The sequence below is a fragment of the Argentina anserina genome, chromosome 3, assembly GCF_933775445.1.
Source record: "Argentina anserina chromosome 3, drPotAnse1.1, whole genome shotgun sequence".
Lineage (NCBI taxonomy): Eukaryota > Viridiplantae > Streptophyta > Magnoliopsida > Rosales > Rosaceae > Argentina > Argentina anserina.
In genome coordinates this window covers 31,534,471-31,606,559 of record NC_065874.1, presented here as the reverse complement: position 1 = coordinate 31,606,559, position 72,089 = coordinate 31,534,471, and the positions used below count along the sequence as shown (strand labels likewise).

Here is a 72,089-nt window from a genome sequence, read left to right as displayed (position 1 = left end):
TCTCTTTGGCCGTGTCTCTCCTAGAGGCTTGAAAAACCTACTGCATGTATACATCAAATATATACCAGCCGCATGTATTCCTTAACCTTAGGAATTAAACCTAACTTCCCTTCCTAATACATCTCACATAGAAAAGGAAAAAATCCATATGAATATGGAATACACCTTTTATTTTGAATCATTTTCTATAACAATTCTCAAACACCATTTAACTAAATATATATACCCAAATATATATCAATCTACCCATAATCAAATCGGTGGAGACTTATTTGGTAGGAAAAGCAAACCATAATCTTTTCCTAATCCAATTAGGAAACAACTTCAATTCTTTTTTTGCATATCAAATCTTCTTGACTTGTCCTCCACACATTTGGATCTTCATCAACTATATGGAGGCCAATATATGTCCCTTCAGACGACTTAAGTTGTTGGAGTGATGGTTTAACTTCTGTTTGCGAGCTTCACCTGTAGAGCATATTGCCTCATTCGACGTGCGTTATCTAGTTGACACTTGTTCATTAACATTACATCGATATTTCTCAGATGGATACGAGCATCTCTTTACTTTACTTCGTGACATTTCAAAAGATCTTACAGTTCTTGCTTACCTCAAGGCGACTTCGCCGTTTCCAAAGTATGTTTATTGAACTTTAGTGTACCCTACCTTTTCCTTTAGCAATTGGAAATAATTTTCTAGTTTTCTTACAAACCGAAGTATTTGACTTTAGTTTGTGCCACAAATCTTTGCACTTTCACTTTTTGACCTTCTGACTCGAGTCATTTATTTTGACTCTGGCTACATTTTGTGATCAAACTCTGTCTTTTGAGAACTTTATTTGCCACAAACTTTCATTTTTTTATGACATGTTTTCATTGGAAAACTTTCTTACTTTTAAATAGTTATTTTCCAAGTCGGAACCTTTCCTTCTTGTTAAATGTCACCTTGTTGTGACTTGTTTCGTTTCTGACTTTCGATTAAAGATTGTAATCGTTTGGGTAGCTGTTCATTGTTAGCTATTCCATCTAGTTTCATTTTTGGAAATTAGTAATGGCTTTCAAATCTCATTGCAGGTAACTAAGTTCTTTTCCTTCTGAACATACGAGCATATAGGCTATATATAATTATATAAATACAGTTTCTATCTAGGGTGAAGCTTCACTCTAAATTTATAGAGTGAAGTTCCAATTTTGGCACACTTTTCGGTTAAATGTTTTCACCATAAGCGATTCAATATTTAGGTATGTTATTCAAGATCATCTCTACAAAATTTCATCTAATTCAGACATCGTTAAAGTATTTAAATTAGATTAAATCAATGAATGAATTAAAACTAAACGTGAACCGTTCGTGTAAATCTCATTTTTGAAAGCTCAAACCATTGTCAAATTGGATGAAACTTTGTAGCGATGATCTTGAATAACATACATAAATATTAAATCACTTATGGTAAAAAAACTTGACCGAAAAGTGTTTAAAAATTGGAACTTCACTCTGTAATTTTAGAGTGAAGTTTCACTCTGGATAGAGGCTTTATATAAATATATATATATATAATTGGAAGTTTAATTTTACCTTGGCTGTATTGAATTCTCTGAGTTTGAATAAGTTGAAATTTGTGCAAAAACTATATGCAAATGTGATTTGGAAGATGATATTAATAGTCGAGGAGCTAGAAGCCCAAGCTTATGATCTGTGCAAAAGAAATGTGGCCTACTTGTGATGATGGTATTGCTGAAGATGAGGACGTACGCTAGTTGCATGGATAATGCAAATATTAGATTTTCATATGTTGACTATCTATCCACACTTGGATGTTCTTAGTTGTAGATTTTTTTTTTTCTGATTGAAGATTTATGAAAGATATATGTAAAAGTGCTCAAATTGTATACGAGGATGAGTTGATTAGAAGTTGGTGTTATGGCATTATTACTAAAAATAATTTAGAATCGGAAAGTGAAAGGAGGAGATGGGTTGAGTTTTGTCTCCCATTTTTATATTGGGGGGGGGGGGGGGGGGGTATTAGTCACTGTCGGCGAGATCCTTGCCTGCCAACCCGAATCATGTTCTGAGCAACCCTTGTTCACAAGGCGTTGTTCGCCGCATATTGATTCTCTCGCTGGAGTCGGAGCTCAAACGAGGAAGCATATACTTCTTGATTCCGGAGTCTTCGGTGCCAGACAGTAAGAAGAAGAAGAAAAGTAGTAGCGGCGTCAAGATATCGTCCAAGAAGCTAAGCAGTGGTGACGACGCCACTGTCTGCGAATGTGATCGACTCAGGGCTGGCCCTGGGGTAAGGCGAAGCAGGCCAGCGCCTGGGGCATCCAAATTAAAGGGCCTCCAATTTTTTTTAAATATAAGTGGTGTTTTTCACATGCATGCTCTCTCTCTCTCTCTCTCTCTCTCTCTCTCTCAAGGCCAATAAACTCTAAGGTTCTGCAGGCAGCCGAGCAACATAGGATGATAGGATCCATTAGAAGAAGAACTGGAGAAGAAGAAAGTTAGTCAGTTAGAGAGAAAAAAAAAGAATAATCTTCATAAAGGTATGATCTTCGTTCGTCCATGTCAATTTCATCTCTCAAGCTATTTTCCTATTTCTTTTCTAGTTTGATCATAATTTGAAGCTTCATATACATGGCTAAGTGCCTAAGTGGCTGACTCTTTCACTATAATTGTGTAATATGCTATGTTAGGAAATAAAAAAAAATGATAATCATATTGTGATAATAACCTATGTGATATTGTATTGATGTCCAATTTTTTTTTAAATACAATATTATCATGGCTCATAAGAGAATTAGAAAATTCAAGTCTGGGGCTAAAAAAAAGAAAAGAAAATAAGAGGATTGTAGCTCTACATAAACCTCTAGTTGGCTCATTTTATAAGTATTATAGCAACAAAAGAAGAGTAGAGCATGTGAATGGTCCTGATGTTGAAGAGGAAGATATTGATAAAAATAGTGATCATGATGTTGAAGAGGCAGAGATCGATGAAGATAGTGATCATGATGTTGAAGAGGCAAACATTGAGGAAGATAATATTGATCATGATGTTGACGAGGCAGATTTTGAGGAAGATAATAATGATCATGTTGTTGAAGAGGTAGGGATTGAGGAAGATAATGATCATGTTGTTGAAGAGGCAGGGATTGAGAAAAACATTGAAGTTGTTCACAGTATAGAGCCAAATCAGTTAGAGGAGGAAAATCATGATACCATCAATGAAAAAAGTTACATTGCAAATTCAAGAGAGGAAGCTCCTTTTGACATGGATGATCCAGGGAATTGGAATAAGATAGACAAAAATATTACTAATTTTTTGGTTGAAAGAGGCCCCAAAAGAGATAATAATGTGGTCTTTCTGAAAGATAAAAGCAATAGGTCTTTTTCTTCTTGGCATTACTTTAAACAATTACCAAATGGAGAGAAACAAGACCGAAAGTGGCTGGTGTATTCATTTTCTTCAGATAAAATCTTTTGCTTTTGTTGCAAATTGTTTGCAATGAAGCATCTTGTGGGGCAACTAGCTGAAGAAGGCATGAATGATTGGCACAACTATTCTGATCAGATTAAAAGTCATGAAGAAAGCAGGTATCACATTGCAGCCATGAAAAGTTAGATTGAGTTGGCAAAACAATTGAAATTGAAGTTAACAATTGATGCAAGTCTACAGGAACAAATCAATTAAGAAAGAGAACATTGGAAACAAGTATTACAAAGGATTCTTGCAGTTGTGAAAAAGACTTGGGAAAAATAATTTAGTTTTTCGTGGAGATAGTGAGAAGCTATATGAGGACAACAATGGTCTCTTCTTACAGATGATAGAATAGCTTGCTGAATTTGATCCGAATATTAAAAAGCATGTTGGATGTATTGATAAAGATGAGGTTCAGTACCATTATTTGAGTCCCAAAATTCAGAATGAAATTATTCAATTGTTGGCAGGTGAAGTGAAAAGCTCAATCATCAGCAGAGTTAAAGAAGCCAAATATTTTTCAGTTATTCTTGATTGTACTACAGATGTAAGTAAAGAGGAACAAATGGCTTATGTACTACGAAAATTGTCAATGTTTCGACTACACCGGTTATGGTTGAAGAATATTTTCTAGGCTTCTTGAAGGTAGCTGACACATTAGGTCTTGGACTGCTTAATGAACTTCTATCTGAATTGAAGACTCTTGGACTTAATGTAAGTGATATAAGAGGACAAGGGTATGACAATGGATCCAACATGAAAGGTAAAAATAAAAGTGTGCAAAGTAGACTACTTGCGATGAATCCAAGAGCATTCTACACGCCTTGTGCTTGTCATTCCTTAAATTTGGTGTTATCTGATATGGCTCATTGTTGTTCCACAACTGAGTCTTTCTTTGGTGTAGTGCAACAAATATATTGCTTGTTTGCAGCTTCTACAAAGAAATGGCAGGTTTTTAAAGAGCATGTGTCAGGTTTTACTGTGAAACCATTATCAGAACCTCATTGGGAAAGTCGTGTGGAGAGTGTCAAGGCAATAAGGTATCAAACACCACAAATAAGACAAGCTTTGACTCATATTGTGAACAGTAAAGAAGATTACAAGACAAAAAGTAATGCAGATGCTTTAGCAAGATTCAATCTTCAAAATTTTGAGTTCTCTTTGGGTATGGTTATATGGTATGATTTGTTATATGTTGTTAATAATGTCAGCAAAATTCTGCAAAGTGAAGATATGCACATTGATACAGCCATCAAAGAAGTGGAACGACTTCTTTCTTTTCTTCAAAGGTTCAGAGAAACAGGATTTGAGGAGTCTTTGGTTGAAGCTAAAGAGATTGCAAGTGAGATGAAGATTGAACCGGTATTCATGGGAAAATGGCCAATTCAAAAGAAAAGACAATTTGATGAAAGCTCTAGTGAAGAGGTGACACTATCAGCTCGGCAATCTTTTAAAGTCAATTATTTTTACTACATAGTTGATCAAGCTATTTCTTCCTTCAAAACCAGGTTAGAAAATTTTTCTTATATTTAATCATTAGTTAAGGAGCATAATATTATATATGTGTTTGATATTTATTTATTTTAACCAGATTTGAACAGTTTAAGACATATGAAGAAAACTTTGGACTTTTGTTTGATTCAGATAAGTTAAGGTCAGCTGATAGAGATACACTGAAGGACTTTTGTGCTAACCTCACAGATATATTAAAGCATGGTGAGAATTCTGATCTTAATGAAGATGATTTATATCATGACTTGCAAATGTTGTGTTAAGACTTACCTAATGACACAAAAAGAGCTATAGATGTGTTGAATTATATAACAGAATCGAATGGCTGCTATCCACATGCTTCGATTGCTTATAAGATTATGCTAACAATACCAGTCACAGTTGCCTCTGCAGAAAGAAGTTTCTCAAAGTTAAAATTGATCAAAAGTTACTTTCGATCTACTATGTAACAAGAGAGATTGAGTGGTTTGGCTATGATATCTATAGAAAAAGACATAGTTGAAAAACTTGATTGTGCAGATTTAATTAGTACATTTGCATCTAAAAATGCAAGACGCGTTATATTTCAATGATATTTTTATATTTTAATATGATTTTTTTAATTTTTTTTCTTGTTTGTCAAATATCTAGGGCCCTCCAATTTTAGTTCACCTTTAGATCTTTTTGTAACAAGGTTGGCCCTGTTGATACTTAAAGGAGATCGTCTCAGATAAGAAAAAATCCTCATCACTAACAGATCGCCGGACCGGACGATCACTCGGAGCATTTCAGCCTCAACTTGAGAGCATTTATGAAGACTAGCAGTTTTCCGGTGCCGGAGCATGACGTATTTCCGGCAAAGTGCTTCCCCTTTTTTGGTTTCTTTTGTGGATATATATATTTTTTGTTACCTTTTGTTTTGTTTTTGGGTCTGCGTTAAATAGTGACATGTTCAGAATTCCAGTATTCATGGTCTGTTTGATTTTTCAGAAAAGATCATTACATGATCAGAGAGAGAGAAGAGAGAGAGAGAGAGAGAAGATTTGTAATACACAAATTGTTTTACAGCTTGAAGTTGCAAGTAAATATGTTTTCTTCTCTTCTTTCTCTTTCGATCTCATGTTTTAAATGGAGGTGGATATTATAATGCGGCAGCACATCTATTGCCAGAACCAAAATGAGTGAAATGAAAGATGAAAAAGAACAAAGAGGAGAAGTTGGATCATTCATTTACTTGTAATTTGGGCTTTCAATAGTTAGGAATTCAAAAGAGTTTGTGTGGTACCAACGATCTGATGTGAGATTTAGACATACAAGTCTTGTAACACCTTAAGAGTTAATCGAATAATTGTACACCATATACCTAACTTCTCAAATTGAGCAGAGGAAGATCATTGTGTGGTGATTTTCTCTTAGTGAGAGTTTAGCTCGAGATTTATGGTTTCGAAAATTAACTGCGCTAGAAAACTAATTACCATTAATAATTATGCATACGTACATACACATGTGTTTTGTAATAAGTCATTTCTTCGTTTACACTTCACTTGATTTCCTTAACTTTCTAAATATCTTAATTACTAGCACTAGTAAAAAAACAGATGGAACTGAATTATCGAGCTTGTTTGTTGATCTTGAATTACTTGATATACAAGTCAATATCGATCATCCATTAAATGTCTTAATAATTTTCCTTTGGTACGTACTTATAACCTTTTCTCCATATAGTTTTTTTTAAGGCATATAGTCCTTAGGATATAGTGTTCATTATGTTTTTGGGGTCATTATTGTTTGTTTTTTTGGGGAAGCTAGGGAATCATAATCTTTTCTCATAGCATGGGAATTGTTATATCTACGCGGTCTTGTGCTGCACTAGCTATACTTCTATATTCCATATGCATAACATTAATGTTATAAATACTTGCGTACAGATAAAATTTGATTATAATAAACTTTCCGTGTGGAGAATTATGTCTCCTAACCATGGGACGTGCATGCTAGCTAGCTAAACCTAATTGATAATTAATAAGAGGGGGATGTTAGTATAGGAAGAGCGTTCCACTAATTAGCGAACAATTTGAGAGGGAATATCGGGTAACTACTTCGAAACATTTATAGAAAAAAGGAGTAGACTATAACTTCATTAAGGTTAATGATTGTGAGTTCTACGTTTATTCTTAAGCTAAGCCAATAGGAACTTATATTATTGTCATTTCTTCTTCTTCACAGCTCAATAACATGGTGCAAGCCACTTGGCACTTATGGAAGACTTCCGTCATTAAGTTGACGATGATTGAACTCCTAAGTGGTCACATGTTGTGGCAGAAACTTATATATCAATATAGATAAATAAAAAATTCACAAGAGCGTATTCCACGTACTAATTAAAGTACCTTGTATTAATAATGTGCGAGCAAGTCATATACGTTGTAACGTTGATAGTTCATTAGTTCTTCAATTCCGTTAGTATCCCTTAATGCCTTAGTGGTTGAGATTTATGTACGACGTCTTTGTTGGTCTTAAACGGTGATTTCTACCATTACATATTATGCGTGTTGAATTTTCGACTCCTCTCTAATTGATATTTTTCTCTTCAATTATCGCATTATGTACATCTTCATCTTTACTCAATCATCCATTAGATGTTAGTATAAATAGACGAGTACGTAATATGTTATAATTTATTGTTTATTTTCTACTTTCACCTACCGCTATTTTATACTGTTTATAGTATATATTAATACGTATGTATAATGTCTTTACCAAATTAAAATACCATGTATAAATAAGAGATCGAGGGACCTTGGTGTTTGATGAAGGACAAGAACTCCAGCCCTTATATTATTATTAGGTCATTATCTTATTAGCATAAATCGAAAAGTTGTGAGTTAGCTACATCTTGAAGCTACACAAATTTAAATGCAGAACAACCTGGCCTGGTAAATCTTCCTGTTAAAATCCTATTTCATATTACTCAGTCCTCACATGGATTCTCTCTTCTTCACTCCCATTTCTTTTTTATCAGAGACCATTTATATTATTTGTTTTACACATCCCTTTTCTCAAACTCCACCCAATTATGTCTACCGTTTATATTAATGTTTTAAACCACAAGCCGGCATCGATTTGAGTTTTTGTATAGATCTTGGACTTCAGTTTTTCCAGTTAAATACTTAAATATGAAGGAAATTTGTCATGGGGAATCATGTGAATTGTTGGTTTGAACCAATAGGAGATTGGCAGGCATTTGATCAAACTCATATATAATGGATTAATTTGATCACTGATGAGTTAAACAAAATGAGATGGGAGATCCCCAGGAAAAGAAGCATAGAGTAAAAAAAAACTAATGAACTTATATTAATAGATATGAGAGTTAGGACCAAAATGATGCAAGGATTCACAGGTACGGTTTTAGTCGCCGAGACGAACTTGGTGAATCTCTCTTGATGGGAGACATCAAGTTAGTTTGAGTTCTTCTAGCTGTGTGTGGATGAATTTCAAGTCTAACTGTCTAAGGGAGTCAATTTATTTTTGCAATGTCCCAAAACCTCAAACTATTGTTGTATTCAACCTCAAAAACATCTGAAATGAACGCACAAAAAACTTTAAAAAAAATTATAAGTATTTAAAAATTTGAATGAAGACGTACTATTCTAACTCAGGTTAAACATCATTACTCTTCCATATGCAATATGACGAATTGCGAGATTATTTGTTTTCCTATCGGGTGACATAGGGTCAATTTGGTCCCGAGGTGATTTTTCCAAAATATGCGTTTGCCGATTTAATTAGCAGCTGCTTCTAAAAACACCATTTTGTATTTTTATAATTTACCTAAAAGTTGCATTAGAGTTCATGGACTTATGAAATAAGCTGTTTACCAAACACCTTAGTCAGATTATTTGAGAATTTAACCTCATAATCTATGCAAAACTCATGGTCAAATTCAGCCATAGTACCCGATTGGAAATATGATAACAGCTAGCTAGTATATGGTAAAATTGCTCTATCTATAGTGGACACATGCATAGATGGCTCACTAGGCCAAAAACGCCTTCATACCACACATTTCAGACAACATATAATTCATATATGTTGTCTAAACTTTTCTTAACCCATTTGGACAACATATAAGTGAATATGTGATGTCTCTAAATTTGAACATTTCAAATTTTTTTAAATTTTTTCAAGATTTCTGAAATTTTTAATAAGGTGGGAAACATCATACAACATATATTATATGCCCCACTTTGATTATGTTTCTAGTTTTGATAGCTTCATAACTATCAACTTTGGCCAAAAGATATAATAAACAATTAATGCATTTCTATTAATCTTACCGCTTACACGATATGTGATATACGATTATTAGATGTCATTTATCTTTTTTATTTGATTGCTCATGCTATATCAATGTCATTCACACAGATATACATACATGTATAGATAATCTTACAAATCAAATTTTTGTAGAAACAGTTCACTTCTGTTGGTTGCTTAGGATCATATTGGAGTCTTGACATTATTTGGGTTTTTGATTGCAATGGTGCTCTGTTTTTTACCCTTCAAAAGTAATAAGACAGTACATAAACTGATGAACTCACTACTATTTTCTGGTAATGCACAAATGTGGGATATATGTTGTGGCTACTTGGGTTTCATACTACTGCAGTATTGATGATTACTTGATCATACTTACCTCATGATATGATTCTATTGTAAATTGCCGAATTGATGAGTTTATTCTTTTTGATTTACTTAGCTGAAGTGGAAGTGGAATTTGAAGGTTGAAGTTGTTACAGTAATTAGCTTAGTAGTGGCTGGAGGGAATTGAGGTAAGAAGCCATATGAATTCTTATATTCTACAAACTATTTTCTAAGTAATATGGTTATTTTTGATTTGGCTGTTAAGTTCAATTATGAACCAATATAATGGAGATACGTATAATGTCGTAGCGTTTGTTTTTGTGTTTTATGTGTTTCTAATATATATATATATATATATATATGTTGTGTTTGTATGTTGTATATTGATGTGGTATTTAGATTAATAGATATATGAACACATTGTCTGTGATATGAGTGTGAAATAAGAGCATTATCTAGCCTGTAGTTTAACATGTTTGTGGTATGTCTATCTAGACACTTACGTAGCATGGATAAGACCTGGATGATTGCTGATAGAAGATCAACAAAGTTTCAGATAGGATTCGAAGTTTTTTTTTTAAAGTTTGCTTTAGCTAATGCAAGCGATAAAACAAGGATACGGTGTCCTTGTTTTAAATGTTGCAACACCGATTGTTATTCAATTGGAGTTATAAGGAACATGTCTACTTCAACGACATTTGGAATGCATATACCTGTCATGGGGAGGAGTATGCCACAGATGCACAACTGTCTAAATAAGTGGACATGCCATTAGATCTAGGGATGGGCTATCCTGAGGCAGATGCATATGATCATGAGGATGAAGAGGTTTCGAAGGATTGTAATGCGTTTTTGAGGTTTGTGGAGGATGGATACAATCCTTTGTATCCCAGTTGTACAAAGACTACAAAGATGAACGCTTTAATACAAACTGTTCAATTTGAAGACAAAGCATGGAATGACAGACTCTTGTTACTCTGATATGCTACTCATGATAGGGCAGTTGCTTCCTGAAGAGAATGCCATGCATGATTCTTTTTATGAAGCTAAAAAATCACTGGCTGCACTGGGGATGAAGTATGAGAAGATCCATGCATGTCCAAATGATTGCATTCTTTACAGAGGAGACCATGCAGCAGCATTAAGTTGCCCCACTTGTGGTGTTTCACGGTGGAAGTTGGCTGAAGATGAGAGTGAGAAAGATGGGGTTCCCGCGAGAGTGTTGTGGTATTTCCCACCAATCCCAAGGTTCAAACAGATGTTCCGATCTCCGAAAACGGCTAAGGATTTGACTTGGCATGCAAATGGTAGGAAAAAAGATGGGAAGATGCGACATCCTGCCGACTCAGCTACTTGGGATTTAGTGGACACCAAGTGGCCATAATTTGGTGCTGAACCTAGGAATCTTAGGCTAGCCCTATCTTCAGATGGGTTTAATCCACACAACTCGTGTAGTAGCAACTACTCTTGTTGGCCAGTATTTCTTGTTACATATAACCTTCCTTTGTGGGTTTGCATGAAGAGGAAGTTTATGATGTTAATTTTATTAATTTATGGACTAAAAAAGCTTAGGAATGATATCGACATCTATTTCCAGCCTCTAATTGATGATCTTTAAAAATTGTGGGATGGGGTTGAAGGAGTATATGATGCGGCAAGAGATGAGTCATTTACTCTTAAGGCAGTCCTATTTTGGACAATTAATGATTTCCCTCCATATGGAAATTTATCAGGGAGCGTTACACATGATTACAATGTTTGTCCAATATGTGTGGAAGAAACCAAACCACATAGGCTGAAATATAGTAGAAAAATGGGGGGTTTATGAGGCATCACCGTTTTTTTAGCAAGACATCAGTCATATAGAAAGCAAGTTACTACTTTTGACGGTGAGATTGAGGAAGGTATAGCCAAGACACCACTAACTGGAGAGAAAGTGTACTCAAGAGTTGAAAATCTTAAATGTGAATTCGGAAAGGAAGTTTATCATACTCCATTCAAGGGTCCGGAAGAGGACAAACCTTTGCTGGAGGAAAAAATCAGTATTTTTCCAATTGATTTGCTGGAAATACCTTCCTGCTAGAAACATGCTTGATGTAATGCACATTGAGGATAATTGTACTAATGCCTTGATTGATACCATATTGAACATCAAGGGGAAGACGAAGGATGGAGCTAAAACCAGATTAGACATGGTTCACATGGAAATCAGAACCGATTTGGCGCCTAATTCAGGGGAGGGAAGCTGCCTTTGGCCAGTTGGAATTTAGAGCTAGCGGAAAAGATAATTGTTTACAACTCTTTTTTTTGGTATGAGCCTTCCCTCATGCTTCTGCTCAAACATAAAGAATTTGGTCAATATGAATGATTTGAGTCTCGTTGGTCTTAAAACACACGATTGTCACATAATCATGCATAGTCTTCTACCGATTGCTATAAGATCGGTCTTTGAGAAGCTAGTTCGATATGCAATTATTCGGTTATGCTTGTTTTTCAAGGCCATTTGTAGTAAAGTAATTGATGTTTCCACATTGAAACAGATGCAAATTGACCTTGTTGACACTGTTTGCTTGCTTGAAAAGTTCTTCCCACCTTCATTTTTTGACATTATGATCCATTTACCTGTCCATTTTGTTAGAGAAGTTGAGCTTTGTGGTCCTGTGTTTTTACGATGGATGTACCCATTTGAGAGGTATATGAAGGTATTTAAAGGGTATGTTAAAAATCGCCAATATCCAGAAGGGTCTATTGCTGAAAAGTACATAGTTGAAGAAGTGGTGGAGTTTTACGCAAACGTATGCTTTATGAAGACACCGCTACTACTGGGCTTCCATCAAAGAAGGTTTTGGGACTTTACAACGGGTGTAAGTCCTTATCAGGGGCAACTATGGTATCTGTTGGCCAAAGGAGCTGCAACTAGCACACCTTTGTATTATGCACAACATTAAAGATGTCCAACCACACTTCATGTAAGTATGTTTTTATCATTTACTTTTGTATTCCATTTGGTATATATTTGGTATTGAGCATAATTATTTACTGATTTTCTCATCATTTTACATAGTGAACATATGAAAGAGTTGGAGTTGGCTTTTCCTATAATGAAGAGAAACAAAGCCTGGATGACTACATAACAGAACCAAACATTTGCTCCTTGGTTCAAGAAGAGGGTAAGTTCTTTTGTCACTAATTTGTATGTTCAATTTCCATAGATCTTTATTTACATTTATTTATGAATTTATTATCATGTTATTTTATTAATGTCAGAATGAAATTGGCAGGTTGCAGGGGAAATGAGGAATCTTTCTCATGAAGTTTCAGAAGCAATAAGGTGGATATCTGGGGGTCCAAGAGCTGAAGTGGCAAGTTACCAAGGTTACTATGCCAATGGCGTTGATTACAACACCAAAGACAGGGATAATGTCAGTTCCGTTCAAAACAATGGGGTTTTTTAAATTGCTGATGCAATGCAAGTTGTAAGCGCAAAGGATCAAAACCCCATAACTGATCAGCCTATGGACTTTTAAGGTGTGATAGATTTGATTTGGAAAGTTGACTACCACAAATTTAGGGTGTCATTGTTCAAATGTGAATGGGTAGAGAAACTAGGGGTGTTAAAGTAGATGAAGTTGGGTTTACTTTGGTTAAATTGAATAGGATAAGGCACATAGATGAACAAGTCTATCATGTTACTTTGGTTACTTTGGTTTACTTTGGTTACTTTGGTTTACTTTTGTCTTAGCTACACATGTTAAACAAGTTTTGTACATTAATGACCCTCTAGATATGGAGTGGTCAGTGGTAGTGAGGTGTCCGGATTTAGACTACAGAGGGGATGTGAGGAAGAAGTGGAGTTAGAAGACATAGAGGTGGAGCATGCTTTCATTTCCACCATGCTTTCAGTCGAGTCCTTTAATGATGTAGAAGGTCACTAGCCAAGCATTTATATACGAGGTGGCGATGAGGGAATTTGGGTTGAAGAGCAGTGAATTATTCTGATTCTCGTGACTTAGTGTGTCTGTGTACCATTAATTGTTGTTGTTTGCTGTTATTCCCAATGATAACATAATATTTAAATAAGTTGTATGATGTTTAAATTTTGTGTGATATAAATATTTGTGTGCTGGCAGTTTCAATTTATGCAAGTTGAATTATTGAATTGTTTGTGTGATACTTGTATGTGCAAGTTTCATGCTGAATATGTAGGTTATTTAATTTTAGGTTAATATGTACATTTTTCAGTTGCTGATGACATTTATTTTTCAGATTATGGCATCAAAACAAGGAAGGCAGGTTGTGAATAGGAGGATAGCCAAGGCAATTTTGGCTATCCAACAAAGAAGTTCAACACTAAGATCAGCCCCACCAGAGAAAGAATCAAACCATCCTCTTGTTGTGTAGCCTGAAGTTTAACGTGATGATCCTGAAGTTGTTGTGGAGCCTAAGAAGTAGTACAAAGGAACAAGGCTGCGACGAAGGCCTCCTCAAAATAAGCTGGTAGATCTAACAAGTCAGTTTCAGTGTCAACTTGCGGTGGAAGTTCTACCTCTACTAAGAAGAAGGCAGCAGGGGTAAAGGCTACAAAGAAGAAAGCTGCGAAGGCAAAGCAATTAGAGGACAATAAGACCGGCGGTCTAAAGTTGCTCAAGCGAGGGATGGTGACAATGTCGAGAATTGTCAAGCTTGTGATAAGGAATGAAAAGGTGGTTGTGGAAATCAATGAGAAAGGCCAACCCTTTGGTAAGGCAGCAGGTGAAATGCAGTCATACATCAGTGTATTAGCACGTACAACAATCCCATTAACATTGCATATTGGCGGCTTGTAAACAAAAAATACCCTAATGCAAAATAGAAAATATGGGAATGTCAATTGGTAATTAGACTAAGTGTCTTTCCTTAGCTTATGATTTTTATACTTGATGCACATTGATTAACATTAAAACTAACTATCTATCTTCTCCATGTACATAGGAAGCATTTATCCTCCCATCTCAATGTCGCAAAGTTGTTATTAAGTCAGCTGCGACTAAATGGAGGGACTTTAAGTCTTTCTTGACCAGAAATTATAACATGCCCTACTTGGTTCAACCATAGCTACTTGAGAATTCTCCAGAAGACTACCATTGCGTATCTTAGGAAGTATGGACTGATTTTATGCGTTCCCGTTTGACTCAGAAATTTTTGGTACGTATGTTGTGGGAAAAATAATTTATCTACTAATTTAGTCTTTACTTGTTTTGGTTTAAGTGGTAAAAGAGAAGAAAATAAATGGCTGAAGTGTATTGTTATTGATGTTGCACTATGAGCTTTTAGAAAACAGTGGGAATATTGAGGCAACTCATATACAACCTATTACTACATATAATGAAACTTTACAACTCATACACAACATATTACAATATGACAGGTTTGTTTCTCAACATAAGTAGTATTCAATATTGTTCCTTAATACATGACAGGATTTGTGTGACGAACAAATTGCAAACGCTAAGCTAAACTTGTACCCCCATCATATGTCAAGAGGAGGATATATAAATTTATATGCAGAACTGGTGAGGTTTTGAGTGATATAATTTTAAATTTATTATTTTAGACAATTTTTAGATTATAACAACCTTGTTTCTTAAAAAGAGTAAGACCACTCCCATCTCTAAGCTTTGTCGCGCAATATTGTGGATAAAGGCGCGAGTGAAGTAAGATGGATTATTCGCACGACCTGAGGTTGCAAAGGTTGCTAAAACAATTGTAAGTGTGTTTTAGCTTGTTTTTAATCATTTCTAAGTCTTTTTTTCATATTTGTGTTCAATTGAGCTTGGTGAGAATGAGAAATTATGACAATACAATTTTTAAAGTAAAGCGAAATTATTTCCATCTCTTTGCTAGAAAACTAAATTGGTTTGAATAACTATAATTTGGCCATAATATCCTGTAGTGCAACTCCCAACACTTTCTCTGCAAATTCACGAGCTGGAAATTATTTGTTTTACCAAAATTTATTACATGGTCATAATACTAGACCGAGTCGATTTCATCTTTTGGTTTAATTTGACATGCTAGTTCTTATCTACAATTGTGTGTTTTTTTATCCCTATAGAATAGTCACCACAAGCTAAGTCATGTACTTCAACTAAATTATCAACTGCCTTTGTATATGTATCAGGCTGAGCTAAAGAAAAAGGAGGAAACTGGGGAATTCAAACCGGAAGGATCACGTGATGTGCTAACAGAGGCCTTGGGGACTGATGAGCATTCTGGCAAGGTAAGGGGTGTTGGTGGTTACACGCATAACCCTGATACCTACTTCAACTTGCCGCTAGGATGGAACAAAAAAGAAGAGTGTATCAACGAGTACTATGAAGATGTAATTAGCCTAGGAAAGACAAGCATGGGAAGAGGAGAAAGCAAAGATGATATCAGACTGGGCTGCACAGTTTGATGTCTTGGCAACAAAGGTTGAGGGAAAGGAGTCGTATGCAGATTCATTAAAACCACCAACACCTTCAGCTGCTAATGGTTCAGGCCAAGGGAGTTGTTCCAGACTTGCGGATAAGCTTGCGAAAATCGTTATGGAGGATGGTAGTATAATCAAGAAGAAGTTGGTTATAGGGGTGGACGAGCCTCTAGTTAGGAATGAGGTTCCGAAGTTTGATCATATTATATGCAACGTTCTAAAAAGCGCTAGGTGGTATGCAGGCGGACAGCTACCTCCTAGCGCTTAGATGGTTAGGCGGCCTCTTAGGCGGCGCCTAGGCGGTTTCGAATTATTAAATATTTATTTATTTTTATACATATATTTAAACTATTTTAATGATTAAAAATATATAATGATGTTTAATATTCATTTTAAAAATACTTAAAATAGTCTAAATTCACATAACTTAAGTAGAAAGTTCATAAACAAATATTTGAAGAAAAGATAAATAATGAAACAAATGCAATAATACTAAATCTCAATTTCTTTCTCTCCAAATTATTTCCTAACTCATTCAATATCGGACTCAAACTTAATATTCATATTTCGTTCTTCTTCTTCTATTGATGAGATTAAGTTTTCAGAAAATAGACAAAGAATCCATGTATACTTCCTCTGTTAGTTCTCCATGAAGGAATGCATTCTTAACATCAAACTGCCTAAGTGGCCAGTTCGAGTTAGCAGCGACAGAGAGAAATACCCGGATAGTGTTCATCTTTGCAACAGGTTCAAATGTCTCATCATAGTCTATGCCATATGTTTGGGTGAACCCCTTTGCTACTAGGCGTGCTTTATACCGGCTTACTGACCCATCTGGATTATGTTTCACTGTAAACACCCAACGACATTCTACAGTCTTCTTGCCATATGGTGGAGGTACAATCTCCCAAGTATTGTTCTTTTGTAATGCTTCCATCTCTTCCTCATTGCTTTCCTACATTTTGGATCTCCCAATGCATCTTGCACTTTGTTAGGTATTGATACAATAGATATTTGATTCACAAATGACTCATATGACTTAGATAATCTTTTGGTAGATATAAAATTGGCCACTGGATACTTGGCTTTAGTCTGAAGGGTAGGTTCATATTTTTTTGTTGGTTGTCCCCGAGTAGACCTATTTGGCATAACATATTGTTTGCTATTAGCCCTAATAGAATGACTAACCTCAGATGAGTGATCTTCTGTACCATGAGAGCATTGGTCAGGGTTTAAACAGTGGTACGGGAGACATGAGGGGCAGTTGTGTTGTCAGCTTCTGGTGCCTCAATCTCTTGAGTGACGACCTTCGGTGGTGCCTGTGTGGCTGACACATTGGTAATCTCAACAGAACCTGTTACCATATCGACTGGCTCACTTGTCTCCCCCTCTCCATGATACAGCTCTTCAAAATATGAATTCTCCCCCTGAAGAGCAGTATCAGAAGAGGAAAAATAACTCATGTCCTGAAAAAAGGTAACATCCATAGTGATATAGTACTTCCGAGTAGGGGGATGATAGCACCGGTACCCTTTTCTGATGTCCTCTGTACCCAACAAACACACACTTCACTGCCCAGGCATCCAACTTAGAACGCTGATGTTGTGGAAGATGTACAAAAACAACACAGCCGAAAACACGGGCATGAAGATTATGAAAAGAGGGTAATGAGACATTAGATGCAAGCATCTCATAGGGAACTTTCCCCTGAAGGACACGAGATGGAAGACGATTAATAAGGTGGGCAGAAGTAATGACAACATCACCCCAAATGTATTTAGGCATGTGGGCACTAAAGCGAATACATCGAGCCATATCAAGTAAATGACGATTTTTTCTTTCAGAAACCCCATTTTGCTCAGGTGTGTAAGGACATGTTGTTTGATGAACAATCCCGTGTGTGTTAAAGAACTCCTGAAAGACATGATTCACATATTCCCCCCCCCCATTATCAGAACCAAGAACTCGAATGGTGGCATTATATTGTGTTTGGACAGAGGTATGAAAAACACGAAAAGCTGGAAAAACCTCATCTTTACTTTTAAGAAGAACAATCCAAGAAAGACGTGTGCAATCATCAATAAATGACACAAAGTATCGCATTCCTCATACAGTAGACTCTTTAGAGGGTCCCCAAACATCAGAATAGATTAATTCAAAAGGAATAAAACTTTTAGGAGAAGTACTAGGGGAATAAGTAGATCGATGACTCTTGCCTAAAACACATGTCTCACAACATAAACAAGACTCGTCCACACTAATAAATAAAGTAGGCATGTATTTTTCATAACACTAAAAGATGGATGCCCTAAGCTGTAATAACCCTATTTTTCAAAACAATATTTGGTTTAATTTGAATTCTATAAAATTTCGAAATTTATTTAGAATGAATGTGATTGGTGGCGACGTTATGAAACAAGAAACGGAAACGTTCTCGGAACGGTTAATTAGAAAAACGTTACGTTTCCGCAACGTATATATCGACTTTTATTCCGTTGCTCAGTTGCGAAAACTTTCTTCATGAAAGTTGTAGAGCTCGTCGATACGGGTTCGTGAGTATGTGACGCGTTCGAATCGGACGTCGTACGTAAAAGTTATTAACGACGGAAGTTAGTTTCCGATTTTAGAGGGGGGTTTAAAAGGAAACTTTGTGAAGTAGGGTTTCCAGTTTCAGAAACCCACTTCCTTCATTCACCCCGCGCCTCCTTTCTCTCCCTCTCACCCGATTCTCCCTCTCCCCTCTCGGCTTCACCACCGATCTCCCATCTCAGAGAGACGTGGTCCACACCGCCGGCCTAGGAGGCACCGCACCACCCCCCGCAGGCAACCCCAAGGAGGACGCACCCTCTCACGCCGCGCCGGAGCTCCACCAACATCTCCAAGTTGCTGCGTTTCCTCCGCCGTGTCAATGCCAAACTCCGGTGGTCTCCAAGCTTGATTGAGGTGAGGGTTAGCATGATTAGGTTGTTGTGATGCTTGATTGTCGATTTGTGGTTGTTTGGTTGCGATTTGGAAGAGATTGGAGGAGGAGGGTTTTGGAGGAGATGCCGCCGCCTTAGGCGGCGCGTGTGAACGCATGGTGGTGCCTAGGCACGGTGTGATGCTGTGGGAAGGAAGAGGGGAGGGAGGACAAGAGAATGGGCTCGGCGGTGGCGTGATACGCGCCGTGATTGGTGTCGGCGCGTGAGCGCCACGCGCGGCCTGCCGGAGGTGGCCCGTGCACCCCACGTGCCGCCACGTGCGGCGGCGTGAACAGTGTTTCCGAAAAGGGTAATTTTGTAATTTATTTTTACGTACGGTAAATGTAAAAAAAGTGATTTACGTACGGTAAATGTAAATTTTATTTACGTACGGTAAATATAAATGTAAATTACTTTTAGTAAAGGTAAAAAGTAATTTTGGAAGGGTAATTCGGTAATTATTATTTACTGAGACAGTACCTATATTTGAATAGTTTTTATACGTACAGAAATACGTAAACAGTATGTACTCGTACATAAATATGTATTGGATGTGTATTTATACATTAATACATGAATAGTAAACAATGAACAGCAAATTCGTAACACCGAACATTGCTGAACAGTAACCGATTATTACTGTTACGGCATTTAAAGGTTTACGAAAAGTTTCTAAATTTCTTTTCTTATCTTTTCAAGGTGATCGATAAATCAAGGAAATGAATTATCTTCAGAAATTGTGGAATTACGCTCTAGTTGATAAGGTGAGTAAAATCTCACATATTTATGAATCCACCCTTGCAGTGATTTCAAGATTTTTGTAAGAGATTAAATATTGAAATACGACATGTATACGATATAGTGGATTACATATATATTGTATAAATGGTAATAAGTACATATATATATAGTTTGCTATATTATATACTGTTATGAATTCATTTGAAATTAGTCATTTCGATAACGAGCATGTGAATTAGTTTGTACATGACTTTAATATGGAGTTTGTTAAACGTTTTGTCTTCGGACATGTTTATAAATTATGACATGTATATGATATAGTGGATTATATATGTATTGTATAAATGGTAAATCAATACATATATATATAGTTTGCTATATAATATACTGTTATGATTTTATCGTGATTGATGTCATTTTGATGACAATAATTTATCGAGCATGTGATTTTGATTTGTATAATATGATGTGAGATTATTGTACGTGATTTAACATGGAGATTGTTAAAATGTGATTTGTCTTCAGACTTGATTTTTGGTACAATATGATGTGAGATTATTGTACGTGTTTGGCAAGTCGGAACCTAGCCTTTGGCCGGGCGAAAGTTACGATACAGTTAGAGCTCTAATTTGTCTGCCGGAGTACTGCATGTGAGGTAATGGGTGGTTATCTGCTCATGAGTACTCATATTGTTTTGATATTGGGTAGCGTGTGGTTGCCCAATATCGGCGATGTATTACGAGAGGGGTAACAGATGTGTACCAGCGTTCTTGGTACCCGTATTATAAATGCATTTGGGTAACCAGAAAGGTTACTTAATTTCTCATGAGCGTTCATTTCATACTTCTTTGGGACAACCAGATGGGCCGTCCATTGACTGATGAGTGCATTTATATTTGTATGATTTCTAGATTTTTTTTCGTATATATTGATATGCGAGTTATATGTTCATTTTACTCATACGAGCTGTAAAGCTTACCGGGTTTGTGTTTACAATCCCGGTGCACCAATTCAATGGTGTATGGGATACTTCTGCAGGTGTTGATTAGTGGAGATTGAGAGACGACTCCGGAGACTCAAAGTTGTTCGTTACCCTGCTTGTGGTGAGATTTCTAGAGTGGATTTGTGTGTGAGAATTTGTGAGGATTTATTTGTGAGTTTTGTGAGAGATTGTGAGGATTATTACATTTCCATTTTTATGTATGGATTATAAATTTGGGTTGTAATAATTGGTTTGTCTGAGTTGTATTGAGAACTCAGTAATGATCCACTGTGACATTTTAAATGATTTCGATTTCATTGAGATTGTTTGGTGTTTAACGACTTTGAAATTTTGAGTTTTTAAGCTCGAAATTTTGGGGTCGTTACAGTTGGTATCAGAGCCTAAGTGCGTATTTGGCGATTATCTATACCATCCGGGAGCGATGATCCGACTGCAGGCGGGCACCCATCACATGCACCTCGGTATTGATATGTCGTCGGGTACGCGAGAGTGTTTTAGGAGCCATACCTGATGGTTTGGTCCTCTAGGGAGTATTGTGATGATACTTCGATGATTCATCTCATTCTGAAATTTCATGTTAATATCTATTGAATCTAATTTGATTGAATTCGAGACTTCACAAGTATTGACTAAGTGTTTCATTGTTTGAAGGTGATGAACTCTGATAAGGGCCGAGGACGGGCGAGAGGCTGAGGTCGAGGTAGGGCCGCAGGCCGAGTCCACAACATAGAGAACCTTTATGAGGAGGCTGCTCCATAGGAAGAGCAGGTTAAGCCTGCTACTACGGTTAGAGATGATGGTCGAGTGTTGAAGCTGATCAAGGATATCAGTGCACTGTCAGCGCCGACCTTTCATGGTGGACTAGATCATATGGTAGCTGACCATTGGATCGAGGGTATGGAGACTTATTTTGAGATGATAGAATGCACAGAGATTGAGAAGAGAAAGATAGTTACATTCTTTCTAAAAGGTGAGGCACTCGACTGGTGGAAGAGCATGAGACAGACAGTAGATGTGTCTACATTCACATGGGGAGGTTTCACTACCATTTTCCGAGAGAAGTATTTTCCAGCCTCAGTACAGGATGACTTAGAGCTGGAGTTTCTGGCACTGGTACAGGGAGACATGACTGTTAGAGAGTATGATGCTCGATTTTTGCAGCTGTACCGGTATGTCAGGCCTATGGGTGCGATCTCTTTAGCTCAGAAGTATCTACGAGGGCTGAAACAGGAGTACAAGACCATGATATCAGTCCTTTGCCTGACTACTAAGGAGTTGATATTTGAGAGTGCCATGAACTTGGAGCAAGCAAATAAGACTCAAGCAGGAGATGTGGGAAGTAGAGATGCAAAGGAAAAGGCAAGGCAATCTGTACAGGTAGCGAGCATTCAGGACCGACGGGTAGGTCATGGAAGAGGCCAAGACCCCACTATCAGGTTCCGACAAGGCGACACCCCTAGCCATCAGGGCTGCACCAGTCAGACCATTGGCAGCGGTGAGATGTTATGGCTGCAACGAGATGGGACATTACGCCTCAGCATGTCCGAAACCGAAGAGAGCAGGCTGCCACCGGTACGGGCAAGTCGGACACATAGCTAGAGATTGTACCCGACCCTTTCAGGGTAGGCAGGAAGGGCCACAGAGACAGCTACCAGCGAGCCAAGCTACAGTGTTCGCAGTGGGTCAGCGAGACACAGGGGTGGAAGGTACATTATCACTTTTTGACTACCTTGCTAGACTACTGTTTGATACGGGAGCATCGCATTCATTCATTGCTAGTTCGGTAGTAGAGATGCTAGGATTGATTCCTACACTTTTTGGGGACGCCTTATGTGTCACATCACCCCTTGGAGTGTCCCTTGAGTTAGAGACAATATGCAAGGCTTGTCCGATTATGATTGGGAGTAGAGAGTTCTCTGCTTCGTTGATTGTGATTCCGGACCACACCTATGATGTGATCTTGGAGATTGATTGGTTGAGACCACAACATGTTGTGATTGATTGTTTTGACATGGTGGTGTCATTTCATAGACCTGGGGAGCCAGCGTTTCGTTATCGTTGCCTCATGTCTGATAACGCCATGAGATCAGGAGTTTTGGCACATGTGGAGTCGGTGGATCAGAAAGTAACTATCGCAGACATTGTGGTAGTATCTGAGTTTGGTGAAGTGTTTCAAGAGATACCGGGGCTACCTCCTCGAAGAGTGGTAGATTTCTGCATTGATGTAGTACCTGGTACGTCACCTGTGTCAAAGGCGCCCTATAGAATGGGGCAGAATGAACTTAAGGAATTGAAGGTGCAGATCGATGAGCTATTAGACCAAGGGTTCATTAGACCTAGTGTTTCATCTTGGGAAGCACCGGTTTTGTTCGTGAAGAAGAAAGATGGTTCTTTACGGTTATGTGTGGACTACATAGAGCTGAACAAGGTGACCATCAAGAATAGGTACCCCTTACCTAGGATTGATGACTTGTTCGATCAGCTCAAAGGTGCTACGGTGTTCTCTAAGATTGACTTGAGATCCGGTTATCATCAGCTCAGAGTGAAGGAAGAAGATATATCGAAGACAGCCTTCAGGACCCGGTATGGACATTATGAGTTTGTTGTCATGCCATTTGGTCTAACGAATGCACCAGCTGTCTTTATGAGTTTGATGAACCAAGTATTTAGCCCGTACTTGGATGAGTTTGTTGTGGTGTTTGTGGATGACATTCTGATATACTCCAAGACACAAGAAGAACATGTGGTGCATCTGAGAACAATGTTGCAGACCTTGAAGGAGGCGAGACTGTACGCCAAGCTAGAGAAGTGTGAGTTTTGGAAAGAAGAGGTCAAATTCCTTGGTCATGTTGTCTCAAAAGATGGAGTACTAGTGGACCCGTCAAAGGCAGAGGCAGTAAAGAATTGGAGTCGTCCAAAGAACCCTACAGAGATTCGTAGTTTCCTCGGTTTGGTAGGTTACTACAGGAGGTTTATCGAGGGGTTTTCTAGTATTGCATCTTCATTGACCAAGTTGACCAAGAAAGATACTCCGTTCGTGTGGACGGATGCATGTGAGGAAGCATTCAGCAAACTAAAGACCAGATTGACTACAGCCCCAGTGTTGAAGATTCCTTCAAGTGGTGGTGGCTATGTCATTTACAGTGATGCTTCGCTCCAAGGTTTGGGTTGTGTGTTGATGCAGCATGGAGGAGTTATTGCTTATGGCTCGAGACAGTTGTAGATTCATGAGAAGAATTATCCGACACACGACCTGGAGCTTACGGCAGTTGTGTTTGCCCTGAAGATTTGGAGACATTACTTGTATGGTGAGAAGTTTCAACTCTTTTCAGATCATAAGAGTTTGAAGTACTTGTTCTCACAAAAGGAGCTGAATATAAGGCAGAGGAGATGGATGGAACTCCTCAAGGACTATGACTTCACATTAGAGTACCACCCGGGAAAGGCAAATGTGGTGGCCGATGCCTTGAGCAGGAAACCGAGAGGTGTGGTGGCTTCACTTATGGTCCAGGAATGGTTATGATTTTATCGTGATTGATGTCATTTTGATGACAAGATTTTATCGAGCATGTGATTTTGATTTGTACAATATGATGTGAGATTATTGTACGTGATTTAACATGGAGATTGTTAAAAATGTGATTTGTCTTCAGACCTGATTTTTGGTACAATATGATGTGAGATTATTGTACGTGTTTGGCAAGTCGGAACCTAGCCTTTGGCCGGGCGAAAGTTACGATACAGTTAGAGCTCTAGTCTGTCTGCCGGAGTACGGCATGTGAGGTAACGGGTGGTTATCTGCTCATGAGTACTCATATTGTTTTGATATTGGGTAGTGGGTGGTTGCCCAATATCGGCGGTGTATTAGAGAGGGGTAACAGATGTGTACCAGCGTTCTTGGTACCCATATTATAAATGCATTTGGGTAACCAGAAGGGTTACTTAATTTCTCATGAGCGTTCATTTCATACTTCTTTGGGACAACCAGATGGGTCGTCCATTGACTCATGAGTGCATTTATATTTGTATGATTTCTAGATTTTTTTCATATATATTGATATGCGAGTTATATGTTCATTTTACTCATACGAGCTGTAAAGCTTACCGGGTTTGTGTTTACAATCCCGGTGCACCAATTCAATGGTGTATGGGATACTTCCGCTGGTGTTGATTAGTGGAGATTGAGAGACGACTCCGGAGACTCGAAGTTGTTCGTTACCCTGCTTGTGGTGAGATTTCTAGAGTAGATTTGTGTGTGAGAATTTGTGAGGATTTATTTGTGAGTTTTGTGAGAGATTGTGAGGATTATTACATTTCCATTTTTATGTATGGATTATAAATTTGGGTTGTAATATTTGGTTTGTCTGAGTTGTATTGAGAACTCAGTAATGATCCACTGTGACATTTTAAATGATTTCGATTTCATTGAGATTGTTTGGTGTTTAACGACTTTGAAATTTTGAGTTTTTAAGCTCGAAATTTTGGGGTCGTTACATAAGCGACGATGCCATAACCAAACTTCACTTAGCTTGTCAGAAGTGGAGAGTAAAGCGGTCTGAGACTGTCCCCCTAATATTGAAAGGCATACCAATTTGACCACGGCCAACGATAGAGGCTGTAGGTGCTCCTCCAGCAGTATGATGATCATGCCCAACCACACCATAGATATCAGGTGCCGGAACTAATTCAAGAGCTGCTTTAGCCCAATTAGGCCTTTTAGGCCTAAGGTGTGGATATAATTTCCAGCAGGTCGCACGAGCATGGTTAGTAACATGGCATAAGAGCAAGGAGGACGAGGCTGATTCCCGAAGCCTGGTGGTGGTCCTTGTCGGTGAAGGGGAGCAGAAGGTGCTTGTGGAAGGGGTGGTGCCGGAGATCGAGCATGAACAGTGAGACTGGAAACGGCAGCCGGTGCCTGAAGAATACTCTCCTGCTGAGACTCATCCTTTCGGATATAGGTGAAAGCGATGAGTAGGCTAGGTGGTTCGGTCATTCGGAGTAATTCGCCTTTCGCACTGGTATGCTTTGCATCAAGACCCTTTAAGAAATGATGAACTTGTTCAAGCTCCTTCTCTTTTCGGTAGCAAACAATATCCTCTTGATTTTTTATCATGCAAGGACGTTTCACATCAATCTCAGCCCAAATATTCTTTAGTTTGGTGAAATAGTGCGCCACCAGTTGCCCATCCTGATGTATTGTCAAAGATGTGCACATTAACTCATGAACCTGTATGAAATCAGAATCATTAGTATATAAGCCGGCCAATGTCTCCCATATTGCCTGCGCAGTTGTACATGCCTCCACCAGATCAACTATCTCATCATTCATAGCTTTCCACAAGACAGACATAACAAGACCATCATCGTCGTCCCATTTATTGTAGGCAACAACATCCTCAGGACTAGGAGCCTTAGTGATGCCGGTGACATGTCCCATCTTGTGCATGCCTCGAAGGTGAGCAGCCATAAGTCGTTTCCATTTACGGAAATTGGTTCCGTTGAGTTTGGCGCCTCCAAATGAACCACTGTCAGAACCTTTGACATATACTTCAAAGGTCGGAACATCAGGAAGCTGAGAACCCTCCGCTTCGTGTCCAGAACCTATTGAAAAAGAAACAATGTAAAAATCAGGGATTAGACCGCAAAAAATACAAGAAATGGAGAACAATCTGTCGCCGGTGCACTTGCACTGTCGGTGAGTATACACTGAATGAAGCTAGCCGGACCGGGTCGGGTTAGGTTTACCGGGTCGGGTTGAGTTGACGGGTCAGATCCGGGTCAAATATGTCCGGGTCGGGTCGAGTTTTCGGGTCGGATCCGGGTCAAATCTTTCTGGGTCAGGTCGGATATGGTCGGGCGGGGTCGAAATGTTTATGGGCCGGGTCGGGTTGAAATTTGACCCGGGTGGTATTTAGGGTTGAGGCTCCGACATAATTGCCAAACCTCCGAAAAAATTCCCAAACCTGATTCGATCCGAAAATTTTGTGGAAGGGGCGGTGCGGTCGAAAGGCGACGTCAGGGGCAACAGCAGCGGCGGAACGATGATGTCGGGTTGACTGCGGATCGATGAGCGTCGGAGTGCGGAGGGCAGCGACTTCGGGCCGAGCTGTGGTGACGACTCCGGGTCGAGTGCGGAGGGCAGCGACGAGCGAGGAGCAGCGGAAGGTTGTCGGCAACGTCGAGAGACGCCGGGGTGCGGCGGTGAGCACGAGAGGACGACGGCCGGAAAGAAAACAGAAGAAAAAAAGGAAAAGAACATAGCGTTTAGGCTCTGATACCAACTTGAATGAGGTAATTATACTGCTTGATATTGATATGTTTGATCTAGTACAAGTCTAGCTATTTATAGGAATTGATTTGAACATTAGCATTATCACTAATGATGAATCCTAGTTGTTCTACCACCATGATGAATCCTAGTTGAATCCTACTAATGACGAAAGCGATGCATACTTGTAGCAGCATTTCAGAGATCCTCTGTTTGATTCCCTGCCGGGAATCCCTTTAGATAGATTGAGTTGCTTTAGGCACCGTCTGCATTCTTGCGTTGAAGCCAGCAGTTCAAACCGACAAGGTAATATAATCGAATATAATCGGGCGTAATACCTTTATGTTGATGTGTGTGTGGAAACTTACAGTGATTATTGGACTCGTTTTGTGCCTGCAATGTGAGGCAATGATGGGGATACTGATAAGTAAACAGGGGTTAGATTACTATGAACAATCTGAATTACCATTTATGCCCTTTGGTCATCTTATGTCAGGCAGATATGGTGATGTAGAGATCCTAATAGGTGAGTGTTTGGGCCTAAAATAATACTCCGGTATTATCTAGACTACTTAGGCTCGTGGATCAGATATTTGGGGAAAGTATATCACAAAGCAAGATTATCTGCCGTATTAGAATAGATTTAGGGGACTATCGCCGTACAGAATCGGAGTTGATTAAGGAAGGTGAATCTAAATCAGCTAGGAGATTCTCAAGACTTGATTTGCAAGAAAGAACAAGTTGTGTTCTCTATATAAAGGGGTTGAAGGCATAGAATAACACACGCAATGTCAAACAAACTATCGCGCAACCGCATAGTCAAAATCTCCCAACGGAGTACAAGTCCGATTAACTTCGGTAAAAGTCCGATTAACTTCGGTCACCAAGTCTCCCATCGGAGCGGAGCTACCCAGATGTACGCCTCGCGCTGCATGTAGCAACAAGTCCGATTAACTTCGGCAATTCGAGTCAAGTCCATCGAGTCGCTAGCCTAGCTTCTAGCAAACCCAAAGCCTGCACTAGTCAGCAAATTTCATTCGCGAGAGAGTCCCGCTATTAACGACACAATATAAGCTCTGCTTTTCCCCAAGCGGTTAAAAGTAAGATCGGCCATCTACTTGAGGTGGAGTGAAAGGTACCTAGCAACTCCGGTTGTGTATAGGTCATTCGAAATTCAGCGGTTTATCAAACAAAACAACAGTTGTACCTAACTCAAAAGTACTGGCACGCCAGCAACAACAGAGAACGAAGGGCTGAACCGTCCAGGGTTCGGCACCGGCGCATGCTGATTGTTCTCTGAGGAGGATTCGTTTTCCCAGCTCGAACAGTGAGGGGGTGTTTGTTGGGAGTCTCTTGGTGGTGGACGAGTCTATGAGTTGATGAGTTATATGGATAAGTAGTAGTTGTCTTCTTAAACTGGGCAGCCATTAAACACGGTGGTTTAAAGCACAATGAGTTCATAACCTAGATATGCATGAATAATGTAAGGGCATTTGCCCACAGTTTCAAAACAGTTAGTGCAGTCAGTATAATCAAGATGGCTAGAGTCTTGCAACATAAAAATATAATGTTGATTTATGTTGATCTATGTAATAAAATTATACTGACGTTTTTATGTGGCTAATCCAAACTGCAGATGGCCTTGCTCGGCGACTCGTTCGGTGATGATGAGATCGATCAGCCAAACCAGAATAGAAGGATCAGGTAAAATGGGCAAAAGCTACAAACCCACCCAAAATTTAAATGGACTTGCACGTCCATTTGTAAAGACAGAATGGATATAGGGCCGGAAATACGAAATGGGCATGTCTTATTCTCAGGCCCGAGACAGGCGAACCAACAAACTGACCACTGTTATTTAACGAACTCAATAAAACACAGAGTTTCAGCCAAACTCAGCTGTGCTTAGAATCCGCCAAGTCTACTGTCTGATTGCTTACGAATACTCTCTGTTGGATCTTACTTTCAGTCAATAAACTTACTGCGTTGGAGCTAAGTACCCCTATCTCACGCTTATAGTGTAATTGCTTCCTGCATTTTATATACGCAGATATATCATTCGGTATTGAATATAGTTTCAGCATAAAATTGATTGAAATCTGGAGGAATTGCGTTTGATTTTGAAAATCTATGTGGTCCTACATGTGATCCCCATTTAGTTTGTTCTCATAAGCCGGCATAATTTTTCGTATGATTTTGGATTGAATTACAGTTTGGACAAAGGTATAATAATTTACCCAGGCTTAATTATCGGTTTTGCGTGCCTTCTTACGATGCCAATTACCAAACAATTACAAAGTTCCATTTCATAATGAACCCAGATAACCCACCTCGTTAAAAAAAAAATCAAATTTGGACTTAGTTTGGTTACATGGAAAGAAATATTGGTGGAATTGATGATGAATGCAGGCAGATATCTGATATGGAGTCTAACACAGTCACTAGCATTAAGTCTAATTGGAGTCTAACTCTGACATGGATTAGTTGAACTAATACAGTAATGCTAACTTGGTATGCAGGCCTCCAGGTTCGCACACGAGTGAAGCCAGCCAGCAGGTCAGTATACATTAGCTAGTCAAATGGTTGTAGGCTCTAAACTGTGAACTTAACAACAGAGTTACGTCTAATCTACAAGGACTTGTCGTATGTGACTGTTGTTAGAATTTGTTGTAGTGGTTTTTAACCGGCATATCTGTGTTTATGTAATTTGGTGCATACATAGACAAACAGCAAGAGCATTTTCATGAAATTTGATTCAATTACTTATAAGGTATCCTCAAATTAATGCAGGAAGTCAATGGACAAGTTAATACTAGGTGCAACCCAGTTGAGTTTTGTGACGTTGTGTCTAGTCTGCCACAAGATAAGGTCGAGGCGGTATACGACATTGGGATGGGGCATTTGCAGGAATTGAAAGTTGACTTACGTGGTTAAGGCGATTGACGTTAGGAACAGGATGGTGCGAATATGTGGTGTTGATTGTGATTTGAATGCCGCAGAGTTCACAAGGGTAACTGGAATCAGGGATGGGGGACGTGATGTTAGCCGATCCGAGAAGTGGGCTGAACCTGCTGAGAGAATAACCAGAATTCTAGGCGTTGCTGATGGAAAAGTTGTGAGAAAGGGACACCTAATTGACATCATTCGTGATAGAGAGGAAGCTGACAGTGTTTTCCAAATAGCGTACGCCTTGTATGCAATGTCTGTAGTCCTCTGCCCCGGTGTAGATGGTGAAGTTGATGTGGCGCTGGTGGATTCACCTAATAAGAACAGAGGGGATCCGGGATAGAAACTGGGCGTCTTACGCAGTTCATAAACTTTTGGAAGGTGTGGACAGACATAGGAACGGCCACACCCATGTTGTTGCAGGTAGCATGGTGTTTCTACAGCTCCTTTACGTTGACGTAGTTAGACAGACTTTCAATATTGTGGATCGGAACCTAGTACCAATTAATGCATGGACGGCAGCGGACGTGGAGGAAGTTATAAAGGAAGTTAAAACAGCGGGGCGGTTTCAATGCTCCATTACTTGTCCTCAAGGAGATTAACCGTAGGAAGACGCTTGTTGAATTTGAAAACCGTGATGGAACCTTTGGTTTAGGGATACACCGTGCTGTGCATGAGGATATATATGAGACAAAGGCGGAGATGACTATTGTGGCAACGAAGCTTGGCGAAATAGCCGAGCTGTTTGATGAGTATGTTCCGGATTATCGCGATCTCCAACGTATTGTCACATATGTGGAGGACAAGATTAAGAACGCAAAACAAGATTGCGTTACGGAAGTACTGAAGAGAGCCAAACTGCTAAGAAGAGAAGACGACAGTAGTGTCTGTGGTGCTTATGATGAGAAGCGTAAACGTAAGTACACTACTGCAGTTAAAAACCATGAGAAGCAGTCAGCTTCTGATGTGGCCAAATTGAGTACCCCGATAGATGGTGTAACGGAGTCGGCATTGGGGAGAAAGAGTGTGAAGGCACAGAAACCTCCTTCGGCAAGACAATTGACGGTAAGTTTGATCGGCTAGATACAATTTGAAAATATTACATTTGTTTAGTCATCATGCTGTCTTCACCTTTTAATCTGCATAGGTGCATTTGAAAAAACCACCTTTGTATACGTTAAAATTAAAATATTACCCTTTAAAAACCTCGTGAGTTTTTAACATATGTGCATCAATAATCTTTATTGTTATTCAATGTTTACCTAAATTGTCTAATAATTTACTACTGGAAAGAACCAATGCTTACCACTTTACCAATTTTAGTTAATTATATTACGAAAAATGTATGGTTTGATTCTGTTCGTTCTTTCAGATCAATTAAGCTCTCAAATAAAAAAGGGCCACGATCGGATTCTTATCAATGGTTAGATATATAGTTTTGATGATTACAAGTAGTTTGTTTTTGGCTGATTTCATGCATAGAATATGAAGCACTGCTGCACTACTACCGAAAAATAAACGATTCACAACAAATATGCAGAGATTAGACATCTTCTACAATCACGGTATTAGGGTTTAGCTCTAAAAGTTTTTAATTAGTCTACATATAGCTTCTGACTTGAAGTACCCCATTTCCTTGTTACATTTTTTTATGAGAATGAAGGGGTTAATTATCTCTTCCACTTGCTAATGGAACTTCCTTTCAAGCATCTGTATGTATGTGCACATATGTATCAGTTAACGCCATGTTTTATCATTTACCATTATAACTGTGACATCATGGTGATGATTCAATACATCCACTATGTTCCAAATGTTAGATGGACGATGAAAAGGGGCTGGCCACGCCGAAGAAGGACTGCCAGGCCATATCAGAAACATCTAGCAGTCCTGGTAACCCACCACTTGCCAAGCTTAACAGAGGACTGGGGATATGTGGAAGTGGTGACACGGCTCATGTTCCTAGGTTCCATAGGAGGATGATGTACGATAAAGCTATGGTCACGCAGAATACGGCGGATAACATAGTTGTGGAGAGGAGATTTCAGGCAGGTCCATTTAGGCTAGTAAGGCCTCTTCCACAGTCGGATGTTCGGTTGATCGAATATGTGTTCATGGGGGGTAAAGCAGCGACCGCAAGAGAGGATGAGTGAGTATCATTCGAGATGAATTTAATTACAATTGTCCTCCACATCAGTTAGTAATAAATAGTTTAATGCAGGACTGTTGTCGGATTTTGCGGGGATGGAAGAGAACAATTGGTGAGGTGGGCACTTAAGACTCTCGCTCCACGGGAAGAAGTTATGAATTAGGTGAGGGTGCATTCAATTAAGAAAATATTTATTACCATATATCCATAAACTCGGCAGCTTAATTTACTTGCTCACACTATACTTCCATTAAAAACTTACATTCAATATATTGCTTTCAGTGATTATACTCTAAACAACATATACTAGCTCTATAACCTCCGCTGCAATATTCTAGCTTAATGCATTTGATTTATTTCGTTTTCGTATGACAATTTTGTCTGGCTATTTATTTGTTTCGTGATAATATAAAATTGCACAACAAAACCATTATCTATGTTGTCAATGCTTCATTTTGATGTCTGCACTATAAAAGGATGATTAATTTAAATAGAGAGAGAGAGGGAGAGAGAGAGCCATGCATCAATGCCAATGTTCCATTTAAATGAGAAATGCTCCTAATCTTTGTAGTCTGGTCACAAGGCTCGTTTAAAATACATCCTTGGATATTCTGTGATTGACTGTATACTTAATTTCAGGTGATCAACTTCTTATCTGATTTCCTGTCCACAGACAACCCAAATGCCTGGTACATGTCGACTTATTTTGCGGTAGGATGCTTTATTTGCAGTACCGTTTGTCTGAACCAGTATTTATTAAGATTAACATAATTGAATGGGTATCTTTTGAGTGGATGTGATTTCAATGTCAACAGACAGCGGCAAACATAACTAGGGCTCCACAATTTACATACGAAGGTTCCAAAGCACACAAAAGGGACGTCTGCAACCTCTTCCGATTTTATGATCGCATTGACACATGCAAACTGGTATGTGCACCTTCTTTGTACAATTACTAGTTGTTCATACTTGGGGTACATTTGGACATAACTGCCCCGTTTTTTCTCCGTAACTGTATGATGCACAGATATTCATTCCAGTCCACCTAACGGCTGGACACTGGTGGCTTATTGTCGTTGATATAAGGAGGCGCATCGCTGAAATGTGGGACAGTGCACCTGCGTTTACTGGACCAGCGACTGCGCGGAGGATGGCATACAACATAGTGCGTGCAACTGTTTCTAAATGTTTGTTTGTTTTAATGCTTTGGTAATTTATTATTTCAGCCTGTTGTTTATTGTGTTATCCCGTGAATGCAGCTGCGACTCTTGCGCGACACTATTTTTTGAAAACATTTCGGGAATCAATCACCCACATGACTTTGCTGAGTATGAGATAATTGAACCACCGAATGTTCCCAAGCAGCAGGGGTTAAATGAATGTGGGATTTACACCCTACAAAACATGCAGCACTATGGTGAACCATGGTGGGAGCATGTAGGTCGCACGTAGCGCTTAATATATTTACAGATTTATATGAACAATGTTAATAATTCCAATAATATATATTCGGCTTACTTACGCTGTTCTGTTCATTGGCAGTTTGACGATGACGAACAAAGAGCATCATTACTGCTACAGTGTTTGAAGGCGTCTGCGAATGATAACCATCAGTTAACCCAGCGTGATGCGGATGATCTACACTTCGGTAGGGTTCAACCTGAAATGGGAGACCTGGTTGAGGGTTCTCCGCAACATTCGGCAGACTCGGTTGAGCTTCTTGTGACAGGGTATAATCATGTTGTTAACCTGGATGGTCCGCAAGTGAATGGTGAAGGGGCAGCTGTGCGTCTAACACAAAATGCGGTATCAGCAGATGTTCGTGACGACCACTACGAAACCTTCTGTGAGGATTTGAGTGGAGCATCCCTGTGAATTCACCGGCCATGAGTGTTTTGCTTATTTGGGTGGCCTTTTATTCCTCTTCGGGTAGTAACAGTATTGTACTTTCATATTAGAAAATCGGGTCAGACAAACGGACATGATCACCAAGTGTTGTGAATTTTTTGAACGCAAGATGGATGCATGAGGTATGTTTCCCACTTGCTGCAACACTAAGTGCTCATGGCTCAGTTCTAGGGAGTTTAAAAGCATGATTTAGTGTAGACTTTGTAGGACAATCGTAGGCGGTATTCGCAGTATATGCGTCAGGCGATTCTTCTGCCTCTTGATTGAATTTTGTCTCTGTAATGAACATGGTTGTGGTTTTAAATCTATTAGTTGTGATGTGCAATCTGTGTGTTCTCTTCTGTTGGAGGGGTTGGTCCTGTAGTTAGGGATAAACCAACCTCAACTTTAATACACCTGATGAAGGTTCAACATGTTAGTTTAATCCGCAAAGTCTCTAGTGATCAAGTGTCGTGATCAAGATATTTGATACTATCAGAGCCTTCTATCAGGTGCAATAGATACCATCACTTCCAGATTTCCAGTCACTTCCAACGTCAATTAAAGAAAAATAACTTCTTATAGCCTTTTCCTAACTTGCATTAGTTTCAGGATGGGCCAACGTAAAAGAACGAAAAAAGAATTGCAATCAGATTGTACCAATTCTACCTATAAATGAGGGGGACAGTCCCTTGTGCACATGCATAATCAAAACAAATACTGTCAAATAAGGAAGATTGAAGGAGCAGAGACGATTAATGAGAATTATCAAAGACTTGAATGTAACAACATCCCGTACTTAACATATGCATCAACCGGGCTGTTTAATATCTTACACAACCTCTACCTAATTCAATGTTTGGAGAATAAATTAGAAAGGCAGCCTTCGCAAAAAATACTTCAGTGACACATCACTAATCACACATATGAAACCTGACTTCAAATCCTTAACTGCGTGTTACTGAATCGTGCTGCTCCTTCCTACAAATTGCATACAATATCTCCCTCCTTGGTAGTGGAAAATCATCAGAAGCTCTCTACACGACTATTTGAACATTTCCAGGGACTTGACCTCTCCAAATCTCGCTTCCTGTGACGGTGGATTGTAGATTTCAGTAACTGTGACAAAAGTGGTGCAAACAAAATATTACAATGAGAGAGGGACCTGGCAGAAAAAATAAATGCAGTCACCACATAATTAAAGATTATCATGTGTGCTTTTTTTGCAATATTCTAGTAGGTAACTGATTCAGTAACAACTAGATACATATGGATTTTGCAAAATTTTCATATAATAAATCAACACATTTGGTATCCGACAATCTTGGCATGTATTTACATACTAACCTGTCTCCAACTTCAAACGACAAACATATCATAAACCCTCAAACACATCAAACAATCAACATCGATATGAAGATGGACTGACGTACAACATCAGCTTCAAAGATAGAAAATTGGGAAATAAGGAGGCGCATACATGAATGACAGCTATATAAGGCATTGCTATAGAATGTCGATTAGTTACAAAACTACAACTTTCTTTATCCAACATGGGACAATATACAACATTCAAACTTTACTTAACCACATCGTAGACATTAAACAACATTTCAGGGAATTCTACCTGATGGACAGGAAATAGCTGTCAAAAGATTATCAAGAAATTCAGGACAAGGTGTTGAAGAATTCAAGAATGAAGTAAAGCTTATTGCAAAACTACAACACAGAAATCTTGTGAGGCTTTTTGGTTGCTGCATAGATAAAGAAGAGCGAATGCTAATTTATGAATACATGCCAAACCGAAGCTTGGATTGGATCATTTTTGGTATGCTATCTCAACAAGCTGCAATATACTATCACATAACACGTACAGTCATCATGTATCACATAACACATGCAATCTCGAAAAGCTTGGAATTGATCTGGATGCACTTTTACCATGCATTATCTGACACAGCTTTTATGTTCTGGTTCAGATAAAAACGGAAGGTCATTGTTGGACTGGAGAAAGCGGTTTCAAATTATTATTGGGATTGCTAGGGGAGTTCTATATCTTCATCAAGATTCGAGACTGAAAATAATTCATAGGGATCTGAAAAGCAAGCAATGTGTTGTTGGATTCTTCAATGAACCCAAAAATATCAGATTTTGGCATGGCAAGAATGTCTGAAGTCTTAGCACTAGAGATCATTTGTGGCAAGAAGAACAATTTCCAATTTGAAGATTCCTCTCTGAAGATTCATCGCCTGCGTTTTTACCTGCTTGGGGGAAGTCTCTCACTTTTGGCATTACAACGTCAACATCATCACTGTCTAAATCATCATCCTCTCCATTGTCTTTCAGATCTTCCGCTCCAATTTCCGCCTCACGGTCAACAATATTGGGAGAATTGGCGGGCCGGTTATGGTATTTCTTCTCACTGAAACGAAGACCACCATCCCGATCGGACTCTTCAATAACTTCAACTGTAATCTCCTCTGCCATGGCAACCTGGGCACCGATTCATATTCTATTTCATATGAGATTTACAACAGTACATATGCAGTCCGGCGTCAAATTTCTGATAACCTATACAAATTATAATGGTATTCGGTGTCAACAACTTCCGGTTACTGAAAACTAACACAACGCTAAACGTAAACAAGACAAAAACAAATCGGTTCATTCCTAAATTGCTAACCTTTCACCAGCGGCGTTGTATTACATCGGCGGAAGGCTGTATTTAGAATCAGATCTTACGGGTTCCGGTCAAAGGGACGGTGGCTCCAGCTGCTCGATGGTGTCGGGCGAATCCAGAAGCAAACCCAGACTGCCGGATCTAAAATCTCAATATGAATTTTAGTTTAACATAATACTGTTTGGGTTACTCGCAATTAAAGGGTGTGAATCTTCTCCAACACACCTCAATCCCCAAATTTTAACATCGCCCTCGATTCTCAATCTTACCCTCCTTCTAATTTGGCTTGCCAAGTCACGCCGATAAAATAAAGCCAGAGACGCCGCACGTACGCGGAGGAGAAAAAGACGGGACCCAATGTCTATTGGCCAATCATAGAGCGCCACGTAATACGACAAAAGAAGAGTGCATGTCGACAACGGTGCTTTCCAGCCGTTCCCATCAAATATATATAGAGAGAATCGAAGCTCCACTTTAATCCGAAAAGAATGCAAACCTAATTGAAATGAATCGATCTTTATCCTGAGGATTACAAAATTGTCAAAACATACGTACAGTTTTATCAACTAGAGTTCATATCCTCAGTAAACAAAATGTTTCTACATAAGTAACCAAGATTGATTTTTAAGAACGAAATTTTAATTATGAAGTGCTAATTTAATAGAAATGGTGGCGAATCCGCCGGCAAACTTATCTGTCATGTCCCCATGAGTGGTTGGAAGCTCGACATCAAAAGGCTCATGCCAATAGTATCAACTCAAGCCAGTGGTATAAGGTGAATTCTGGAATCAACCACCGTTTCGTCTAACCACCCATGTCGGGGACACAAGTCGCATTCTCAGCTCAGCCCCACTGACGGTATGATTTCTGTTAACGTTAAAAAACTTATTTTTGTTTTGGCAGATACGGTAAGAAGGAGTAAGGTTAAATGATGATTGAGGTGTGTAGAATGGGGTTTATCATGGGACAAGGCTCAGATCTTCTCATCTATTCTTTCTCTCTTTCTCTTTGCGAATTCAGTTCTTCATTATTCACTTCTGATCCAGCTCTTAGAACCCTAAACTAATACCCTTTGACTTAACCCCCGAAACTATAGAGGGTCCTTCTCTGCCTCTTGAGAGCGAGACATTGGACTCGATGGCGTTAAGGTTGAGGAGAAGGGGATCTGTGTCGGCAGTGAGAGGGTCAGCGAGGACCAAATCGGAGCTCAGACGCAGTACCAGTAGCAGTAGCAGAGTTGAGATCAGAACCGCGATTAAGATGAGACTCTGAATTTGATTAAGAAGAGAGAGTGGAGGAAGCAATATTCTAAAAAACGCTAGGCGTTAATCGGGCGGACAGCTAAAAATCAGCGCCCAGAGGATTAATCGGGGATTAATCGGGGATTAATCGGGGATTAATCTAAGCGGCTAAGGATCTCCGGGCGCCTAGGCGGTTCTAGGCGGGGATTTTTAGAACATTGGGAGGAAGAGAGGGACTCTGAATTCTCAGCCGCCAAACGCATCGTCCTTCACCGTAGACTACAGCCATCGATTCTTCACTCTAATTGCTCTGCTGCTGTATAATTCCAGCTCTTGAACTCTCTCAAAATTGTTCAACTCTTTAATATGCTTGTCTTCTATTTCATAAATCTTAAACCCTAATTTACCGACCCGTTTTGTGTTTTTACAGAGGCAGAGGATCTTCGGCTCTGAGGAAACCGGTGATGCACTGGTATCTGATTTTTATATGTTTTATTTTCATTCGGTCTCGACTTTTATCAACTTAAATTATAACCAGGTACAAGGAACGGCTGCAAATAAAGGGAGGAGAGAGACAATGCAGGTATGCTTCATTGTCTTATATGTTGAATTAGTACTGGTTTTGTAATTGAATCACCAAGCTTACTATCTAGGAGGTTTTGAATTCAAAATTGTTATCTACAAGTTAAGGAGATTGTTTTTCCCCTCTGCTTCACCCTTGATAACTGAGTTTATAACTGTGTTCTTAATTCTACTGGTTGGTACTCATGACTCAAATAATGATAAAGAGGTATATGTTTGGTGATTGTCAAGTGCCTGGTCATATAATTTGATCTATAACTTGTATATGGTACCTACTATCATCAACTGTATGCTCGACCATGGGTTGGTTTGATGCTTGTTATCTTAGCTCTGAACTAATGAATTGAAATTGAGCTTACCTGAGGGTGTTCTGATCACACATGGGCTTCTTTCAATCAGGCAATGTGCTTACAATGATGTTTATTTCATTGTTATGTTTTTCATATCTGTTCATCTGGTGATGCAGGAGGAACAAAATTTGCCAAGTGCTTGTCTGCAATGAGACTGGCCACCTGAGCAAGCATTGTCCTAAAAACTCTCATGGGATCCGAAGGTAAAATATGTTGAGGTGCAACACATTTGGCACTAGACTGTCCTGACAAGGACAATAGAAATATGTGGAGGTGCAACACATTTGTAAACCTAAATGTAAGTTTTATGATAATTTGTAGGACTAATCTATCTCATTTGTTTTTTGTAAGGTCAGGACTCATTTATTTCAGTTGGTTTGTAAAAGGTGCTCTTATCAGTCAAGTGAGTTAGCGTTCCTCTAAAGTTTGGTTCTCCTCTTTTTGTTGTTATTTGCAGGGAATGACCGAATGACCCAAGAGGAGCTTACCAAATTTATGGTGGAGATGATTTGGAGGATGATTTCAGTTTCATATGTGAGAAGACTGTTGCCAAATTAGAAGACAAGCCTGTTGTTGTACTTGGAGAATCTGTTCCTCATCCACAAGAGGAAACAGGGTCCAAAATTAGTAAATTTTGTTGGATAATGTTTCTTTTCATGTCAATTTATGTGCCTTCTTCTTACGCCATCCACGATTTTGCCAGTGGACAGTATTATGCCTGAGCTTAGTTTTTTGTCCTAATGTAATGTTATTTTTTGATAATAAAAATGTGACAAAATGTAATGTTATATTTAATGGTTCTAAGAATATTCTGAATGTAATGTTCACATTCTAAATCAATCATAATGTATTTTTTGTTGTTGCCTTTTTTCGCCTTCATGATTAGATAATTGTGATGGCTGGTTTTCCTCTCCTTCCCATCTCGGACTACTACCTTCTTTTAGTATTTGAAGTTGGTGTCTTCTTGGAATTTGTAGTAGATGTTCTATATTTCCTCTCGCAGTAGGAGTAATTTTGAATGGATTTTTTCCAGTTTATGAATTTGGAAATAAAATTTTAAAAAAATCGACCGTAAAATATTGTTACTATAGTGTATTACAGCTGTGGTAAAAAAATCACTAATTTTTGGTAACGTTTGGATTTCGATCACCTGGTTAACTCTTTGTACTTCATACCCTCTTAAGGAGAGCCATGTTACATAAACCCAAATATCCAAATTTTTTACATGAGTTGAGAGAGCGCGGTACCGGCCACGTGTAGTAATTTTTGTGGAATTTTTAGGGCACTCATGATATTTCTTGCAATTAAGACGGACAATGGCCGTGAACTTAAAATTGCACCAAAAGCTAGCTTGCCTAGCTATCAAATAAACTTTGTGTTGCAACACAACATCCATCAATTACATTCAAGCAGTACTTCCATAATGATCAAGAATCCACAAAAGAATCTAAAATAATTTTGATTACATCCTTGGCTAAAACAAACACTCGCAATCAACTTAAAAGCTAACTAGAGAGTAGAAAGAGGATATTGCATACATGCACAGAACTCGAGCAGTTCCTAATAAAAATCTACTCATGCCTACTATATACATCACCAAAGTTGAGGTTCATGGCATCCTAGAAACAAACTGTGCCCATTCAGCTCGGACTGCATCAATATCCTTCGTTTTGTAATCCAGAGTTCCTTCACTTCCCCCACTACAACAATAAAATGAAGCAACTTATTTTATTTTTCCAGCTTCTAGTAGCAACACAGTCCATATGTTAGGAAAAAAAAACATAATCATAATTACTTGGTAGCAAACCTCAAGTCCTTGTCCTCCACAATATCTTTCATGAAACGCAGGAAGTAGTATCCTCAAGTATGGATATCCTTTTGCTGCGGAATAGCCTGAAAATTAAAAATTCAGTCACCAATACACAGATGATTGGATTGAAGCTTAAATCACAGGAACATAACAAATGACAAAAAATGATTGGGCTGCAGCAGTAGAACTTGGAACTTGGAGCAACATACAAAATCTCATTACAGTGACTTAAAATTTGGAGAAAAGAAGAAGGGTAGATGTAGCTACTCTATTCAGGACATAAAGCAAGAAACTAATTACGGGAACAACAGTAACACAACGTTTGAAATTTATCTCAATAAGTCAAAAGAATAGTCGAATTCTTTGACATAAAACAACACAGCAAGAATGAGTCATAATTTAGTTATTAATTGAAAATAGCATGACCTCTGTATAACTAAAAATTAGCTCTTTGCTTAACACATCTAACATTAGTAAAGATACTTTGCGCAAACTTGTAAAAGAGAAGGAAAGAAGGAGAGTTCACTAAACTGTAAGGATATTGATATAAGGAACGTCAAGGGGTTGAGTTTCAAATGAATACCAAGTATAAATTTAGATATCAATGTGTACAGGTTGGCTGCTACCCCAAAATATTTGTATAACCACAACTCATGTTTGGGAATAGTTTCGACATCAGAGCAAAGACTTAGCACATTAATCTGGGGAGTAAGAACGTAAGCTATAATGATAGCAAACTGAAGAACTGTCACACCCCAAATGATAACTGAACAATGATCAATCCTTTATACGTGTTGGTGAAAGACCGAATTATAACAAATAAGATTGAAATTTACTAACGATAAGAATAAGCAGTGTTCTAAAAAGCGATCTAGGCGGCCGCACCCACCGCTGCACTTTTTGCCTTGACGGCCATCTGTGGCGTTTTAGAATTAAGCGGCCGCCTAGGCAGTCCAGGCGTTCAACCATCATTTGACATTAAAAAAAAAACTAAAAGAGGCCCCAGCTCTCACTCTTTGTCTGTTTTCTGAAAACTGAATCTTATTAATAGAAGAAGAGGAAAGAAATATGAATATTAAGTTTGAGTCTGATACTGAAGGAGTTAGGGAATAATTTGGAGAGAAAGAACTTGAGATTTAGTATTATGGTATTTTTTTCATTATTTATCTTTTCTTTAAATTTTTTTATAGACTTTCTACTTAAGTTATTGTAAATTTAGACTATTTTATGTATTTTTAAATTAATATTAAATATCATTATATATTTTTAATCACTAAAATAATTTAAATATATGTATAAAAATAAATAAAATATTTAATAATTCGAAACTGTCTAGGCACTAGGAGGTGGTTGTTTGCCTGCATACCGCCTAACGCTTTTTAGAACCTTGGGAATAAGTGATCAGAACAACAAGGCATCAACAGTTTGACTTTGGTAATTCACTAAAATTTCATTCAAAGAGGGATGGTTTGAAACTTCCCAAATTTGAAGGTACTCATATGAAAGAGAAACATAACAAAATTTGAAGTAAAACCGAGTTTGGGAAGAAAGGCAAAAGATGAACACAAATTGACTGGAAATATCAGATTTCTGAAGAATATGACAACAGTCAGGACAACTTAAAAAATTCACAAAGAACTAATTTTAAATCCAAATGATGTGAAATCAGTTTTGGAGTGACTATAAGGAAGTCTACTTTCACATACAAAAAGAACAATGGTTAAATGGAACAAATGAGACCTAAAAAATGAACAGAAAGCAAGGAGGTTCACTGAAAATTTCTGGAAACTATTTCAATGCAGACTAAACTTTGAACGGGTCATTCAATGTTCAATGAAATCAACTAAAAAGTTCCAGATCAATATTCAACGGGTAAGATATAAACATATCAAAAATTCAGATCAAATGAAGGCCTAGAAGAAGAGTAACAAAAATAGGAAAGTGAGTATAGCAGTAATTTTCAGAAGAAAAACAGTAAATCTGCTTTTCACTTCGAGACTAGAGTTTCAAACTCAATAGTGGCTTCTTTTGGTTGTCTAATCATTTTATCAAAAACCTAAAAATAAAAACCTGATATAGTAGAGGTTTCAAGAATCAAATCATATAGAGAATACATAACACATAAGGGATAACATAGACTACACTTGACAGAGTTTCTGAAAAAGGATACACATGTTTGAGGAAACATCAGACAAGTTTATATACTTGCTAACTAAGATATGAACACACACAGAGTGTACTAGGGATTACAACAATTTTACAAAAGAAGGATACATGCCCAATACGATATTCATTGCCCAGGTGAGTAGCTATCCTACTACTTAACATTCTAGTTATATACAGCAAAACACACTTAACAGCTGAATTGAATCAGCCTAAAGCTCACCAAAAGATGTTGCTCTTCCAACCAAGTCTGGTGGTAGATCGAGCAATTCCACCTGAATATGTGAGGAAAATGGATGAGCATAAATGCTAAACCCTGGCAACACCAACAACCACACCAGCAACTCCAATATGCAACAGAGACGGACATAATTAACTGCTTACATAGATTTACAACGACGAACCCAATGGAAAAATCCCAAATTTATAAAATCGAAAACCCTAGACCCAAAAACATTCAAAGGCTGAAAACCCTAACACCGAGCAAGCATCGATTTAAAAAATGGAACAACCCCAAATCCAAATGCGAACCAAAAACCCGCAATCGTAAACCCTATATATCAAACTAACAAAATTCGAAAATATTGATTCATCAAGACGCTTACCAATCTCATTCACATTATGATTTGGGTTCCTATTGTTTGTTGATTTATGGGAAATGATTGCTTTTTGCCTTTTTGGTATAGAGCTAGAGCTGAGAGGCGGAGAATAGCTCGATTTCCTTTCGGTTTTGGTTAGAGAGCGCGCGAAAACTAATCTGGCTATTAAATTTTAGGATTCTTATAAAAAAGTCATTTTTCATGCATGAAATTATAAAAAGATCAAATAAGTTTTGAAAATTAGAAAAAAGTCATTTTTAAAACAGCTTAAAACGTAGTGCCACTCAAATAAACCGCAACCTATAACCGTGAAACGCTCTCTATTCTATTCTCTCTCAAAAACCCAAACTCAGACCTCTCTTCAAAACTCATTCCACTTCAACGATTCTCTCTCTTGAAGACGACTACAACGGCGACGACGACGACGACGGAGAAAACGTTGCCGACGAAGTTACTAGGAATCCGAATTCGACGCGCCAACGCAATCGTTTTCAACGGCTAAATGTGAGTCTCGTGATTTCTCTCTCTCTCTCTCTCTCTCTCTCTCTCTCTCTCTCTCTCTCTCTCTCTCTCTCTCTCTCTCTCTCTCTCTCTCTATTGTTCGATGGGTTTGATTTTGTAATAACCCTAGATTTTTGAAACGATATTTGAATTGAATTGAATTCTATAAAGTTATGAAATTCAATTAAAAGGAAATTGATTGTTTGCAAATGTTACGAAACGGAAACGGAAACGTTCCGAGAACGTTTAATAAGAAAACGTTACGTTTCCGAACGAATTTATCGACTTTTATTTCGTCGCTCGGTCGTGAAAACTTCCTTCACAAAAGTTGTAGAGCTCGTCGATACGAGTTCGCGAGTATGTGACACGTTAGAATCGGACGTCGGAGGTAAACGTTATTAACGTCGGAAGTTAGTTTCCGATTTGGAAACTAGTATAAATAGGATGTTTTAGAGTTTAGGGTTTCCATTTCAGGAAACCCTTCTCTCTCTCTTCACTTCCGCCGCTCACACCCTCTCTCCCTCGGTTCTCTCTCTCTCCCCGAAACCTCCTCTCCCTCTCGACCCCGAGCTCTCTCCCATCTCCCATCTCCCTCTCTCTCTCTCTCTCTCTCTCTCTCTCTCTCTCTCTCTCTCTCTCTCTCTCTCTCTCTCTCTTCCCTCCGTCTCTTTCATTTTCTCTCTCCCCGAAACACTCTCACCCTCACCTCGGAGAATCGCCCCGGCGATCTACCACGCAGGGCCGCCGTGACGTGCACCGCTCGGCCCAACGACATCGCGAGGACCACGGCAGCCACCCTTCAGCTCGCCAGCTCGAGACTCGCCGCCGTGAGGACGCCCGACGTTGCCAAGCTTCTGCAAGTTTCGGCACCGATCTTCATCGCCACCACCGAGCTCGAAACGAGCTTTCCACCATCGAATCGAGGTGAGATACGTGCTAGGATTGATTGTGTGTTTGTTGTGGTGATTTTTGGTGTGTTTGGAGTGAGATCGAAGTTTGATAGAGGGGAGGGTTACCGCCGCCTAGAGGCGGCGCGTGGAGGAGCGTGGGAGGAGTAGGAGGCGGCCTAGGACCGGAGAGAGGAAGAGGGGAGAAAGGAGGAGGGTTTTGGGGTGGTGGTGACATCACACGCGCCGGTTTTGGGCTCGGCGCGTGGGCCCCACGCGCTGCCTGCCGGAGGTGGCGCGTGTACCCCACGCGCCGCCACGTGCGGCGGTGTGACAGTGTTTCCGATAGGGGTATTTTGGTAATTTACTTAAATGTAAATGTAAATTTTATTTACTACGGTAAATGTAATTAAATTTTACCTTCGGTAAATGTAAATATAAATTACTTTCAGTAAATGTAAAAAGTAATTTGTAAAAGGGTAATTTAGTAAATTTTATTTACTGAGTTTGCATTTACATTTAAACGGTACGTTTACGTACAGAAATACGTATATAATATTTATACGTACAGGAATACGTATATAATATTTATACGTACAGAAATACGTATATAGTATTTATACGTACATGAATACGTATTATTGTGTATTTGTACAGTAACCGTGAATAGTAACAGTGAACAGTAACTTCGTAAAACCGAAAATTGCTGAACAGTAACCGATTATTACTGTTTCGGCATTTAAAGGTTTACGAAACGATTCTAAATTCTTTTCTTATCTTTTCAAGGTGATCGTTAAATCGAGGAAATGAATTATCATCGGGAATTGTGGAATTACGCTCGAGTCGATAAGGTGAGTAAAATCTCACGTATTTACGAATCTACCCTCGCGGTGATTCAATATTTTGCAAGAGTATTTAATAATGAATTACAAACATGTATACAATATAGTGGATTACATATATACTGTATAAATGGTAATAAGTACATATATATATAGTTCATTATATTATATACTGTTATTAATTCATTAGAAATGGTCATTTCAATGACGAGAAATTGGTATTGAGCATGTGTTGTGAAATATGACATGTATAAGATATAGTGGACTATATATATATATGGTATAAATGGTAAATAAGTACGAATATATATAGTTTGCTATATAATATACTGTTATGATTTAATTGAGATTATATCGAGCATAATTTTGAATTGTACAATATGATGTGTGATTATTGTACGTGTTATTAACACAGTGATTGTTAAAATGACGATTTGTCTTCGGACTTGATTTTGTACAATATGATGTGAGATTATTGTACGTGTTGGCAAGTCGGAACCTAGCCTTTGGCCGGGCGAAAGTTACGATACAGTTAGAGCTCTAGTCTGTCTGCCTTAGTACTGCATGTGAGGTAACGGGTGGTTATCTGCTCATGGGTACTCAGATTGTTTTGGATGTTGGGTAGCGGGTGGCTATCCAATGTCAGCGGTGTATTACGAGAGGGGTAACAGATGTGTACCAGCGTTCTTGGTACCCGTATTATAAATGCATTTGGGTAACCAGAAGGGTTACTTAATTTCTCATGAGCGCTTCGTTTTCTTTGGGACAACCAGATGGGCCGTCCACTGACTCATGAGTGCATTTATATTTGTTTAATTTGTGGATTTTCGTATATTTTGATATGCGAGTTATATATTTTCATTTTACTCATACGAGCTGTAAAGCTTACCGGGTTTGTGTTTACAATCCCGGTGCACCAATTCGATGGTGTAGTGGATAACTCCGCATGTGTGGATTAGCGGGAATTGACGGACCGCTCAGAGGACTTGAAGTTATTTATCTCCAGCTTGTGTGAGGATTTTGTGTGACTATTTTGTGAGAGATTGTGAGGATTATTACATTTCCAACTTACGTAATGTAAATTATAAATTTGGGTTGTAATAATTGGTTTCTGAGTTGTATTGAGAACTCAGTGATGATCCGCTGTGCACTTAAATGATTTCGATTTCATTGAGATTGTTTTTGGTGTTCTAACGATTTTGAAATTTTGAGTTTTTAGGCTCGAAATTTTAGGGTCGTTACAGATTTGGTTGTTGTTGAACTCGATTTGAATTTCTTGATTTATTTGTTCTTCAGGACAAAAATGGCAAAAGGAGGAAGAAACAAGTCCAAAAATCCATAATGATGATGATCAAGACTTTGACGAATGGAGGACCAAGCAGAAGCACGACCGCCAGCAAGGTATTAATCCCTGAATTTCAAGCTGTAGGTCTAACAGTATATAAGCCTTGGCTAAACCTTTGAAATCTTAAGTCATAATGCATTTCAAAAACAAATGTGACAGTAGATGTCATAGGATGTGTGACAGCTTAAGCTAAAACATAGGAAATCTTAATGCCAAAATGCATTTCAAAAGGTGTGACATGAGGTGTGACATGAGTGACAGTAGATGTCATAGGATGTGTGAAAGCTTAAGCTAAAACATAGGAAATCTTAATGCCAAAATGCATTAAAAAAGGTGTGACAGGAGGTGTGACAATAGGTGTGACAAGACGTGTGACAGATGTTGTGACAGATGTTATGACAGGTTATGTTACAGATGTTGTGACAGTAGATGTGACAGTTAGTGTGACAGATGGTGTAACAGACGTGACAGTGGGTTGACAGTAGTTTTGGCTGCATTTTTTAGTGGTAAAATGTTACTCAATTTTTCACTATGATTGATTTTATGCAGATTCAAAACGTAAAGCCCCACCAAGCAAGAAAAACAAAACTCTCAAAAGGCGGAAAATCAGCAAGGAGGAAGTAAAAAAGGAAGAGAATGAGGGAAGAGACCGAAGATAGTGACGATGAAATACAAAAAAACAATGAAACAAGTGTTGATGACGCTGAGAATGACACTGAGGATAGTCATGATGACAATTCCAATAGTGAAGAGGAAAACAAAGACAATAGTGGTGGGAGTGATGATGACAATGACAATGATGATGACGATGATGACAATGCCGGTGAAGATGATGACGAGAGCAGCAATAGGAGTGAGGAGGAGGAGATTCCTCGGAAGAAAAAAAGTGCAAAACTTAAGGGAGGTAGATTAAGGTGAAGGGAAGGGTGAAAGTGAAGACTTCAGCACAAAAGAAATCTAAAACTAACAAGCCAAAAGAGAAAACCAGTAACGGCACCGAAAGAGAAAAAGAAGAGCAAAAAAGGTAAACATTGTTGATTAAGCTAAACTCTAATTGTTTGTGAACATAACTGTGCTATATAGAGTAGCAGTAGTATGTGTGATAGCATGTGTCACAGCTTGAGCTAAGCCTTGGCTAAACCTGGAATTTGAATGCCATAATGCATTTCAAAAGGTGTGACAATATGTATAATTGTGACAGAAGGTGTGACAGTATGTGTAGTTGTGACAGGTGGTGTGATAGGTAGTGTGACATGGAGTGTGACAGTAGGTGTGAGGGGATGTGTGCTATTTACAGTAATTGTACTATGGAGTAACTGTGCCTAATATTTCAATTGTTTCTATGTAGACTAAAGTGCAAAGTGTAGATCAGCATACCCGGATCCTACTCCTTATAAGAAGAAGATCAAGGCACGCTCCTTGCAAATATTGAGGCGAGGGTCGTTTGGGCAGTTCTTCTCTGCAGTATATGATGGAGTGATCACAAGGAAAATGATGACGAAGTCTATCAACGGATTATTGAAAATCCTTGAGAACTATGATAAGGCCAAGAAGTCTTCATCTTTGCTGGCAAGACTTTTAGAATTTCTGATAGCTTCATATCGCAATTGTTTGAGACTCAAGGGGCAGTTTGTGGATTCCAAGTCAAATGAGGAAGTTCCGGAGGCATAACTCATATTTGGAAAAATTTCGACCAACAATAGGCTAACGCATAAGAAAATCACAGAGCATTGCAAAAGACGCTAAATGAATATCGTGCGGCTGGGGAAGATGAAAAGAGGGACATCAATGTCGCAAGACTTGTATTGCTGGACATGTTAGCCATGTCTTTTTCCCCAACTCAGGATCGTTCATCGCATGGGAGTATGTCAGGGCGTTGTGGGGAAAAACACCACTGGCAGATAATACATGGGCAAGGGAAAATGGCCACATCTTTCGGTCTTCGCTTAACGCAAAAATTACACGGTCAAGCCATATACTCTTGGTAAGCATGAAGTGATTCTTTATTTCTTTATTTTCTCATATAAGACTTGGTAAGCCATATTAACATCTTATTTTTGAACAATACTGGCTATGTGAGAAGACCCTTGTCATACGACCAATTGAACCTGGCATTGAAGTGGGACCTATCAAAACTGGTGCCGATTCTTGAGAAGTATGACAATAATCACCTTGCAGTATGTATCAATATGATGGTCTTTTATTTTATATGGTTCTTTATGTTTGTTGTGACTGGTTGTGTGACAGAATGTGTGACAACATGTGTAACTGTGATATATCTATATGTGTTTTAGAAATTGTTTCGCAAGGTGAAACAAGAACCTGAGTTTAGCAGCTCTGACGAAGACGAAAATGCTAAGAAACATGAAGGCCCGATGCCAAAATGTCATGTCGAGGCACTGGAGGCACAAATAGCAGACCTCCAGGAGAAAAATATTGGATTGCAGCAAATCAAGACGAGTCTGGAGGAGAAAGTAGTAAAGCATGAGGATGAGAACGAAAGGCTGAGACACGAGTTGGAGAAATTAAGAGAGAAAAGCAAAGAAGATGATGAAAAAAATACAAGAATATAGTCGGATGATAAATGCCCTGTCAGCAAGATCTGAAAAGTAAGAATACAAGAGTGCTCCGATGGAACAAGAGCCACATGAACATAGCGAAAAGGAGAAAGAGATGCAGCACGAAGATATTGAGCTGGCTGTAGAGAAGGAGAAGGAGAAAGAGATGCACCACAAAGATATTGAGCTAGCTATGGAGAAAGAGAATGAGAAAGTGGGAAAAGGCAAGGAGCTGCAGTAGAAACAAAATGATCATGGTAATTAAATCTTGAAAACTCATGCAAAATGAAGGAGGAGAGGGGGAGAAATTTTTTTACTTGATATGAAACATAATTTGTTTATATTACATTGAACAAAAAATGTTTCTAAGTTTCTATGAATCATGAATTATGTTTTATACACACTTGTGTGGTAGCTACAAGTCAGTCACAGTATCAGCCACATAATAAGTCTCATGGCTTGTGTAGGGACTGCTACACATATTATGTCACACCATCTGTCACACTACCTGTCACACTAATATTTGTCCTGTGATAGGCAGTGTGACACAAGTCATACAACAATTCTATAGAAACATGTAAAAGCAAAAAAGTACATATGGGTAGAAAAACACAAGGGTATACAAAACATAATTCATGATTCATGATTAATAGAAACTCACATATAAGATCAGTCACTTCACCTGTCACATATTCTGTCATACTACCTGTCACACTAATAATTTTCTTATGACAGGCCATGTGACAGGCAGTGTGACACAAGTCATAGAACAATTTTCTACATAAACATGTAAAAGTAACAAAGTACATATGGGAAAGAAAAACACAAGTGTGTATAAAACATAATTAATCATTCATGATTCATAGAAACTCACATATAAGACCAGTCACATCAGCTGTCACATATTCTGTCACACCATCTATCACACTAATATAATTCTTGTGACAGGCCATGTGAGAGGCAATGTGACACAAGTCATACAATAATTTTCTACAGAAATATGTAAAATCAACAAAGTACATATGAGAATTTTGTTATAGTGAAAACAGGAGCAGTCCCTACACAAGCCAAAAAGACTCCATGCACCCCGGAGTTTGACATGCCGTCCTTCAAACTCATGTCTGGCCTCTCTCCTCTAGTGGATTTTTCATCTCCAACCGCACCGGTAATCAATATTCCACTCGAAAACTTCAAGACACCAGAGGCCAACATTGACATGGAGGCTGAAGCCGAGAAGAACCAAGTTTCATTTTCTCCGGATGCATATCCATTGAGCTGCTTGCATCACATATAATTCTGAAAATAGCTTCACCATGAAGATTGATGATAAAAAATCTGGTGAGACTACTTTGACAATGGGAATGGATTCATACATTTCACGCATTAAAACAAGAAAAATAATGGAAAAGAAGAGGGACGACATATTTTAGGGGGGGACGTGAAGAGGAAAATAATGGAAAAAAAGAAGGAGTAAGAGGAAAACTGAAAGAAGAATTTGGAGCGGAATGAAAAGCAAAAAGGGGAGAAGTCAAAGAGTGATGCAGCAGAAGAAGAGGAGGAGGTATGGGAATCATATATCATCAAAGATGATAGGGATTTGGTATATGATATACCAGATGATGGCATGCCATCAGCAATTAGCCAAGTTGAGGTTATTGATTGGGATGAATTTGACGTTGTCAAATGCATGGATGAGAAGACAAGGAATGAATGGACACGGTGCTGGAACAATACAAGCAGCGGGTGTGAATTATGTTTTCTACACCATTGTGGTTTTCTTTGCAAAATGTGATTTGTTTCTTTTACATGTTTCTGTAAAAATTATTGTATGACTTGTTTCACATTGCCTGTTACATTGCCTGTCACAATTCCTGTCACAATTCCTGTCTCAATAGAAATCTTACTATGATAAGAGGTGTGACAGGTGGTGTAACAGAGTATGTGACAAGTGGTGTGTTTGGTCTCGTTAGTGAGTTTCTATGAATTATGTCTGTCACATTTTCTATCACATTGCCTGTCACAATTCTATCACAATACATGTCACAAGACAAAAATGTTACTGTGACAGATGGTTTCACAGGAGGTGTGGCTGGTTTCGTAAATTAGTTTCCATTTCTTTATTATTTGATCTATTAATGTAGTTGTAACTTGTGATGATGACTCATCGTGTGTAATATGTACATTGCAGGACGCTATTGTTTAATGGCCCGATTGGAACAGAATTCACCAAAACTCACCTTAAGTGATTCATATAGAGTAAAGCAATCACATGCAATGTGATAGATGCATTTGGTTGTATTCTGAATTCTAAACTTCGTGTGTCTCCATCAATGAGTGACTCGGTAGCAAAGGCAATGCCAATTTTGACATGGGTGAGACATTAATTTAAATCGACGAACCATTTTTTTATTGACTGATGTTGTTACTGGAATTCTGATTGTCTACTTTCTTGATTCAAACAGTATGCTGTCGAAAATCTACATGCCAAGAGCATCCACGAGCATATGGGGGAGAAACTATATGAGTACTTGGGAGAAGCATATATTTTGTTATTCCCGATGATCCATACAATCTCATACCACTACATGCTGCTGGTATTTCAGACACACCCGCCAATGTTTTATCATCTCGATTATATGGAGCCAAAGCACAAAGAAGGGGGGCTACCGTGGGAGGATGCCAAGAAATTGGTACCTTTGTAACTCATTCTTCTCTGATTTAGTGTTTCTTTGTATTTCTTACACCTGTTGTCCCATAACTTTTACACTTTGAAAAAAAAAGGTTGGAAAAGGAGGTCTGACTATCACAGATCCTATCACACATGTTGTCACAGCTTCTGTCACATAACGTTTACACTGGTAATTTGACTGTATTTGGTTCTTTCTGTTTTTTAAATGATTGCACAGGCCGAAATGGTGGGACTCTGGATCAAAGCAGTTGCAGAGCAATATGATGAAATGATTAGCCAAGGGTGTAGGATGAAGTTCAGCAACAAGAGTACATATGATAATCTTATTTTCAACAAACAATCCCTCACTGAAAAGGAAATAAAGACAATCAATTGGGCGAAGCAGTACAGAAAGTCGGGAAAGTTCAACATCAGCCATTACAGGTTACCAAGTAAAAACTCTATACCAATCCAATAACCAGATAATTCGTAAGTGCAAACTATTTTCATCCCACATTCTTAATTTTTGTGACTGTGCATGTGACTTATACTGTAGCTAGTATTATGACCACACATTTTTGATAGTCTAATTTTTGACAACCACGCTAGAGTGTGGAGCTTTGGTGATGTATTACATGCATTGCATTGCGAAGGAGCGACCAGTCCAAAGGAAGATGAATAAGAAAGACAAATTGATAAAATTCTGCAAGAAGTGGCGAGCAAATGTCATCAAGAAGTTTATAAGTCACCCTCAATTTTGGTTGAAACTGAATCCTGAAACAATTAATATCTAAAAGTTCAAACAGCTAATGCATAAAGTTCATAGGTTATAGGTTATTATCAAAACAATTAGTTGAATTTGATTGTACCATCGACAATGTTGATAGTAATTTATCACAATTGGTACTTTTGAAAAATTAAGTATTATCCGGAAATTTCAAACTGCATGTTCGATTTTCTTATAATGTGACTGTGTGACAGAGATTGTGACAGGATCTGTGACAGCGCTTGTGACAGGTTCTGTGACAGCGTTTGTGACTGTCCTTGTGACAGGTTCTGTGATAGTGCTTGTGACGACCCTTGTGACAGGTGTGACATACAACGTTGTGACAGAATTGTAACAGCACTTGTGACAGGTTGTGTGACAGCGCTTGTGAGCGGTTGTGTGACTTGTGATATGTTCATAACAACATATATCGTTGAAGAACTAACATGTAGTGTGATTATTTACAGAGCATTTTGTTGCAATTTAAGAATTGTATCGAATAATTAATTGATTACATTTCACTGTGATAGGGTGTGTGCTAGCACTTGAGACAAGTAGTTTGAAAAAATCTGCAGTGAGCCGTTGCACCGCTTTATTCTGCTACCAATTGAATACATTTCATTCAACATAACTAAACAGTGATTAATTCATAACTAAACAGTGATCAATTCAAAACAAATATAATGAATATAGATCTAGTTATAAATCTCCAATGTAACTGCCTATGTGTTTGGTTCTATGACTAGAGAAAACTATATCGGATTGTTGCAACTTGTCCTGTTGTGCCTGCCCAATTTTCCACACCTACCACACTTTATCATCCTCCTCCCACCTCCAGCCTTACTTTTGTACCCCCTTTGTTTCTTTGGTCTTCTAGTTGGCCGCCTTGTGATGGGGGGATGAACAACAACTGACTTTGGAAGCTCCAACGGCTCGGCAATAGATGAAACATGACTGAACGGGTAAGAATAAGTTTCACGATACTTCTCCGTCTATAAGCAGCAAGTATAGAACAAATGAGTTAAAACATATTATTGTGCAAAAATGAAGAAATAATACACACTGGAAAAGAGAACCAACGAAAAAAGAGAATACCTTGAAGAAAGACACGACATAGTCATAAGAAGAGGAACCATGTGCTTGAATAGCGCATAGAGCATGTGAACATGGGAAACCCTTAGTACTCCATTCACCACATGAACAATAAGATATTGACAAATTCACCATAACTCTATACTTTATGCAATGAACTTCATAAACATAAGAATCTGATTTGCTAATATTCCAATGTGTACCATTACCCAAGTTGGTTTTCAGTTGTAGTTTCATCTTTGGACACAAAATTGAGACCCAATCTTTTGCCTCTCATTTCCGAGCCACAATAAGTTCCATTGACTTCACACGAATAGCCTCATTCATCTCAACAATTGAAAGACTTTTCATAGGCAACAACCAATTCTTAAAACACTCTTCCATGTTATTTGTCATCTCACGATACCTGGAAAAGAAATAATAATATTAGTCTAAAAAATGTCAGAGAACCAGCCACACTCCTTATCACAACACCTGTCACACTTCCTGTCACAACACCTGTCACACCGACTGTCACAACCACTGTCACACCACCTGTCACAACACATGTCACACTTCCTGTCACAACACCTGTCACACCATTAAGTTGCACTACAGCCACATAACCAGTCCCAGAATCATCAACAAAAACCAATCACGTCACCAGAAACATATATAACAAACAAAAAAACATTGGACACCAGCAAAAAAGTTGCAGAAAACATACATTTGACCCTTGAAAAAAGCTACACACCAACTCTGCTTTGGAAGATCTTCTAAAAAGTCCTCAATTGGTGTGCTACCTTATGCGAGCAACGCTTCCATATTTTTTTCATATGCATCAACTGTGCAAGGATAAGCACATTGAATAAAAAAAATTAGAGATCATATGCTTGAGGTAGGCATTGCCGGTATAACGGCCTTCCAAATTAGCAAGAAGGTACCTGAAACAGAATCCTAAAGGATTTAGAGGAAAGACTTTTGGATATGCACCAAGAAGGCCGGTATTTCGATCTAAAATAAATGTAACCTCACGTGAGGAGTACTTTGATAGCTGAATAGACAAAAACTCGAGGAAGAATCTCCAGTTACTCTTAGATTATGCATCAACAATGGCATAAACTACCAGATACATTCGTGAAAAACAAAATTAGTCGAAAACAGTCACACTACTACTTCCGGTCACAACATCTATCACACTACCTATCACACTATCAGTCACAATGTCTGTCACACTACCATTAACAGTCAAAGAAAAATAAAAGATAGAGAAAGTACCACTATTTCCATCCTTGGAAGTTGCAGCAAGAAGTTGACCTTGGTATTTGTTGGTGATGAATGTCGCATCAATGAATAGAAGAGGTTGCCAAGCTTGAAAACCCTTCATCCAAGCTGAATACGAAACAAACATACGCCGAAACCTTTTTGATTCGATGCAAATCTCCACATTGATTTCAGATTCTGGGTTGGCAGTAACGGTCTGTTGACAAAAGCAGTGCAACTAAGCATAAGATTCGACTTTATTACCCATTATAGCACCCCTAGCAAGTTCTTTGCCATACCAAACTTTATGATATGGCACATCCAATCCATAATCAGTCTTCAACTCCTTGGATATATCAACAGCTGACTTTTAGGATCGGCACGAAGCTTGTCAAGCATAGTGATTTTATTATCTTTGATCCCATCATGCTACTCTTCTGAAGACGTACAACACCACGACACTTGTGCTCGTTGACCAACTTTGTAATACAAAAAAATATTGTTGTGCCTGCATAAATATAAAGAAAAAAATTGATAATATGACACTAGGTGTTAAAAAAGTTTGACAAGTGGTGTGATAGCTGGTGTGAAAGCAGGTGTGACAGTAGGTGTGACAAAAGTGTGACAGGAGGTGTGACAACGGTTGTGACAGGCGGTGTGACAAGCAGTGTGACAGAAGGTGCAACAGAAAGTGTGAATACTAGAGTAACATAAAAGTGAGACAACATATGTGACAGGAGGTGTGATAAGTAGTTTGACAATAGGTGAAAATGTGTGACATGGGGTGTGACAATGTGATAGGTAGTGTGACTATCACACTGAATGAAAATGCACAAATAGTAATAAAAATCAGCAATAGTAGTACCTGCACAAGGATGCCTTCACAAGCCAGTCACAACCATCTGACAACTTCTTGCTACAACAAGCTACAACAGTTTGCTTATTGTTCCTCACCCAATCAATTTCAAACCCCAACTCAACCGCATACATGCGAAGTTTTGATCGAAAATCATCCACCCCACCCTCAAATATTTGATCAACAGAACGAATAAGTGTACCCCATTCTTGAGTCTGATGTCTTCGGATCCTCCCGCTTATAGCAACCCAACAACGGGTTGTCTTCGAAGAAAACACTACTATCGTCACTAATATTATCACTTACGATACTTTCTGACCCGAAAACACCCATATCAACAGAAAAAATATCAATATCTAGAAAATCTTAGACATGACATGCCATCATTCGAAACATCATCTTCATATCAATATCATTTTCCAACTGATATTCAATAATATCAGGATGAACTTTAAAATGCACCTTCAAGTTCATTTTATTGAGATTTGGAAATCTACCTCTCACTCGCTCACAAATATCGAAAAAGCTGCAGTTATCTGAAAATGAAATCGCTCCTCCTTTGCCACAATATGAATGCTTTCCTGTATAAACAGAATGCATTATGACCTACAAAAAAAAGTAAAACAGGTTATGTGACTTGAGGTGTGACAAGAAATGTGACAGGAACTGTGAAAGGAGGTGTGACAGGTGGTGTGACAGGACGTGTGACAGGCGGTATAACAACATGTGTGACAGGGTGTGTTACAGAAGGTGTGACAGCAGGTGTGACAAACAGACATACAATGGAAATGCACAACTCAAAATCACAAAAACCTCGTGATATAACTCAAAAAATCTTGAATATGAAAGTCATAGATCAACTAAACAAGTACATTGAAGCATTCATGAAAAAAAGATCAGCAAAACCAAAACTATAACAACAACAGCAAAAACCAAATCAATTTACAAGCAAGAAAAATCATAACCAAAATCCAGTAGCAAGCGCAAATTGGAATTGAAATACAAAAACAAGATGCATGATCAGAACGCGAAAATGAAACGAAGTAAGCACAACTAACAGCACGAATAAGAATTGAATTGAAACAAATTAGTTCTCTAACAATCAAATCGAATTGCGCAGAAACTAACCTGAATTGATGGCGGCGGCGACGGCGAAGATTGCAGGAGAGCAACCAAACTTGGAGGAAGGTAGAAAATGTCAAAATGAAAGAGAGTGACAACGGTGAGAGCGAATCTTGCAAGAGAGTAACCGAACTTTGAGGAAGCTAGAACTGTCATAATGAACGAGCGAAACGACGGTGGCGACGGTGACGACGGCGGGGAGGCTAAGCTAGTACAGTCGGCGGACAAGAGGATCAAAGTCGTGGGAGGTTTTTGAATTCAGAATACGAAGCTTCGGTGATTTTCTCGTCTGTGAAATTTGGTTACACTGATGGTTAAAGAGAGAAGAGTACAACAGTCATAAAAATGTGAAAAAACTGACTATTTCATAATTTCTTCTAATTTTGTTAACTATTTTATAATTTTAATATAAAATAGCTTACCCTTTTATAATTAAGCTATTAGTGGTGATGTTTTTCTAATTGATAGTGAGAGATGTCACTTTTTTCTAATTTCCCCTTCAATTTTCAAATGTGGGATAGACGACAGAAATCTATCGTCTTTACCCTATTAAGAAGACATAATTTTGATTGTTCTTAAACAAATTGAAAAAGTTGTCAAATTATTTTAAAGACAAATATGTGGCCGGGATCAAGCCACGTGTCTCTTTTTTATTTTTAGCTAATTATAAATGATTTTAAATCTTATAAAAATCATAGAAAATAACACCGATACTTGAAAACATCTCCGAAAATTACCGGCGTCTCAGGATAATCCGCTCTATCTAGTAATGTAAATTTTTTAAATGAATTTATCTGTACACACAGCTGCGTATGGGAGGTATTATATTAATTATGGCTAATCGCTTGGATCAAGACCCGAACAAATATTTAAATCGGTGAATTTCATACCATAGCCATATTTTATAGAGATGATCACATCCAACGGTTAGAATTTCATTTTCTAAATTTAGTCACGTGAATCACAATAATCCTAATAATGTGGTTTTTGTATTAGGTTATATGTAAATGTTTCGTTTATAAACCAACTATACTAAGAGATTTTTTTTGAAAAACCAACCTTAGGATATTGTAACTATAATGTATTATAGCCATGGTAGAAAATTCACTAAGTTTCAGTTATGTTTGAGTCTTGATCTACACATTATTCTTTTTATGCCTCTTACCTTGCTAAGAGCGGGTGTGTTATCCGAATATGATTATTAAAAAAATATAAACCAATAAATAGAGCACATCAATGAGAGAATATACTAATTGTCGTGGAATTTTGTAGGCACCGTGCCTATTATTAAAGTTTTAAAATGATTTAGCAACTTCAAAAAATATTTAAAAAAAAGAATCACAGGTATCCGAAAATTCCACAAAAATTACTACGTGTTGCCGGTACCACGCTCTCTCAACTCATGTAACAAATTTAGATAATTATGTTTGTGTAACATAGCTCCCCTTAGAAGGGTATGGGGTACACAAAGCTAACCGTGTGGATCGAGAAACAAACGTTACCGAAAATTAGTAAATTTCTACGATGGCTATAGTACACTATATCGACGATATCCTATGCTCGAATTTCCCAAATTTTATCCTCATTGTAGTAAGTTTATAAACAGACACAGTTACATTCAACATAATAAGACTTTTATACAACATTAGTAAACACATTATTCACATTAGTAAAATTCATTGAATAAAAACTCTAATCATTAGATGTGATCAGGTTAATGAGATATTGGTACGGTACAATATTCACTAAATTTCATAATCATTGGGCTCTCGATCTATTTGGTCAACCATCATTAACACTACCTCCTTAAGAGCAGCCGTGTTACGCGATTAAAATAATTTTAAATTTTTTACGTGGGTTTAGAGCGTGGTAATTTTTACAAGCGGCCAGAATTGCTCCACATGTCCATTCATTGACTGTTAGTTGATTTAAAAGGATATAAAATCTTCTCAAAAATATAAAAAATAGTTATGACGCTCGAAAAAATTACCACATAGTTAGGATAGTTAACTCTACAGGGTACAAAGAGCTAACCGTGTGGATCGAGAACCAACCGTTACAAAAAATTAGTGAATTTTTCTACCACAGCTATAGTGCACTATATCGACGATATCCTACGGTCGATTTTCCCAAATTTTATCTTCTCAGTGTAGTTTGTTTATAAACAAACACAATTACATTTAACATAATAAGAATGTTATACAACATTAGTAGACACATTGTGATTCACATAAGTAAAATTCACATAATAACACTCTGACCGTTGGATGTGATTAGGTTAATGAGATATTCGTACGCTATGAAATTCACCGAAGTTCGTAATCGTTAGGGTATCGATCTACGCGGTTAACCCTAATTTAAACACAACCTCCTTAAGAGCAGCCGTGTTGCACGATTAAAATTATTTTAATTTTTTATATAGGTAGATAGAGCTAATTATCCTTAGTGTGGTAATTTTCGGCCGTTATTAATTAAACATTCGTCTAACTTAATCCACGATTACTAAAGTGGCCACTCATATTGAAATATAATGAAGAAACTAAGTCATTTTACTTATCCCATTAAAATAACCAAAAAATGCATCTCTTTGTGGAAAGGCTATGTACATATATAAGTCCTATGGGTATACATTAGATGACACAAATATGTTGTCTTAGTATATATCAGACGACACACATGTCGTGTCAGTATAACACTAACTACATATTTAATGACAGTAATTTAAGTTAACCGGACAAACAAACGGTCGAATAAACCCGAAATTCGATTAATTTTTTATCATAGCATAATTATATGTAACGATCACATCGTGTGATATCGATTGAGTACGAGACGTTTCGTTTCCTACATATAGTCGCTTAAATATGTTACATGTCATGTGTAACTCAAATGAAGTATAAAAGTTATACTATATTAGTGGTCACTTCGGTAATTGACAATCTAAATAATGAATATGGTCGATCGGGCACCTGCCAATGTGACTTGAAGAACTCAACAATCAAATCATAGTTAGAATTTCACATCGATAGATAAAAGCTATGTTTCTTTGGCTCAATAAACTGAATTCCTTTAAATTTTACATCACATCAATTCTAATAAGTTGCTGACAACGAGAGACCACCAAGTTCAAAATAGATAAACAGAAGTGTTATACAGACTAAAATCCTAACACTTTATAAAACATTGTAACGGGTACGGTAATCCTCTATCTGTGAATATTTTAAAACATAACATTATAAAGTTAAATTAAAATATCAGAACTAAAAAGGCATCAGCATGTCTTGACAAGAACTGAGCACAGATACATAGATACCTTGTCCTCAGGAAATACACCCCCAAAAGCAAAACGCATACTTGGAAAAAATGAATGAAGAAGGGTAGTACCACGAACAATAGTGATCATACTGTTACGAAGAGTATGTGATGAATCAACATATTATCAGGTTGTCTCCAGTGTTTTATTTCTTTCTCAGAACAAAAAAATCAAAATCAAAACAAGTGAATAACAAACAAGCAAAGTTCAGAGACTAGTACCCTATATCTGTTGGAATGATCAAAAACCAAGATCAAACACATGATAAAACCTCTCAATTTGGGACTCCAGAAATTAATTGAATCAAACACGAAGATTCTATAAAATCTCTTAGGACTATATAAATTAATTGAATATCATCAGACTAGAAATTTCTGCAAGTTTATTCACAAGACAGAGATCTTCAACCCACACCAAACAAGATTCTAATGAGCACTCTACAACACTTAATAGTGAACAAGAACACAAACTACAGACCTGAATACAAAATGCTTCTTTATAGTTTTAACTTAAACCAACTAGAAATCTACAAGTATGGTACAAACTTACACCTAATAAGTTTGAGGCCAGTAATTCCATGGCAAAACAATGAAAAATGATTCTAGAATGATACTCTAGACTCCAAATGAAAGACAAACTTTGATGAACAGCATAGACAGACAATTAAAAATGATTCCATCGCTGTAACAATGTATTTATAAAAAGAATGTCAGCTAATGGAGTTTACTATTACAAGATTTCAGCACTTACCGATCCCTCAGCAATGTCGATACCAACGTAGTACCCAATTTTAGCCTTGTCCTACTTAATTAGATCCCCTCCCTAACGAAAATAAGATATTAGAGATAGTTTAGTGAAACAAAAGGGGATAGAGGGAGAAAAATGGACCACCAATACCTTGCCACAAGAAAGATCAAGAACAGAGTCGCCACGGCAAGCATACAGCTGAATCAAGACACTCTTAATCTGTAAGATAAGAAAAGGAACCATATCAACAACAAAATACAGACCGTGATCATAACATTCTGAAGTGTATAGACGATTTAAGGACCAACCCAATTGTTCAGCTTTTTCAAATGCATAATCGGACTAGCATCTCGCTCCTCCAAAGTTTGATTTTTCCTTGCACTGTAATGATCCGCCACCTTTCTTGTGAACATCTTGGTGTTCTCATCCTCCAAGAAATTCGAATCATCTAACAGCACAATGTAAACACTGTCATTCACACAAAACACCTAACAAAATGCTTGCATTCACCAATATAGCACACATTGTAGAAAATACAAACAAAGCTTTTCAAATTCAGATTCTTAAACACATGACTATTACCAAAAGTGCAAGATTCCAAAACCTAACAATAATCCCAGCTCAAGTTTATCAGCATAATAGTGTTGCAACTTGCAACTATGATAAGCACTGCAAAGCTTTCATCTTTCTGAATTACCCAGCAACCCAATACAGAAGAGAGTATAAAACTACAAGAACCCTAAAACAAATCAATTTTCACCACAATAAAGTTATAAATTCAAACCAAAGAGCAAGAGAGTAAGTGAAATTTACCTTCAGGGTTGAGCTTGAACCTCAATTGAGGCGGCCCAGCAGAACCGGAGGATGATTCGGAGTAGCCTTGTTTCAATGCGTATCTATGAAAATAAAACATTGATTTCATCTATTAACAGTTCCTCTTTTCATCTTCTAGAGTTTTATAACATGAATATACATTCCATTCAAACCAACTAACCCTACTTATTTCAAAATGAGGCATTTGCAGCTAACCCAATTTCAGAAATCATTACAAAGGTTATAAACACGCCAGCAGCCTCTGAAATCAAACATAATAACAAAGGAAACAACAATGAGACTCGGAAATGGGTGGAAAGACACAGCAGACTGAACCAAGAAAACAATCAAAGTACAATTTCTAACTGCGATAAGCTCCAGACCCTTACAAACACCACCCTCAAAACCCAGAACAAGATTTGTATCCCATAGAACTGTTCTCAAAAGCAACCGCATATCACACGATCGAACCCATATCAAAATTCCAATAAAAATCAAAACTTGAATGCAAAACAAATAAATAAATACCAATTGGATCCAAACAAGGTCATATCAATTACCTTCCTGAACTTCTTCACCGGCTGTACGCTCGCCGAACACCTGAGAGAATTTCCGATCCAAAGCCCGCGGTGGGCCCTCCGGAGCTGCTGCTACGACGACCTTATCAGCACCGGGTTTATTTCTCTCTCACACATTCCTCTTATCAAAACCCAATACAAACAAAACCACCTTCACAGCATCAGAATATAACGGTTGAAGTTTCAAAGTTTTGAGACATAAAAGGAATTATGAGAAACAGAATCAGTTTTGAAACTAACCTTTGTTTCTTTGTAGGGCTCGTCAACGGCGGGTGGGGCCTTAATATATTTAAATAAATAACAGATCCCGCCGGGTATTTTCAGAAATAAGAAGATTCAAATTCTCTTACTTAAAACGGATATTACGGGCTTTTGCGAGCCAGACCTTGCGGCTTGTATTAGAAAGAAAAAAACAAAATATTCTTATATAAGGGTTTGGAACCCAACCAATTTGGGAGGCTCATCCCTACACATGTTTCAATCTATTAAAATAAAATGTCAATTAATACAAAAGATTAGGAAATGAGGAATAAATCTAAGTCCAAATTCCTTCCAAATAGCAATTAAGAAGTTTCCAACATATTAATAAAGTTTTAATACAAACAATTTCCAAATTTGCTCCTCCATGTCAATTCCAAACAACTTCGAGCCAATGCTCCTCCATCATTACATCAATTGACCTTCATATGAGCAGTTGAGCAGACCTAAGGCCAACCATTCAAATGATTCAATATGAAATGGAACAAACATAATCATTTCATCACGGTATCAATTTACCTGCATCGAGCAGTTGAGCAAACCTAAGGCTAGACATTGCTTGAAAGCTCATGAGATTGAGCATGTCCGGAGGCCTACATATTTAAACAACAATTAAAGACCCATTAAACATGTATTGCTCAACTCAACTCAACCGATTAAACATGTATTGCTCCACAGAACAATGTACCTCTTCATCATCAATAACAATATCAGTTTCATCCTCACTGTTTCCCATCCAAGCTGGTCGTGCTGCTCTAATGAGCCTCATTTCTTCAGCTAACTCCATTTCAGTCATTTCCTCTTGTTTCCTTGTCATGGCTAAAGCCCAATCTTTTAAGCAAATCAATGCTTCTATCGTATTTGGACTCAAGCAAGCTCTTCTCTCATATACAATTCTCCCTCTGGCACTAAAACATGATTCAGATGCAACGGTAGAAGTTGGGATAGTTAGTAAATCTCTTGCCATGACAGAAACAACAGGGTATAATTGTTTATTTGTTTTCCACCAAGCCAAGACACTAAATTTGCTATCATCATTAACCTCAATAGTTGGTAAATCAAGATAAATCTGCAAATTAGAAGAACTAGCAGAGGAAATAAATGAAGATGACACCTTTGCTCTTTTCAAACTTTCCATGGAAAAATTACCAAGAGCATGCAATGTTAAAGAACCATGAGCTATATTTGGGGTTGAAGTTAAATTTTCAGGTTGTCTTGAGGTCAAATCAATGATATAATTCCTTTTATATGTGTCATAAAGTGCTTGCAATTCAGTTCTCAAAGATAAAACTTTTGAATCAATATCAAGTGATGAACACCCATGCATTGTAACCAATGAGAAACAACAAATAACTTGAATCTATGATCAATTATTGTAGCAAAACAAAAGGCTTTAGGAAATGTTCCCCAATACTTATCATATTTCTCTTTCATTACAGCCAATGCCTTCTTGAAGATTTCAAATCCAGAATATGCCTCAAATGCAGCATGCATATTTATCAAGCAATTAATAAGACAACATGATGTAGGGTAATAAACACCAGAGAATATCTTAGTTAAGGTAGTAAATATCGCTAGAAAGCCATTAACTAGTTGAGCAATTGACCAATCTTGTTCTGATGGAACATCTAAATTGCAGGACCGTGATACATTCACTTTAAGAACATACCTATTCAAAGGTCATTTATACTCAATGGCTAATTCTAACAATTCATAAGTGGAATTCAACTTATGTGGCACATCATTGTCAATATTTCTTTTTGGCTTTTGTAAATCAGTACAACAACACATCCACAATTCATGTCTCTTATTAAACGAATTCATGCTTCTAACAACATTGATTATCCTATCAATTGATGGACCTAATATATTTAAACCATCTTGCATAATCATATTCAGAATATGAGCACAACAACGTACATGAAACAACGTTTTAGGCACAGCCTCAACCATAAGATATTCTGGAAGACTACATGCAATTACATCATTATTTGATGCATTATCTAAAGAGATGGAAAATATTTTACCTTGAATACGCCACGATAGCAGCTCTTCATATATATGATTTGCAAGTGACTCTCCCGTGTGAGGCTACTCAACCAACTTAAAACGTATTATTATTTTATTTAAAGACCAATCTTTGTCAATAAAATGGGCGGTGAATGACATGTGACCCATTTTTTGACGCGAAGACCAAATATCAGAAGTCAAGCAAATTTTTCCATCAAACACTAGCACCCCCTTGAAGAAGCATCTTACAAATCCCACATTGATTTTTAAGGATCACAATACCACCAGTTTTAATTTCAACCCTACTAAAATATGACCAAACATCACTAGTGAATCTAGATTTCTTAGAAGATGCAGATACATATGAACTTTCAATTTCAGTCAAATCATCAGCATTAATATCAGTCATTTCTTAACTGTAAAGAACAAGGTTTAGATGTTACTTGAGACTTGAGTTGGGCTAAAAAGTCTATCGAATCACAACTGCTTTCCAGAGATGCTCATGCTTTCTACTGTCCATTATTTCGGAGTCCTGTGACGAACTTATAATCCAATAGAATATGATTAGAGAACTTAACATAGGATGAAAAGAGAGAGAGAGAGAGAGACAGGTTCTTACCGATGAAGCTCAAAAGAGAAAGAGATGCGTTGTGAGAGACTAAGAGTCGTCCTAGCTCCAAGGGAGGAGGTGGATTCTCTGGAGAGTGAGAGAGCAGAGACACTTAATTGAGTTAATTCACTTAGTCTAGGTTTGGTTTTCTTTTAAGAACTTAGTGGTAGGAGGCGGCTTCTTTGGAGAGTGAGAGAGCAGAGAGACTATTGAGTTAATTAACTTAGTGGTAGGCAACTGGATATCATCATAGTAATACCATTAATTAAACATCACTGTATCACAACGGTAACTAGGGAATATACCTACAAATGTTACTTAACTCCATCACTATACAGATCGATCGAGGAGTCAAAGTAATTAAGATGAGTGATTGAGGAGTCAAAGTAATTAAGATGAGTGATGCATCCCATTCACGGCCCGTAACACAACGGTAATTAGGTAAAATAACTACATCTGTAAAACAGATCAATCGAGAGACTTGTATACTTAATTAACTTGGGTTTTAGTTTTTAGGGCATATTAGTGGTGTTTTCGGTTTACCGAAAATTTCGACGGTCAAATGAAGTCCGAATTGGATGAAATTTTTACAGGGCCACTAAATATATATCCCGATCACATCAACTGGTGTCAATCGATTTCGAAAAGTTTTCTTCATATAGTCGCTTCATAATGCAATAGTTTTATTCTAAACCTAATATAAAGGTTATGATACATTAGTAGACACTTAGGTGATCGAAAAATCTAATTTGAAATATGGTCGGTCGACACCAGTAGATGTGATCGGTATATATATTTAGAGACCCGTAAAATATTCGTCCGTTTTGGATATTGTTTAACCGTCCGTATCTACGGTCAACCAAAAAAGAGGCGTTTTGACATATTAAAATCCTCATTGGCCGGGGCTTTCCCAAATGGGTTTCCTCAGTGCGACCGTGCATGATAGGTAACAAAAATTAGGTGATTTCAGATATGTAAACGACTTTCGGCGTTAGCATCTTTGCAATGGGTCCTCCCTTATGGCATATTAGTGGTGTTTTCGGTTTACCGGAAATTTTGACGGTTAAACGAGGTCCGAATTAGATGAAATTTTTACAGGGCCACTAAATATATATACCGATCATATCGGCTGGTGTCGATCGATCCCGGTAAGTTGATTTATATAGTCGCTTCATAATGCAATAGTTTTATTCTAAACCTAATATAAAGGTTATGATACATTAGTACACAATTAGGTGATCGACAACTCCAATTTGAAATATGGTCGATCGACACCAGTAGATGTGATCGGTATATATATTTAGGGACCCTGTACAAATTTCGTCCATTTTGGACATTGTTTGACCGTCCGTACTTACGGTCAACAAAAAAAGAGGCGTTTTGACATATTAAAATCATCATTGACCGTGACTTTACCAAATGAGTTTCCTTATTGCGACCGCACACGATCGGTGAAAAAAATTAGGTGATTTGAGATATGCAAACGATTTTCGGTGTTCACATTTTGGTAATGGGTCTTCCTTTATCACATATTAGTGTTATTTTCGGTTTACCGGAAATTTCGATGGTTAAACGAAGTCCGAATTGGATGAAATTTTTACATGGTCACTAATTATATATATCTATGATATCAGGTAGTGTCGATCGATCCCAAGAAGTTCCCTTCATATAGTTGCTTCATAATACGATAATTTTATTCTAAACCTAATAAAATATGTATGTATAATATTTTTTATTTGGCGGGCTTTTATAGGCCGGGCCGGGTTTTACACCTCTAATCTAAGCCCGGCCCTCTACCCACGAAAATGGGTTTTGACGAGTTTTTTTGCGGGCCGGGCCAGGTAAAAGCCCATCGGGCTTTTCGGATCCACGGGTTAAATGATGAGGGATATTTCTATGTTAGGGTGTTGACTTATTTATCTTAGTTGACTAAGGAATAGCTTGTAGTGTCGTCCATTTCGTTGATGCTCAAACGCAGCGGTTTCGTTGATAAGCGGTGACATGTTCTGACGAGTGTTGAGTCGACACGTGTCTTCCAAGAAAGGGTCTATTGTATTTATCCTCAGCTGTGCTGTATTGAAGGCTATCGATGAATTGAAGCATATTTTATTCTCTCAGCAATTTACTTATTTGTTCTTCAATTATTGTTTACTTATTTCTGTCTTAAATTCTACTCTAAACCCAGGAGTTAGGGCTAAAACCTTAACAATCTGGTATCAGAGCCCTCGATTCTGAGGGCAATGGGCAAATCCAGAGCGTTAGTGAGTGCTGGAATGTCTTCGAGCGCTGATGTTGCTCAGGTGGAGCTTGCACTGCAGGTTTACCGGGATGAGACTTCTACGCAATTCAGTAAAGTCCAGAGCTTCGTCGTTGACGTTCAGGAGTCGCTGACGAACGTTTAATCCACGGTGGCCTCACTCAAGTCAGAGATCTTGTCGTAACTTCTCCTCTTGCTCATGGAGGTAAGATCCGTGCCTCCGGTCACTCCTAGTGTGCTACCCACTACTTCTTCATCACTGTTGATTGTTGGATCTACTTCACTCTTGTCTAGCTCGGTTGGGGCGTCTCTTGTGACCACCGTTGTTGGTACGTCCATGGTCACTACTTCTACCACCGCGCTTGTTCCGCCGGGTTTTTCCACAACCTCTTCCAGCACTACCTCCGCTGTCTTGGCTCTGTGTGGTTCTGTTGCTTTTTCTAATAAGAATGATAATGGTGTAAAACTGATTGATTCTTTCATTCAACGTGAATGGTACAATATATACAGGATAGGAGAGTAGTTAACTCCTTGATTCTAGCTAGCTACTATTAAGGAGAAGATTACGTATCTGTTACAATGAATGAAAACAAATCAACTACAATTACTTCGGATTAGTTTCCGTAGATGTCTCAATACTCCCCCTCAAGTTAGAGTGTATGTTGATTACACCTAACTTGCTTAACAGCGCTGTAAACTGTTTAGGATGCAGTGGTTTTGTAAAAATATCAGCAGGCTGCTCTGCTGTTCGAATATGTGCAGTTTGAACAAGTCCTCTTTGAATCCTTTCACGCACAACATGGCAGTCAATATCAATGTGTTTTGTGCGCTCGTGGAAGACAGGATTAGATGCAATATGGAGAGCAGCTTGGTTATCACAAAATAGTAACGCTGGTTGTGTACCTTTGATGTTCAAGTCCCTCAAGATATTTTGCAACCATGTAATCTCACAACAAGTAGAGGCCATAGACCTATACTCAGCTTCTGCACTTGATCTAGACACTGTACTTTGTTTCTTTGTTTTCCAAGATATAGGTGCATTACCAAGGAAAATACAATAACCAGTAACAGATCTTCTGGTATCTCTGCATCTCGCCCAATCTGCATCACAATAAGCTCTTAACTGCAAAGTACCTTTAGATGGTAGAAGTAATCCTTGGCCAGGTGCATGTTTAAGATACCGGAGAATTTTGTGAGCAGCTTCTAGGTGTGGTTCCCGTGGCTTGTCCATGAACTGACTGAGGATATGAACACCATACACAATATCCGGCCTTGTGATAGTTAGATAGATTAATCTTCCTACCAATCTCCGATATTGTGACGGATCAGGCAACAACTTTCCTTCTCCTTGTGTTAGAGTGCTATTTTACTCAACTGGAAATGTGGTAGGCCTTGCTCCAAGAAAACCCGAGTCTTCTAGTATCTCCAAAGCATATTTTCGTTGGCTTAGGACAATCCCTTGTTTGGATCGAGCGACTTCTATGCCAAGAAAGTACTTCAACACTCCCATATCTCGTAGCTTGAACTTGTCGGATAGGTACTTTTTCACACTTGATATGTCGTCAAGATGATTTCCTGCTAGAATAATGTCATCAACATATACCAACAAGACTGTGAAACGGCCTCTATGATTTCTTGTAAATAAAGAGTAATCTGACCAGGACTGTTGGAAACCAGCTTCTTTGAGAGCATTGGATAATTTGATAAACCACTGTCTTGATGCTTGTTTAAGTCCATATAATGACTTATGTAACTTGCAAACTCGTGTCTCCCCCTTTCCTCCGAAACCAGGAGGAAGCTGCATGTAAACATCCTCATATAAATCCCCATGAAGGAAAGCATTGCTGATGTCGAGCTGATGAAGATGCCATCCCTGGAGAGAAGATAAGCTGAGAAGAATTCTGACTGTAGTAAGCTTAGCAACAGGCGCAAATGTCTCACGATAATCAATTCCTTCAACTTGACTGTAGCCTTTAGCAACAAGGCGTGCCTTGTATCTTTCCACACTGCCATCAGGATTGTACTTGATTTTATACACCCATTTGCAACCAATAGGGTGTTTATTCGCTGGCAACGACACGAGACTCCAAGTACGGTTAGTCTGCAATGCACGTATCTCTTCTTGCATGGCTTGACGCCATTTTGGATCAAGAACTGCTTGAGAAAAAGATGTAGGCTCACGGTGCATGGTTAGAGCAGCAATAAAGGCTCTATGTGCAGGAGATAATCGATCATATGATAATACATTTGATATAGAATGAGCCGTACCTGAGACCGCGGTCGGTGAAGAAGATGAGACAATACGTGAGGGGGGAGTTGCCTCGATGTGAAAGTCTTGTAATAGGCTTGGCGTTCGTGTCGGGCGAGTGGATCGACGAAGAGGAGGCAGAGTATCAGACACAGGTGTGGGAGGACTAGGTAAAGGATTTGTGGTTGTGGGAAGAGAAAGAGTAGTGTCAGTGAAAGAGGTAGGTTGTAGAACAGGAGTTGACACAGTAGAAGGTGAGCCTAAAATCGTGTTATCAGGGAGGTTGGAAGCGAGATCTTCTGTGGAGGTATGATTAAGAATTTCAGAAGGTTGTGTTTCAGAAGAAGAAGGAGAGTTTGGTGCGTGATTTGTGGGCGTTGACTTGACAGAGTCATAGTAAGAGGAATGAGGAGGAGATGGTGGAGAAGAAGTAGGAGTGTTTGAGATGTTATCTTGATAAGAAAAATCAGACTCAAAGAAAATTACATCCCGAGAAAAGAAGATTTTCTCATTCTTTAAGTCATAAACTCGATAGCCTTTCTTACCATGTGGATATCCTAAGAATATGCACTCAACTGACCTTGGATCAAATTTGCTTGGCTTGGATGGATGTGTGGAGGCAAAACAACGACAACCAAAAACTCGGAGGTGGTCATGTGTTGGTTCCTTTGAGTAGAGCCTGGTAAAAGGTGTTTTCCCATTTAAGTTTGGGGTTGGTGTTCGATTGATGAGATAACTGGCAGTCAAAATGGCTTCCCCCCAAAACTCTTTTGGCAAATTAGCTTGGAAAAGAAGAGCACGAGCCACATTTAATAGGTGACGATGCTTTCTTTCTGCAACTCCATTCTGTTGGGGAGTATTGACACAAGTGGTTTGATGTTCTATGCCTTTAGAGGCATAGAATTGAGGCATGGAAAACTCAGGACCATTGTCACTTCGAACGACTTTGACATGTTTATTGAATTGAGTTTCGACCAAATGGACAAAGCTGACAAGAAGAGAACGAGTTTCAGACTTGTGTTTCATGAGATAGACCCATGGACCCCTTGAATAATCATCAACAATGGTTAAGAAGAATTGTGCACCAGTGAGTGAAGGAACATGATAACCACCCCAAATATCAACATGAATCAACTCAAAGCATTTACTGGAAGTAGTACTTAAAGAAAATGGTTGTCTAGTTTGCTTGGCCAAAGGACAAATCAAGCAATTATTTGGTAAGCAATTGTTCTTGGAAAAAGGTAATAATGAAAATACTCGCTGTGATGGATGTCCCATCCTTTGATGCCAAAGATTTGGCGATTGAACTTGAGCCACATTACATGTTCCTTTCTGGTGAATGTCCAGGCAATAGACTCCATCCCTCTCAGTTCCTGTCCCAATCGTCTTCCCCGATCGTAGGTCCTGCACAATACAAATTCGTCTGAGAAAGATGGTGATGTAGAATGAGTCACAAGCTAGCTTGCTAACAGATATCAAGTTCAGATAAAATAAGGGCACGCATAGCACATTCTCAAGCTTTAATTGTGAGGGAAACACGACAGTTCCAATATATGTAACATGAGCAGTTGCACCGGAAGGGAGTCGCACAGTGTAATTCATGGTAAGTTTCTTTGTAGTAAGGTATTTCTCATCACAGATTATATGATCACTGGCACCACTGTCAATAAGCCAAGTTGGTGTATGACAACAAGTATTTGCTAAGGAAGCAGCCTTACCAGAAAGTTCCCCATAATTGGTAATTTTACCGTCTGGATTCATTGATGACTGACTGAAAGATTGGTCTTCTTGAAGGAGTTCCAGCAATTGTGCACGCAAAGAGGATTTGAGAGATTGATTCTGATTTGTGGAGTGTGTTGAGATGTGATTCACTCGGCTTGAACCTTCTCTAGTTCGCATGAATCTCTTCTTTTTGTTACATTCCTCAACTAC

At 38.3% G+C, this 72,089-nt stretch overlaps 3 protein-coding genes and 2 long non-coding RNA genes across 5 annotated transcripts; 4 read left to right on the top strand and 1 right to left on the bottom strand.

Moving 5' to 3' along the window:
• The first annotated feature begins 1,051 nt into the window (after window positions 1-1,051).
• Window positions 1,052-3,620, top strand: LOC126787497 (uncharacterized). Its single transcript, XM_050513371.1, has 2 exons — window positions 1,052-1,074; window positions 2,897-3,620. The coding sequence occupies exons 1-2, from the start codon at window positions 1,052-1,054 to the stop codon at window positions 3,618-3,620; spliced, it is 747 nt and encodes a 248-aa protein (XP_050369328.1).
• Window positions 3,621-4,088: 468 nt separating this feature from the next.
• Window positions 4,089-5,251, top strand: LOC126787496 (uncharacterized). Its single transcript, XM_050513370.1, has 4 exons — window positions 4,089-4,239; window positions 4,408-4,516; window positions 4,688-4,984; window positions 5,068-5,251. The coding sequence occupies exons 1-4, from the start codon at window positions 4,089-4,091 to the stop codon at window positions 5,249-5,251; spliced, it is 741 nt and encodes a 246-aa protein (XP_050369327.1).
• A 32,433-nt stretch (window positions 5,252-37,684) lies between these two features.
• Window positions 37,685-39,164, top strand: LOC126788842 (uncharacterized). Its single transcript, XR_007671437.1, has 3 exons — window positions 37,685-38,258; window positions 38,371-38,523; window positions 38,989-39,164. It is a non-coding gene; the product is annotated as an uncharacterized LOC126788842 (long non-coding RNA).
• An 8,491-nt stretch (window positions 39,165-47,655) lies between these two features.
• LOC126787495 (uncharacterized) lies at window positions 47,656-49,592 on the top strand. Its single transcript, XM_050513368.1, has 3 exons — window positions 47,656-47,923; window positions 48,392-48,684; window positions 49,314-49,592. Exons 1-3 carry the CDS (start codon window positions 47,656-47,658, stop codon window positions 49,590-49,592), a joined length of 840 nt encoding a protein of 279 aa, XP_050369325.1.
• A 10,840-nt stretch (window positions 49,593-60,432) lies between these two features.
• On the bottom strand, window positions 60,433-62,889 carry LOC126788808 (uncharacterized). The gene is made up of 5 exons (XR_007671429.1): window positions 62,757-62,889; window positions 62,197-62,279; window positions 61,692-61,831; window positions 61,534-61,602; window positions 60,433-61,458 (listed from the first exon to the last, which is right to left on the bottom strand). It is a non-coding gene; the product is annotated as an uncharacterized LOC126788808 (long non-coding RNA).
• Between the last annotated feature and the right edge of the window lie 9,200 nt (window positions 62,890-72,089).

Excerpts from the sequence above, each read along its gene's own strand:
- LOC126787497 (XM_050513371.1), top strand. The coding sequence starts at position 1,052 with ATGGCTTTCAAATCTCATTGCAG. Across the intron at positions 1,075-2,896 it reads GCTTTCAAATCTCATTGCAG|CAACAAAAGAAGAGTAGAGC; the intron begins GTAACTAAGTTC and ends TAAGTATTATAG.
- LOC126787496 (XM_050513370.1), top strand. The coding sequence starts at position 4,089 with ATGGTTGAAGAATATTTTCTAGGCTTCTTGAAGGTAGCTGACACATTA. Across the intron at positions 4,240-4,407 it reads CAATGGATCCAACATGAAAG|CTTCTACAAAGAAATGGCAG; the intron begins GTAAAAATAAAA and ends GCTTGTTTGCAG. Across the intron at positions 4,985-5,067 it reads ATTTCTTCCTTCAAAACCAG|ATTTGAACAGTTTAAGACAT; the intron begins GTTAGAAAATTT and ends TATTTTAACCAG.
- LOC126787495 (XM_050513368.1), top strand. The coding sequence starts at position 47,656 with ATGAGGGAAGAGACCGAAGATAGTGACGATGAAATACAAAAAAACAAT. Across the intron at positions 47,924-48,391 it reads AAGTGCAAAACTTAAGGGAG|CATACCCGGATCCTACTCCT; the intron begins GTAGATTAAGGT and ends AGTGTAGATCAG. Across the intron at positions 48,685-49,313 it reads CAAATGAGGAAGTTCCGGAG|AAATTGTTTCGCAAGGTGAA; the intron begins GCATAACTCATA and ends TATGTGTTTTAG.